The sequence below is a fragment of the Bos taurus genome, chromosome 1 (assembly GCF_002263795.3).
Source record: "Bos taurus isolate L1 Dominette 01449 registration number 42190680 breed Hereford chromosome 1, ARS-UCD2.0, whole genome shotgun sequence".
In the NCBI taxonomy this organism is placed as follows: domain Eukaryota; kingdom Metazoa; phylum Chordata; class Mammalia; order Artiodactyla; family Bovidae; genus Bos; species Bos taurus.
This window is the reverse complement of record NC_037328.1, coordinates 73218288-73290219: the sequence shown is the minus strand read 5'-3', so window position 1 is coordinate 73290219 and position 71932 is coordinate 73218288. Positions and strand designations below refer to the sequence as shown.

Here is a 71932-nt window from a genome sequence, read left to right as displayed (position 1 = left end):
TATCATTTCTCCTAGGTGGCCATCCTCAGACAGGATGATGGCTTCTGCTAAGCATATTTGTGCATTCACTGTGCCCTGTCATTGACCACAATGGATTAGAGCTGTTTAGTCATTCCTCCCCTTGAAGATGTCTGTCTCTTCAACTGGAAAATAAGTTTTTCGGAAACAGGACTGCATCTTAATTCATCTTTGTACTTCTAACACGTGGCATGGCTAGCAGAGTGCCTGAAATAGAGCAGGTACTCAATAAAGGCATTTATGGCTTTCAACTGTTATTTATTTGTCTCTGCCTACACTACTCAATAAAGGTGGGAGCATTTGGCGAGATGGAGATGTGTCTGATTCATTGTATTCTGCACAAAGCCCAGCACAGAGCAAACTCAAGAGAGAGCAGCTACTTCTGCTGTGTCTGGCTCACTTAGGGCTTTCTTCAGCATCTAGAACAGAGTTTTGTACACAGGTGCTCGATACATGTATTTTGAATGGATGCGGAGACTAAAAATCATCGCTTGCCATCTAGTTCTATAAGAATGAAGTCACAAGTCACTGTAGTCTTTGAACTTCAACATACCCTGAAAGGAGTAAGAGGTGGAGACCAGGAGTGAGGCGCTCCGTGCTCTGGAAAAAAACTGGCAGAACAGTAGATAGATATTTTCAGGAGAAGATTTTATGAGCCCAGTTTCTTATACATTCTCATATCTAGAAAAGCACTAAAATCGTTAGCAACTGCTCCTCGAGACTAGCAGCAACCCTCTGCCAAAATGTGTGCTTGGTTGCATGTACCCCACCTTCACCAAAATCGCATATATACTGAACCCACCCCTCTACCCCCCACCCCACCTCTTCCAAGCAGTTCCTCAGAGCTGCCTGAGAGACTGTCTCTCAGGCCATAGTCCTCATTTTATCCCCAATAAAACTTAATCCACAACTTTCATGTTTTGCTTTTTTTTTTTTTAAGTGAGCAGATAAATAGTGGTATTATAGGAAAAACACCTGTCCTGATTAAAAGACCTGATTTCTAGTCAGATGTAACAAACACTGACTAAATGAGGTCAAAGAGAACTGATTTTCTCCAAAATTCCATTCCTCACCCCAAGCCCCAGCAAACATTTACCCATCTTGCATCCATCCAGTTGCTCAGGCCAAAATCTAGAAGTAATATTTGATTCCTCTCTTATCTTCACATCTCACATGCAATCCTCTAAGAAGTCCTTCAAGCTTTCCTTCCGAAATATATCTAACCTCTGACCATAAACTTTACAGCCACCACCCTGATTCAAGCTGCTACCATTTTGACTGTGCAATTGAATTGGTCTCCCTGCCCCAATACACACACACACACCCTTTTCATTTCATCACCTAGATCTTTCTGATATCACTCCAGTGCCTTCCCACTTTACTTAGAATAAAATCCAAACTTCTATCCACAGTCTACAAACCACACATAATGTGGCCCTGTCCCCATCTTCAGCTTTTTTTCCTCCTGGCTCATTTCCTTCCAACTGCACTTGTCCTTCTACTATTCCTGGAGTATTATAGATTATTCTTACATCAGAACTTATTCCTTGTACCTCAAAAACTCTTCCCCAAATACTCCCACTCTTAGCTCACATGTCAGCCGTAGGCCTTCACCAACCCTAGGTGTGGTGTTTCATTTTACTTATCGACTAGGCTACCAGGTGCCCAGATATTTGGTTGAACATTATTCTGGCTGTTTCTGTGATGGTATTTTTGGATGAGATTCACATTTGAATGGGTGAGTCCAATAAAGCAGCTTGCCTTCCCTAGTGTGGGCGACCCTCATCCAGTTGCTTGAAGGCCTAAATGGAATAAAAAGGCTGACCAACCTTGGGTAAGAGGAAATTTCCCCCTAACTGATGGCTTAAGCGGGGTATCAGTCGTTTTTTTCACCTTTGGACTCAAACTGAAGCACTTGCTCTTCTTGGATTTGGAATCTGCCAGCTTTCAGGCAGGAACTCACACCACTACCTCTTATGATTCTTAGGTCTTCAGACTCAGACTGGAACCACTGCATCAGCTCCATGGGTTTCCAGATTGATGACTGCAGGTCTTGGGACTTTCCAGCCTTCGTAATCTCGTGAACAAATTCTCTATAACAATTAAAACTTGTAGAAGAAAAAATAGGTGTAGATCTTTGCAACCTTGGCCTAGGCAATGGAATCTTAGATATAATACCAAAAGAATAAATAACCAAAGGAAAAAATGGATAAATTGGACTTCATCAAAATTTTAAACTTTCATGCATCAAAGGACACTATCAAGAAAGTGAAAAAACAGCTTATAGTACAGAAGAAAACATTTGAATTTTCTGCATATAACTGATAAGAAACTTCATCCAGAATATAAAAACAACTTTTACAATTTAAAAATAAAAATAGGAACTTCCCTGGCAGTCCAGAGGTTAAGACTTCACCTTCCGATGCAAGGGGTGCAGGTTCAATCCCTGGCCAGGGAGCTAACATCCCATATGCCTTGTGGCTGGAAAACCAAAACAGAAAACAGAAACAATATTCTAACAAATTCAATAAAGACTTTTAAAATGGTCCACATGAAAAAAATAAAAAGAACACAATTTAAAAATAGGCAAAGAATTTGAATAGACATTTCTTCAAAGAAAATATACAGATAACCAATAAACACACGAAAAGATGCTTAACACTTACTAGGGTGGCTAGTGAAAAACAAACAGAAATTAATAAGGGGACTGTATGCATCTTTATTTATACCCTTTAGGACCTAGATAGAAAATATTGAAAAACATAGGTAGTGGTGTATACATTGTATTTGAAATAACTCAAGACGTATTATTGAAGAACTAATGAACAGGTGCCATTTAGAAAATCAGTCTTCCATTGTTTTCTTCGGTGAAGAATCTGTGGATTTGTATTATATATTAAGCATTTACATTTGGTTTGTTTCATAGCTAAAATATGAACAATTGAGTACAGTATTGAAATTTTCAATGTGCTGGTGTTTGTAGTTTTGATAAATCCCATTGCTGGCAATGGAGTCATGCCAGAAAAATTTGATTTCTACTGCAAAAGGATTAGAGACTTCCCTGGTGGCTCAGACGTAAAGCGTCTGCCTACAATGCGAGAGACCTGGGTTCAATCCCTGGGTCGGGAAGATCCTTTGGAGAAGGAAATGGCAACCCACTCCAGTACTCTTGCCTGGAAAATCCCATGGATGGAAGAGCCTGGCAGGCTACAGTCCATGGTGTCACAAAGAGTCAGACACAACTGAGCGACTTCACCTTGTAAAGATATAAATAAATTGGGGGGTTTCCATCATGGTTCAATAGTTAAGAATTCACCTTCCAATGCAGGGTACACAGGTTGGATCCTTGGTCCAGGAACTAAGATCCCAAATGCCTAGGGACACTAAACCTGCATGCCACAACTAGAGAAATTCTGCATACTGTAACAAAGAGTCCACATGCTGCAATGAAGACCCAGCACAGCCAATTTTTTTTAAATTTTTAAATAAAATTAAAAAAAAAAATAAAGATGTTAGGAAACTCATGCATTGATGGTGGGAATGTAAAACAGCAGTTCTTAAAGAAGTTAAACAGTTGCCATACGACCCAGCAATTTCACTCCTATGTATATCTCCAAGGTTATTGAAAATATATGTCCACGCAAAAACTTGTACATAAGTGTTCATAACAACATTATTCATAATATAAAAAAAAAAGTCGAAATAGCCAAAATGTCCATCAACTGATGAATGGATAAATGAAATGTGGTACATCTATATGGTAGAATATGATTTGGCCATAAAAAGGAATGAACTATTGATACATGCTTCACACAATGTAGATAAACCTTGAAAATATGCTAAGTGAAGCCAGACACAAAAGACTATATAAAATGTTCAGAATAGGTAAATCCATAAAAATAGAAAGTAGATTAGTGGTTGCCAGGAGCTAGAGGAGAGAAAGATTTGGTACAGGGTTTATTTGGGGGTTAATAAAAATTTTCTAGAATTAAATAGTGGTGATGGTTGTACAACTGTGAATATACTAAAAACTACAAAGAATTCTCAAACTACTGCACAGTTGCACTCATCTCACATGCTGGCAAAGTAATGCTCAAAATTCTCCAAGCCAGGCTTCTATAGTATGTGAACTGTGAACTTCCAGATGTTCAAGCTGGATTTAGAAAAGGCAGAAGAACCAGAGATCAAATTGCCAACATCCACTGGATCACCGAAAAAACAGGAGAATTCCAGAAAAACATCTACTTCTGCTTTATTGACTATGCCAAAGCCTTTGACTGTGTGGATCACAACAAACTGTGGGAAATTCTGAAAGAGATGGGAATACCAGACCACCAGACCTTCCTCCTGAGAAATCTGTATGCAGGTCAAGAAGCAACAGTTAGAACGGGACATGGAACAACAGACTAGTTCCAAATTGGGAAAGGAGTACGTCGAGGCTGTATATTGTCACCCTGCTTATTTAACTTATATGCAGAATACATCGTGAGAAATGCCGGGCTGGATGAAGCACAAGCTGGATTGCCAGGAGAAATACCAATAATCTCAGATATGCAGATGATACAACTCTTATGGCAGAAAGCAAAGAACTAAAGAGCCTCTTGATGAACGTGAAAGAAGAGAGTGAAAAGTTGGCTTAAAACTCAACATTCAGAAAACTAAGATCATGGCATCCAGTCCCATTACCTCATGGCAAATAGATGGGGAAACAATGGAAACAGTGACAGACTTTATTTTGGGGGGCTCCAAAATCACTGCAATGGTGATTGCAGCCATGAAATTAAAAGACACTTGCTCCTTGGAAGAAAAGTTATGACCAACCTAGACAGTATATTAAAAAGCAGAGGCATTACTTTCCAACAAAGGTCAGTCTAGTCAAAGCTATGGTTTTTCCAGTAGTCATGTATGGATGTGAGGGTTGGACTATAAAGAAAGCTGAGTGTCAAAAAATTGATGCTTTTGAACTGTGATGTTGGAGAAGACTCTTGAGAGTCCCTTGGACTGCAAGGAGATCCAATCAGTCCATCCTAAAGGAAATCAGTACTGAATATTCATTGGAAGGACTGATGCTAAAGCTGAAACTCCAATACTTGGGCAACCTGATGGGAAGAAACTGACTCATTTGAAAAGACCCTGATGCTGGGAAAGATTGAAGGTGGGAGAAGGGGACAACAGAGGATGAGATGATTGAATGGCATCACCAACTCAATGGGCATGAGTTTGAGTAAGTTCCAGGAGTTGGTGATGGAGAGGGAAGCCTGGCATGCTGCAGTCCATGGGGTCACAAAGAATCAGACACAACTGAGTGACTGAACTGAACTGAAATGTATACTTTAGAAAGTGGATCTTATGGTACATGAATTTTATCTAAGAGCAGTTATTTTAAAAGTGTTCATTGTATTATTGTTTGTACTAGTTATAAAAGAAATATTCAAAATGTCCTTTTATTTTGAAAGTTATGATAAAAAAAAGTTATGATGACTCTATCTGATAGGATATTGTACACTCATTCAATGTATCTATAAAATTTTATAATACTATATAGAATGATTATGAAATACTAGAGATAATAAAAACTATATGTATATATATTTTAAGCATGTCCCTCTGGCTTTTTTTAAGAGTCTGGATGAAAAACCCCAAACTATTAGCAAAAATACTTGCTCTAGGTGGTGAGATTTGAAAAATTTTTTCTTCTTGTTTGATTTTTCTATATTTGCTAAGCTTTCTTCAAATTACATGTATTTTAAATAAATATATATATATATATATATACTTTTTTTTTCCTCCTTTTTATGCTTTCAGTGGTTGTGGCTCCCAGATTCTAGAGCACAGGCTCAGTAGTTGTGGTGAATGGGCTTCGTTGCTCCGTAGAATCTTCCAGGATCAGGGATTGAACCCATGTCCCCTGCATTGCAGGCAGATTCTCTACCACTGAGCCACCAGGGAAGCCCTTAAAAATATACTTTGTAAATTCGGTAACTTTAGTAATTAGTCACGGTGTCAGAGTTTTAACTTCCATGAAGAGAGCAGAGAGCAGCCTGCCCCAGGGAGACCACCCAATAGGACCTGAGGGGCCACACACAGCGCCAACATGGGTGAGTCCATACCTGGCTGACCTGGGACCAGGCATCATCTTTACAGGCTCGGAGCCGCTTCTTTTCCTGTTTTAAGTGTTACTCAGTTTTAAAAACCCCATTGTCATTTTAACAGCAGCATGAATGCTCCGGCCCCAGGCCTGTGCCTTTCCTCTGTCTGACCCCCCTCCACCCCATTTATTTCCTTCTCCATCTGATAGTGGCCGCCCTTCAGGCAGGGACAACAGCAATGTTGTTACAGGTGTTCGCTCACTCTGGTCTCATTTGCTCTGGCAAGAAGTCTGGTCGGATCAAATGCTCCTGAGGAAACTCTAGCTGAATTGTCTTCATTTTCTATCATTTTATTTTAATATCCCAGCAGTCCCTGCCTGTCAGAATTTTTGCTGGCAATTCAGCCATTCATCAATTTAAAGTATGGCCATACAGTTCTGGACAGAATCCAACCCCACACAAGAAATCACTTCTTTCCTTTCCACTTTTCTTTCAAAGCAAGAAAGAATCTGCTCATCTAGACACAGGTATACTGACTTTTGAGCGAATAGGAAGATGCTTTAAGGTAGTAATACTCAATATTTCGGGCTTTCCTCATGGCTTAGATGGTAAAGAATCTGCCTGCGATGCAGGAGACCCAGGTTTTGATTCCTGGGTCAGGAAGATCCCCTGGAGAAGGGAATGGCAACCCACTCCACTATTCTTGCCTGGAGAATACCATGGACAGACGTCTGTGAGATCTCAAAGAATCAGACACAACTGAACGACTAAGACACTCAAATTTCAGTCACAGGCCAAAAAATTTCCCCATGTAATTACTGGTGTCATAGAGAAACCAGTAAGCTCATCTTTTTATTTGATAGTAACTGTGCACATTTATTTAGTTAATCATTTTTCTCATTTAATAATAATAATAACATTTATTCCATGACAGAAGGACTTCTGTTGTATTAATTCATATAACTCTCCTTATAATTCATAATATCCCCATTTTGCAGATGAGGAAATTGAGGCCCAGAGAAGTTCAATAACTTGCTGAAGTTCACACAGCTAGTATTGGCAGAGGTGGAATTTGACCTCTAGCAGCCTGGTTACAGGTTCTTTTCTGTCAATCACTGCAATTCTCAACCTTCCATTGACAGTCATAGCAAATTACCACCAGGCCAGGAAAAAAGATAATCAGACTTAAGGACTAAGTGAGCATTAGAACTAAATTAAGTACTTTTCTGATGCTGAGGCTGAAACTCCAATCCTTTGGCCACCTGATGCAAAGAACTGACTCACTGAAAAAGACCATGATACTGGGAAAAATTGAAAGCAGGAGGAGAAGGGGACGACAGAAGATGAGATGGTTGGATGGCATCACCAACTCAATGAACATGAGTTTGAGCAAGCTCTGGGAGCTGGTGATGGAGATGGAAGCCTGGCTTGCTGCAGTCCATGGGGTCGCAAAAAATCGGACATGACTGAGCAACTGAAATGAGCTGAAATGACGTACTTTTCAGGAAGACCAAGTTTTACTTTCTGGAGTCGGGGTGATATGGCTCCAAGTTGGTTTCATCCCTGATGGGAACTCAGGGGCAATGCTGTGGGGCAAAGCAGAAGAGAGAGGAGGGCACAGGGTGTCCCTCATCGGCTAGGCCTAGCCATGCTGAGAAGTCAAGATGGTGTCCCACGGAGAACCGACCACCAGTGGGAAAGCCTCTCTTTGCTAGAATGCCTTCACCTTGGATGGAGGAGAGAGACCCTGAGCCGCTCAGGAAAATCAGCAGGGTATTGGTCGCATCACAGGGAGTGGGAAAGATGTCCTGGTGGACAGCACCTCTGCTGAACTAGAAGACGAAGAATGCACCTGGATTGTGCAGCGTGTATCCTTATCTCTAGGTTTTCTGGAAGAAGTGCCTCTGGAAGCCTGTAGAGGTAGCTGGGAAAAAACTGCATGGTTCACAGACTCCAGACATTCCTGCCCATGGGTATGGCCCCATCCACAGAGTAGCTAACTCCTCCTGTGCAGGAGAAGTGGCCAGCTGGTGCCCTCCTTCCATTCTAATGTGGGTTCTCCTCAAAGAAATCATGTTGGAATCTGTCATTCCATATCTCCAGATTTCTTTTATATTCATAAACATCTACCAAATATTTCTCCTTGCATTGCTGTTTTTCAAAAAGAATCAAGGCACTGTTTCCCTACCTTCCCTAACCCAATACAGTGCCAGGCTTTCTCACCTACCTTCTCTGCCTCTTGAACAGACCAAGAAGCTACAGTGGGAGCTTTACTTTCTATGGTTTGCATTTATAACTAAATCAACATATGTATTTTTCCATACTCTGCCCCCATCCCCTTACTCTGAGGCAGAAATCACTGCTGGACCATTTTCACCATGGTGTGGTCTCCAAACACCCAAGACTTTCCCTCCGGATGTTCTCTGTTTCCACCATCGCTTCATCTGGAATATTCCACAATTCAGAGTTAACTGAGGCCCTGTGTAACGTAGTAGCACTTACAGCCCAGCCTAGCTGGTCTCATTTCACAGATACCACACCATTTATAAAAGTGTTGTGGATGGGTCTCAAAGTACCAGTGAGGGTCAACTTGGAAGGGCCCCATGATTGGTTTAATGCTCTTCTGTCACTGCCTTGCCATTCTTGATAATGTTGAAACAAGTGGCCCTGTGTTTGGGATTTTGCAATAAACCCTGCAAATGATGCAGCTGGTTCTGCCACTGCTGGCTATTGCTCTCCTCCAGCCCCACCTCACCACCCCAAGGTTTGGCTCCCAGCAGAACGGTTCTTGAACCTGTCACATGACATATCATGGGTTCCCTTTTCTGGTGAGGAGCCTTAGACAAAAGGCATCCCTGAAAGATGCAAAGATCATTATCCCTGTGTGGGTAAAACAGAGAGATTCGTGGTTTAGGCATAGCCCAGTTTAGCCACAGCCCACAGCTAGGTAGGGAGAAGGCAATGGCACCCCACTCCAGTACTCTTGCTTGGAAAATCTCATGGATGGAGGAGCCTGGTGGGCTGCAGTCCATGGGGTTGCTAGGGGTTGGACACAACTGAGAGACTTCACTTTCCCTTTTCACTTTCATGCATTGGAGAAGGAAATGGCAACCCACTCCAGTGTTCTTGCCTGGAGAATCCCAGGGACGGGGGAGCCTGGTGGGCTGCCGTCTATGGAGTCGCACAGAGTTGGACACGACTGAAGCGACTTAGCAGCAGCAGCAGAGCTAGGTAGGAACGACTCCAACCCTAGGACTAGCAGAATTGGTTTTATCAGGTGGAGTGAGGAGTGGGTATTTTGTAAGGTGATCAATGAATACATAAACAAACCAGTGTCTAACAGATTGCCTTTATAGGAAGGCATCACTGTGGTTCTCTAGCATCAAGAAAAAGTCAAGGACTCCAGGTGGATAGGTCATTTCCCTGAATCTTGCAAAGTGCTGCCTGAGAAGGCAGCATAGTTCTTATGTCTACAAGAGGACCTTGAGACGAGGAATCTGGATGTGAGCAGCTGTCGCAGAGGCAAATTCTCTGAAAGATAAAAGAGGAATTTGTATTTGACACACTATTTTGAGATCACAAAAGGTCAATCAGAGAACACAGCATTTCACAGTGTGTTAATGTTATAGGCCTAGAGAGTCCCTAAGTCAAGGACTCCCAGAGACAGAACTGTTCTCCCTGGCAAACACCATTGTGAGATTTGGGCAAGTGATTTAATCTCTCTGGGCCTGGTCCCCCTTTTATAAGTGATAATACTATTAGTACTGACTGCACAGCATTGTTAAGAAGAAAAAAGCAGTTTTTATATTACAAGCAATCAAAGCAGGGCCTGGCATATTGTAAACACTCAAGAAGTTATAGTTACTATTACGATGAAGGGGACTGTCTTAACTAAACAGTGGATACAGGTAAAGACTTTGAGTTTTCTAGATGTTGTCTTAAACCATTTCCTTTTCAGTTTTGTCCCCGTTAGATCCAAGTGTGCCTACTCCTAGGACACATTCTTCAAGACATACCCCAGAAACTGGGAAGAAGAGAGATCAATAGTTGGGGGACTGAAAGGAAGAAAAGGGTACTATCTATTGAAATACCCTTGCTAAAAGAAAGAAAGAAAGAAAGAATGGAATCAGGCAGCCCTCTAGATGGAACTACCAATTTACTGAAAATCTAGGGGACAGAGGAGCCATAGCCATAAACAAACCATAGGGGTACATTCAGCAAACCACACTGTGGTGAACTCCACAGGGCAAGTGACCTGGTTTCTTCAAACAACAACCATAAACAAATGAAATACAAGAAAGAAAATGGAGAAGGAAACATATAGATTTTAAAGGTCTTAAGGGACCTATCCCTCTTGATGAAAGTGAAAGTGGAGGGTTAAAAAGTTGGCTTAAAGCTCAACATTCAGAAAACGAAGATCATGGCATCTGGTCCCATCACTTCATGGGAAATAGATGGGGAAACAGTGGAGACAGTGCCAGACTTTATTTTAGGGGGCTCCAAAATCATTGCAGATGGTGACTGCAGCCATGAAATTAAAAGACGCTTACTCCTTGGAAGGAAAGTTATGACCAACCTAGATAGCATATTCAAAAGCAGAGACATTACTTTGCCAACAAACGTTCGTCTAGTCAAGGCTATGGTTTTTCCTGTGGTCATGTACGGATGTGAGAGTTGGACTGTGAAGAAGGCTGAGTGCCGAAGAATTGATGCTTTTGAACTGTGATGTTGGAGAAGACTCTTGAGAGTCCCTTGGACTGCAAGGAGATCCAACCAGTCCATTCTGAAGGAGATCAGCCCTGGGATTTCTTTGGAAGGAATGATGCTAAAGCTGAAACTCCAGTACTTTGGCCACCTCATGTCAAGAGTTGACTCATTAGAAAAGACTGATGCTGGGAGGGATTGAGGGCAGGAGGAGAAGGGGATGACAAAGGATGAGATGGCTGGATGGCATCACTGACTCAATGGACGTGAGTCTGAGTGAACTCCGGGAGTTGGTGATGGACAGGGAGGCCTGGCGTGCTGCAGTTCATGGGGTCGCAAAGAGTCAGACACGACTGAGCGACTGAACTGAACTGAACTGAAGGGACCTATCAACCAACTATAATATATGAACCAGATTTGTATCCCAATTCAAGTAAAATTTTGGAATAGTTGATGCTATGACTATTAAAAATTTTTAGGCAACAATGGTTTTATGGTAAATGTTTGGGGAAAAATCTTTATCTTGTGAAAACACAAAATGAAATAAATATATATACACATGATTTCTGGGATTGTTTCAGAATAAACCAGGGAAAAAGTGAAAGTGTTAGTCATCAGTCATGTCTGACTCTTTGTGACCCCATGGACCCCAGTAGCCTGCCAGGCTCCTCTGACCATGGAATTCACCAAAAATACTAAATGGGTCGCCATTCCCTTCTCCAGGGGATCTTCCTAACCCAGGAATTGAACCCAGGTCTCCTGCATTACAGGCAGATTTTTTACCATCTGAGTCACTGGGAAAGCCCAAATCAGGGAAAGGAGGGGATAAAGATGAAGCAAATTGGCCATGAGTTGATAATTAGTAAATCTGGGTAACAAGAATTCATGTGATTTTATGCTAAGATTCTTTTTAGTTTATATATGTTCAAATATTCTGCAATAAAAAGGTAAAGAAAACCCAGTTGAGTGTGTGGGTTCGGTGATGAGACAGTTCCTACAGGAAGGATTCTGTCCAGGTGGCCTGTTGCCACAGGAGGGTTTGAGGAGCTACTTACTTCTCTTTGCCTCGGTTTTCTCATCTGTCAAATGAAGATTGAATAATAGCACACTCCTCGTGGGGCCGCTGTGACTATTAAATGACTATATAGACGTAAAGGGCCTGGCATGGGGTAAGTGCCATATAATATTTGCTGTTATTATAGTGCATATGGGGCTTCCCTCATGGCTCAGACTGTAAAGAATCTGCCTGCAATGCAGGAGACCCGGGTTCAATCCCTGAGTCAGGAAGATCCCCTGGAGAAGGGGATGGTAACCCGGACCAGTATTCTTACCTGGAGAATTCCATGAACAGAGGCTTTCGGCAGGCTATTGTCCATGGGGTCGCAAAGAGTCGAACATGACTGAGCAACTAACACACACACATACAGAGCACGTTTGGTTTCCTGCAGCACCTCATTGCATCATCCAAAACTAAATCTCTACAGAACCTCACACCTCACAAAGCACCTTTACAGACAACCTCATTTGAGCCTCACAATAGCCCTGGGAGATAAACACTAGTCTTATTCCCAGTGGGCAGATGAGAATACTAAGGTCCAGTCCATGGTGATGAAGCCAGTTAGTGGGCAAGCCTTCACCAGATTCGAGTACTCTGATCCCTTCCCAAGTCCTCTCTGGGGCATAAGGCTGTTCTTTAGGGATGAGTTGGAGGCTAAAATTAGATCCTCAAAACCTCTATTTTGTCTCTTTGCACACTGTGACCAGCACCCCTTTCCCCTAGTGGGGGGATGCTGTTCATATGGAGCTAAGGGGATGGCACTCATATGTAGCTAAGGGTGGCTCAGACCCCAGCCTCGGCAGAAGGGGGGCACTGGGCATAGAGGCAGACCTTCTGTCTGGAGTCTGGTCCAGCCAGGCACCACTTTTGTGGCCCAGCAGCTTGTCAAGCTAAACACAGGTGACTGAGATTAGGGGTGCCAGCTGGGCTGAGGAAGCACAGCAAACAGGAGCCACCCCCAGGTCATAACTCAGGAGGGAGCTCCCCTCCAACCCTCAGCGGGGCTAGGGGCACACAGGTGAGTCCCCAGACACAAGCCCAGGATTTCAAAACTAGCTTCTTTCAAAAGGAGAGGGCCTTGGGCAGCAGTGTTGTTGATTCTCTTAGTCATTTCTTCTGAGAACATTCTGGGGAGCTCCAGGCTTTTCAAATGTATGCTAATAATACCACAAATCCTATCATTAAAAAAATGAAAATCTACCATTTACAAATGCTAGGCATTGCACACAGCACTACAGATATAGTTCTTTCAGACACTCCTCAGTCACAATATACTGTGAAGCAGGTATTGGTTTTTATTCACACGACAGAAGCTCAGGATCCACATCCCAGTGGGGCCTGCCCTCCAGAGGCAGGCATGGTTTACAGTCTGTGTGTTCTCCCTGACACTGGTCTGTGTTTAGTCAGCATTATGTATACACACCCACTCGTGTGTATGCATGCACAAATACACACACATACAGCTTGTTTGTTTCTATGAAAATAGGGTCGTATCTTATTCAGTAACTTACTTTTTCACATATTCATCTTTTTCTTATCTTGTATATATGAATAAGTAAGAGACTGCTGTCCCAGAATCATACCCCAACCTTTGCTCAAAAAGAAACAATCACTGTTATCTAAGTTTCAGGAGGTGAAGAGTGAAAAACAAGAACAGATTAGAATCAACGAGGCCCAAGATGGCAAAGAATTTAACTTCCAGTAGACCTTGAGCCTCATATGCTCAGTGTAATATGAAAGGTGAAAGTGAAAGTGTTAGTTGCTCAGTTGTGTCCAATTCTTCGCAACCCCGTGGACTGTAGCCCCCCAGTCTCCTCTCTCGGTGGTGTTAGCTTCTAAATGGCACAGCCACAGGAGCCATGACAGTTGACAGTTAGTTGCTGTGACAGCAATCCAGAAAGCTCATACAAGGAATGGAAAGGAGAACTGCATCATTTCTGGGTCCAAACCATACTCCTATTCTGGGATAATTCATGAATATTTCTCCCACTCTTTTTAAGTCCTTCTCTTTTACTTCAACTCTCCTATATATTTGCAGTCTCCACACCAATTGGGTTGAGAAGTTGGTTTGTGAACTAGATTCCCTTTTCCCCATTCTTTGTACATTGAGTACAGCGCATGCTATTCCAGCGTCAGCGTTGGTTTCATTATTGGCTACATGAATATGAACAGAAAAAGAACCTCCTTGGCCAGGACGGGGGGTCTCAGCCCAGGCTAGGACCCCAGCTAGGGTCAGGTTAACCAATTCAGTGGCAAGACCATAAGGAAATCTGGAATAAGCAAAAATGATTACTAGGTGTCTCTAATAGAAAAGTACGTATTATTTAGAGCACACCTTTGTGGGCTGATTCTAGTCTCTGCACTCCTTCTGCGGCTGTGTAAGTTGTAGGAAACAGAGGACACAGGGATTCTTGACTGTGACGCGCACACAAGCTGGGCAGCCCCCATCCACGGTGCAAAAGCCAGTTGGCTGTGTCCATTTGAAGATGCATTTCAAGATTTCTGATCTACACATGTGTCTCTTTTTAAGATTCTCCCTTGAACCAATTGTAACATCGCTCCAATTCACTCATTAACAATAAATTAAATAAAACCATTCATGAGTGTTCATTTGTTATCTGTGTGAGGGTTGTGATTTTATCTTCTTTGAAGACCCTCTGGTAGCAACAGACATGACTCTTATTGTAGAGATGGGGAGATTGAGACTTGGAAAAGCTAAGCAAGCTTACCTACCAGGTATCATCATTGGTAAAAAGCAGAGTTTTAATTCAAACACAAGTTGACCTTCCCACTTCACCATCTGCCACTCCACCTAGCCCAGTTACCATGCCATCCTGCCTAGATAACTTTGAATATGTATTTATTTACTTATTGCTGTGCTAGGCTTTCATTACAGCATGTGGGATCTTAGTTCCCCAAATAGGGATCAAATCCATGTCCCCTGCATTGGAAGGCAGATTTTTAACCACTGGACCACCAGGGAAGTCCACTGCCTGGATAACTTTAAAGGAATGGACACTGGCTGTCTGTCAGGTACTAGTCTAGATATTTCAGGTGTATTAATTCATTTAACTCTCCTCTCAGTCTCTGAAGTGAGTGTGAGTCTTGCTCACCTTCCAAAAGAACAAACTGTGTGTAGAGAGATCAGGCAGTCAAAATGGGGTGCAGAGCCTGGCATAAAGGCTGAAGCTCTTAGCAGCCACTCGTCCCTCCCACCTGTCTTTTCCCCCATCTCAATTTTGGTAAACTGAAGCCACCTTGGTTAGTCATGTGGATGGTTGTTTGTAAGATGAAAGTGTTAGTCACTCAGTCATGTCTGACTCCTTGCGACCCCATGGACGCCTGCCAGAATCCTCTGCCCATGGGATTTCCCAGACAAGAATACTGGAGTGGAATAGCCATTCCCTTCGTCAGGGGATCGTCCCACCCCAGAGATTGAACCTGGGTCTCCTACATTGCAGTTGGATTCTTTACCATCTGAGTTACCCAGGAAGCCCCATCTGTAAGGTACCAATGTCAAGAAACTTTAGTCTTGAAAGGAGCTTGAGGCAGTGTATTCATTCCCCAGGACTAAGTGCCACAAACCAGGCACCTAAAAACAACAGAAATGTACTCGTTCTCAGTTTTGGAGGCTAGAAGTCTGAGATCAAGGTGTTGTTGGCGGGGCCGCTCTCAGTCAGCTCTGGGGGAGAGTCCTCCCTTGCCTCCGCTAGCTCCTGGTGTTTTCTGGTGATGCTAGGTTCTCCTTCATTTGGAGATGGATCTCTCCCATCCTTTGCCCTTCCACGGCATTCTCCTGGCACATCTCTTCCTGTCTGTCTGTGTCCAAATTTCCCTTTTTACAAGGACACCAGTTATATTGAATTAGGGTCTACCCAAAGACCTCATCTTAGCTTGCTTAAATCTGCAAAGACTCTATTTCCAAATAAGGTCATATTCTGAGGTAAGGAGTGTTAAGACTTCAGTATCTCTTTTCGAGGGGTTGGTAGGGAGACACAATCCAACCCTTAATGGGGAGCATACTGAAGTTCAATCTTTCCCAAAGTGTGCTCCCAGTGTGCTCCTCTCAACAAAGCTCTGGAGAGAAAAGGCTTCTGTGGTCTCAAAGATTGGGAAACCCTTTGCTCCCTGCCTACTGGCCCTCATGGTGGTGAATCTCAGAGGTCATTAGCATATAAACATCCTTAAAAGAGCTGCAAAAAGAAGCCTGCTCTCTTTAAGTTGGCATTTCCCAAACTTATTTGAGCATAGATGTTTTGGGGTGTCTTTGTTGCGTTAATAGTGTTCTGTGGAACATACTTGGGGAAACTCATAAGACTAGAGCATGGAACCAGAGAGGGCTAGACTTGCATGGTGACCCCGCTAGTACTGAATAAGTGACCTTAGGCAATTTATTTTCCTCTCTGAGTCTCAGTTTTCTCATCTGTAAAATAGAAATGGGAATTCATAATTAATTATTATACCTAGGGAGGGTTAACTGCTATAACAAACAGACTCCAAATAGTCTAAGGGCTTGGAAACAATAGGGTATAAGTTTACATCTTGCTCAGGACTGGGCAGGGAACATAGGGACTGAGCAATCTTTCTTCACACAGGCTGAAAGATATTCTGTCATTTTAAATCTGTGGTTTCCAAGGTCATCCTGGGGCTAGCCCCTGTTCCACGCAGGCAGAAGGGGACAGAGTTTAGAGAGGGCTTGCTGGGAGGTTTTCATGGGCCAGGCTCTGTAGTGGAGCAACTCACTTCTGCTTACCACCCCCTGGTCAGAACCCAGTTCTCTGGGCGCAACTAGCTGCAAAGCTGGAAACTGCAGTCCCTGAATGAGCATCTACTTCCCAGCAAGAACTCAGCCCTAAAGAAAGGGAAGTAGGGATTTCGGTTGAAGGTTAGCCATCTCTGCCACACTTACCTTGCAGGTGTGTTCTGAGGATTAAATGAGGCTTTTGACATATGCAAAGTCTTAAGCATCACAGATAACTAAATAAATGGCAACCATTTAAAAAGGAGAAGGATATGAAAGGGAAGTGCCTTGAGAGATGACATCAGAGACAGGCCCGAGGCACTGCAGACGTGTGGGCCCATCCTCCTCTTTCTTCCCAAGGCATCCTGGTGGCCGCTTGTCTGGTGTGTGGCGGGAATGGGGAATACAACCCCTCAGGGTGTCGTTCAACCCAGAGCAGCTTCACCCCCTCCCACTTCCTTTCCAGCCAGATGGAGCAGTGTGTGCTCCAGAGTCTTGACAGCCTCACAGCTTCCCAGCGGTGGCCCCCAGGACTGCAGATCCCACCTTCCTGCGGTTGCAGAGCCAGCTGAGGGATGGGCAGCACGCCAGGCCCCTGGAGCACACGCTAGTTGTAGACTCTCAGGATGCTGGGGGGAAGGGGAGGGGCTCTCACCAGATCACCATGATCACAGCCTCTTGAGCAAAAACCTCCAGACATCGATAACCCACGGCTTCGTCCTGCCCATGATTTTCCCATCTACCTGGCCCTGTAGCACAGGTGAGAACAATCTCTAGACCTCCTGATCTCTGGACTGCATTGGTCCTCAAGGGACCATAATAGGTCAGTAAAACAAGCTCTCTGCCTTCTAAGAATTCATGCTTTAAGTCCATATTAGTTATTAAAACAACTGTATCCCATACCACATCCCCAGCCCCTCCACACAAATACAGTTCCAACAGATGTCTCCCAGTAACCCCTCCCCACCGTTCTTGCCTGTAAATAAGCTTTCAGAGCTGCCATCAATGTGTACATACAACTCTGCTCTTGACTCTTCTCACTCCACTTTGTATACACTTTCCCATGGATCTGGGTCATCCCGATGTTGAATACTTCACAGGACTGCAAAATATATGGGAGACACATTTTGTTTTAGAATCTGAATACTCAGAACATCTGGGTGATGCTGTGACAACTGGAGAGATTCTTGCTGACGCTGCAGGTCTCCAAGTCCACGTCTCCTTGCAGACGAAAATGCCGTGTTTTGCATCTGTACAAACGCACATGGGTTTTCTCCAGCACCATGGATCGTGGGGTGTGACAGTTAGTAATTTCTTCCCTGGAAGTGGCATGACCTGCAGGAGTTAACCGTTGGCTGAGGTTGTGAGTGCAGCCAAAATTTATTGGTTTTGATCCCCTCACCGTTTCCCGTGTAAATTAAAATGTGACATTATTACACCCTGCAACAGCCCACTGGCGACCTTTAGCACTCTCCCCATTCTGCAGCCATTATTCAGCATAATTTGACTGCAAGTTTGAGGCAAGCCGGGAGAGCGGAGAGGGCTGGATGGGGGCAGGGGATGGCAGAGTCCAAATTAGAAACAGATTTAAAGAGCATTTGCAGGGAATTAGGCAGCGGGCCAGGAGCGCTTGCTGGCAGCGTGTGGAACCCCTCTTTAGGGACTGTCAGCTCCTCCTAGGTTTCCACTGCGGATGTTTCCCGGCCAGAACGCAGCTGGGTTTCAGTTGTCAAACCCTCAGCCAAGACATCTGAGCAGGGGAAGAGTGCCTGTGTGCACGCGCGTGCAGGAGCCCAGGCCACCTTCACACGCGCCTGCGACTCTGAGGCTGCCCCCCGTGCGGTTCCACACATCCACACCTGCAAAGGCTCGTCCTGAACCGGACATGCACCCCCGGATGTGCAGAGGTGTGAACAGACACAGGTGCCCACAGAGGAAACCAGGACGGGCACACTCCACGTGTACACAAGTAGATTTGGGCTGTGCCCCAGCCCACACTTTCTACGAGGAATTCCAGAGCGTGTTTCGCAATCCACACCTCCACCACCCCGCAAGGCTAGCTGTGTGACCTGGGATTAGGGTTAGCCCTTCAGCCTTTCTGAACTTCTGTGTCTTTAACCAGGAAGTGTAAATAATGGCAGCTGTGATGATCAAAATGAGATAATAAAGGTGAATACTTGGGGACAGAGATGTAAGAAATGGCGAGGGGATGGCAGTGGTGAAGATAACTAACCTTCGCTTCACATCCTTCATAGAGGAAACAGAAAGCATTTCTCTAAGCATTTCTCTGACTGGATTTTTAGCACAATAAAGGATGTGAAGCCTTTTACATCACATGGGGAGAGCAAGAGCTGCTGTGGCTGAGGAGAGGCACAGGCAGATGGCCCCCACGGGCACAGCTCTGTGGGCACAGGCCCATCAGTTGGCTTCCCTGGGAAGGGGGAGGGGGCTTGGGCATGTATAACAGGCGCTGAGACCGACAATCTGCTCTGCCATCTCCCTTCCTCCATACACGCCTTGTTCCCCTGCTGGCCCTGCCACACCATCTCATCCTCTACCCACACTCTTGGGAAGAAATAGCTCCCTTTTACTCCTCTCCCTTCTCACTTCTGGGGCTTCCCTTCAGTCATCCTAACTCCCAGAACCCCACTCCTCCCTGAGTCCCTCAGCCTCTGATCTGTCCAAGGGCACCATCCGTCCTTTCCTGGGAACATTTTGTCCACCAACAGACCCTAGTTCTGGGTGCTGGGGGCGTGGGAAAGAGTGGTCAGACATGAATTAGATGTCACCCTGCTTGGGGGTTCGTGGCCCAGTGAAGGGGTCAGCCTAACACAGAACACTACAGGAGATCCGGTCAGAAAATGCCAGAACAGGGCATGAGCTCTGGATAGACTCTGAGAGGTTAGAAGCAGGAAAGTACACCCCACTGTGCAGGTTGCTGCTGCTGCTGCTGCTGCTGCTAAGACGCTTCAGTCGTGTCCGACTCTGTGCGACCCGATAGACGGCAGCCCACCAGGCGCCCCCGTCCCTGGGATTCTCCAGGCAAGAACACTGGAGTGGGTTGCCATTTCCTTCTCCAATGCATGAAAGTGAAAAGTGAAAGTGAAGTCGCTCAGTCGTGTCCGACTCCTAGAGACCCCATGGACTGCAGCCTACCAGGTTAGGACACCCTAATACAGGACAAGAACAGGGATAGGTGTTGCCAGTGCCCAGATAGAGACTGCCAGTGGCACTGTCCTGAGACTCTTGGACCACAATGCACATCTGACCAGTGCCAAAACCTGGGAGGATGGCGTGAGGCATGGGGGCAACATGAGGGTGGCAAGGGGTCAAGTGAGGAAGCAGGCATTTCTAGATCTTTAGTCACCAAATGCATGAGGATCCCCTCCTGTGTGCTGAGTGCTGGGAATGCAAAGACTAGTGAGACACAGATGCTGCTTCATGGAACTGTCAAGTGAGAACAACTGATACACACACACGCCAACGCCGTGGGACGTGTGCTCTATAGAAATGGGCTGGGCGTGTGGTGCTCTGGGGCACAGAGGAGCCATCTCATTCAGACGGGGGGACAAGAGAAGTCTTCCAAAAGAGGTGGATCAGGGAGCCGAAAGGAGTTCAGGACTGGTGTCAGGAGTGAGGGGAGAGATGAGACTAGATAGATCACCATGGACGGTCTACACTGGTTCACTCACTCTCACTCATCAATTCAACAAATATTATGAGCAACTGCTTGACAGGTCCTTTGCTGGAAGCTGAGACTGCAGTGGTGAGCAAGACAGCTACAGGTGGTTGAACTAAGGTTGTAAGTGGAACTGGAGAGAAATCAGTATTTTTGAGAGTGAGAGAATTATCTTTAATTGGATGATGGACTGAGGAGGGCATGATCTAAGCTGATTGTCAGGTTCCTAGCTGGGTGCTGAGTGGAGGAGGAGCCCATCCCTGCTGGGGAGGGTCACAGAAATGGAAGCAGGTTGAGGGAGCTGGGAAATGAGGAGTCTGCACCAGTCTTATCTGTTTGCAGGGCCACTGGGACACTGGCAGTAGCCAGCATCCAAGCTGGGCTGTGTAGTGAGAGCTGGTGACCATCCAGACCAGAACAGAACCCCAGCTGAAGACACAGAGAACATTCGAGAAAGTGGCAAGAGATTCGCCAGCTGCCTGGGCTGAGTGGGGTTTTGGACAGAGTTTTAGTGCTAGGGGGGACCTGGAGGACTAAAGGCAAAATCCTCAGTTTGGTCCAAGAGCTTCAGGTACCGGGATTGTAGCCACACAAAGGCCAGTCCCCTTCGGCTGGCGGACAGGTCAGGCCTGGGTGTCCAAACCCACGAAAGGAAGCTGGGAAGGAGCCACTAGCACTGTCGAAGTAATACTCATGTTAGGTCTGCCCCCCCACTCAACCCTCAGTATAGAGCTGATAGTACATGTTCCAGAAATACTCTCCAGGAGCATGCAGACACTCAAGAGAAGTAAGAGACACTAGGTGGTGAGTGCAGCTTTGGGCCCCACCAAGTTTCTTCTGAATTGCTGCTGGCCCCTTTCGGCTGCTTTAGGAGAAAACTCCATTTGCTTAATATCCCCCATAAAGATGGCAGCTTTTAGTGCCAACCTTTACCCTTCTGGAGCACAGGTCAGAGCCTTGAAGTGCACGCTCTTTGAAACCCCAGACATTAGCCCTACAACAGGGTTCCCTAAAAGGCTGCCATTCTGATGAAGTCCAGGCTGACTGCTTAACACAAATATTCAGACAGCACAAATCAGGCTGAAGTTTAGGGCCTGGAATAGATGAGAACAAACCACCAAGCAAAGATGGAAAGAGAATTTTCAGTGCTAAAGCTTATCCCCTTAAGATGGGTCTCCTGTGAAGAGGTAGGTTTCAAAAGTTTGTGCGTAAGAAAGGCTGCTTCATCAGCAAATAAGACAGGATGTAAGGCCAATCTGAAGTGACTGGTTTGTTTGTTTTTTCTTCTTCTTTTTTTTTTGGCTAAAAACTGTCAGAAGCTCACAGCTTGGAAGAGATCTCACCCAACTGCATGGTAGGACAGAGATTGCAGACAGTCAGCTGCAGAAGGCCTTTTAATAGCATATTCCTGGCACATGATGGGGGTAACCCATGCTGATACTGGGGGGCTGAGCCCCCCAGAACAATTCACCATGGCACCCTGCGATAGGGTCAGCACCTTTCCTGTAATCCCAGGCTATCCTTAGTGACACGTCTCACTCAACTCAGCTGTCCCTGAGGCTGGAGAAGAGGTGGCCGAGAGGGAGCTGCCTTGCCAGAGCTCGCCAGCTCTATGGCAGCAAAGCTAAGAAAAGAACCCGGGAGTCTGGCTCCAGCTCTGAAGAGGTTCCTCATCTGTGCTGTGAACATGAACCGTGAGCATACTCAGCCTCCTCTGCCTGTATTCCTCTTCATATAAAAAAACATCCTCTTGGCCTGTTGATTACTCTCCAAGAAATAGATTTATCTAGAATCAGTGATTATAATGCATTTTGCATATACAGAAAGGATATGAGATAAATGCAATATACAGAGGCAATCTAGTAATAAGCATATCACACTTCTGGTTCATGGCTAGTGAAACTTGGGCTCAAATATATTTATGATAAAACTGATTTTGTAATATGTACTCCATTGACTACATCATGGATGATTTGTTTTTAAAGGTATTTTCAGAAAGAAATGTTATTTTATTATCAATTCTTGGAGTTTGAAATAGATTTGCATTAAAATATTAAACTTAATATGTTGCATTTAATGAACAATAAGGGACTTCCCAGGTGGTGCTGGTAGTAAAGAACACACCTGCAAATGCAGGAGATGTAAGAGGTGAGGGTTCCATCCCTAGATCAGGAAGATTCCCTGGAGGAGAGCATGGCAACCCACTCCAGTATCCTTGCCTGGAGAATCCCATGGACAGAGGAGCCTGGTGGGCTACAGTTCACAGCGTCACACAGTCAGATGTGACAGAAGCGACTTAGCACGTATGCAATGAACTATAAAGTAAATGGGAAAAGTATGATGACAAAAATCTGGAAAATATCTCCTTGTGTCTTCCCAGATGCTGGGTCTGGAAGACATCCATGAGAACCTGAGATGACCTGAGGTTGTCAGAGAGATATAAAATGCAAGAAAAACATAAACAACTAACAGGCCGAATGCAGCAGATCCTAGAACCGAAGTGAGCAGTCCGGGCTTATATCACAGGCCTGGAGGGCGTGTGGTCCCTGATGGCCTGAGAATAGAACCGGCTGCCACCGGGATGGGAGTGGCCCGGACTTCCTGCCTTTTGGTTAGACAGACTGCCTTCCTGAATTACTAGGTCTAGGAAGTGGTGGTGACAGGGTGGGGGTGGGGTGGAGAAGTCACACGTGTCACGGACAACCCCCATTGCAGCCCTCTTCCTCGCTGCCACCTCACTTCCCCTCTTATAGACCAGTTACCTAATCTGCAGCACGCCCAGATGGTATCTGGGAGCTCTAACGGCTCTGAAATCACACAGTTCTAGAATTCAGACACAAGAGCAGCAGCTAAGAGACAGGCAAAAGCCCAGCCCCGAAAACCAGTGCTGGATGTCACAGGTGAGACACCGAGTGTGGGGTCGAGGACTCGAACAATAGCCAGGCCACGTGCCCTTACGTGCGCAGTCACTGTTCTTGCCCATGTGGGCATTGCTGGCACCGGTGGGAAGACACAGGTTACACAGGTTGGTCTACCGGGCATCTAATCCATAACCCTGGTCTCTCTCCATCACACAACACTAGACACTGGCTTACATGGGACTTATAAGCCTGGGCGCACCTAACCTTCATCCCTCCACCCCTCCTGATTCTGGTAGCACTGGGAGAAACACACCCCTGCCTCCCTTCTCTCCTGAGGAGGATTCACCTAATGGGGTAAGTTTGGAAGAAGAACCTGTGTCTGCAGGGGGCAGCCTTCTGGCCTTGGCCAATATATCCAAAAGGTCATCATTTCTATATGTGCTCAAAAGCCCATCATTTTCTGTATGTGCCCTTTTCTATATAAAGCCCATCATTTCTATATGTACTCAAAAGCCACATGTGGCTGGTGGCTACTGCATTGGACAGCACAATCTTAGAGGCTAATCCACCGACCTCCTATGTCCCAGCTTGAAGACTTCTGGGGAGGAGAGGTCCCCACCTTTGGAATCACTCTTGTCACTTGGTGGTCACTTCTGGTTGCTAGAAACATCTTCACATCAAACTGAAACCTGCCTCCTTGTACTGTCCCGCTTCTCAATTCTAGTCTTGCCCACCCCCTCCCCCGACCACCTTGACTTGTTGGGAGCTCCTCCAATATTTAAAGACAGGAGAATACACTCTCCCAGTTCTCCAGAGCCTGACTCTTCTCAGGGTTAAATGGCCTGTGTTACCTCTGCTGTTCCTCACATGACCCAGAGTCTTGGCCCTTTGTGGGTTCATCACCCGTTGGACCCTGGTCGGCCACTCAACTTGCCTTTGTCTCTCTGAGAGACAGTCAGAAGGGAACACGTGCCTCTAGAAGGATACTCAGGCTTGTTTCAAATACCTTCCTGCTGCCCCCACATCAGTCCCCAACCCTGGCATTGTTTGCTGGAAGAGAGCTTCCCATTTATTTCTCATTTGAGAACACTAGATTTATAACGGTTGTGGACACCTGTTGTTTTTGACTACCCAGCATGCAGTTTTCCTAATTTAGAATCCCCAAATAGGTGAAAGCCATGGCCCTGTCTCCTTGATGGAGGCTGAAAGGGAACAGACTTCCACGCCCCACATCACCGGCTCATGCCTGAGCGGATGGTCAGAACAGCGAGGTCTGTTCCAGCTTTGATGCACTTGGTTCCTGCATTTTTCATACATTCTTTCTGATGATTGAGAAGTGGCTGAAGGTGCAATGGAGAGAGTTCTAGAATATCAGACAAACTTCCCAGTACCAGTGCTGCTAAACAGTTCTCCAGAAGTAACTTCAAACCTGCCTTGGGGCTCTGAATTCAGAACAATTCTCTAAAATAGAGACCAAGACTGAGACAGAAGACTTGTGCCTTTCCCTGCTGGCACTAGGCAATACCGTTCCCACCTTGGAGAGGAACCCCGAGACCCTGGATACAGGTGGTGGCAGGGACTCGGAGTCAGGACAATCTGGACCTCGTTCCAGCTCAAACCCTGGTATTGAAGGACCCTGGGCAAATGGCTTTCCTACCCTGGGTTTCAGGTTTTCCACATGGAAAAGAAAGGACTGAGTGATTTTTAAGGTTCTTTTTCATTCTGATTCTCTATGACTCTGAACCCTGTAGGAGCTATTACTTCCTTGAGATTTACTGTTTTCCCCCTTTTTGCTGGCTTTGTATTAACACTTTACAAATTTGTGAATGGATAAAGAAAACGTGATATATCCATGCCATGGAATATTATTCAGCCACAAAAAGGAATAAAGTACCGATACATCTACAATATGGGGCTTCCCTGGTGGCTTAGAGGTAAAGAACCTGCCTGCCAATGCAAGAGATGTAAGAGATGAGGGTTCGATTCCTGGGTCAGGAAGATCCCCTGGAGGAGGACATGGCAACACACTCCAGTATTCTTGCCTGGAGAATTCAATGGACAGAGGAGCCTGGTGGGCTACAGTCCATAAGGGTCTCAAAGAGTCAGACACAACTGAAGAGATGTGGCAAGCAGGCACACACATCTACAATATAGGTGAACCTTGGAAACTGTTAAGTGAAAAATCCTAGTCACCAAAGACTATAGACGGTATGCTTCTTTATATGAAATGTTCCGATAGGCAGATCTATCATGACATAAAGTGAACTACTGATTGCCTAGGGCTAGCAGGAAATGGGGAGTAATGGCCGAGAGGTATAGGATTTCTTTTAAAGATGATGAAAGTGTTCTGAAATTGACTTTGGTGATGGTTGCACAACTCTGTGAATATACAAAAAATATGCAATTGAAATCGATGACTTGTATAGCCTGTGAATTGTATCTCAATAAAGAGAAGGCAATGGCACCCCACTCCAGTACTCTTGCCTGGAAAATCCCATGGACGGATGAGCCTGGTAGGCTGCAGACCATGGGGTCAGTAAGAGTTGGACACGAATGAGCGACTTCACTTTCATTTTTCACTTTCATGCATTGGAGAAGGAAATGGCAACCCACTCCAGTGTTCTTGCCTGGAGGATCCCAGGGACAGGGGAGCCTGGTGGGCTGCTGTCTATGGGGTCGCACAGAGTCGGACACGACTGAAGCGTCTTAGCAGCAAAGCTGTGGAAAAAAAATCAGGCAACAAGCTTGAGAGAAATCTAATGTATTTTAAAGCTGTGCTCATGGCATTGGAGGACACCCTTGAAAATTAAATCCACTCATAACCCAACAATACTATGTTACTGTTTAACGTCTCTCCCTTGGTCAATTAATAAAATTAATTTAATTTAAATGTAACATCTTTAAAAGTGTCCCTTCTAAGAAGGTCTAATTAACAGTCTAATGGGATCAGGAAAAGGAGAGATGGTGCCTGACCAGTTCTCACACTTGATTCCAGAGAGTTCACTGGGAGTGGTTTCTCTTTTCTCTAGACTTTTTATTAGGTTCTCATGGAAACTGCCAATAGGTTCTCATGGAAGCATTACAGAACAGTGCCCATCATACTTTGATATGCACACCAGTCAGATGGGGATCTTAGATTCTAATTGAGCAGGTCTGGGGTGGGGCCTGAGAGTCTTCATTTCTAACAAGCTTCCCAGTGTTGTGGATGCTGCTGAACCATGGTCCACATTTCAAGTTGCCAGGCTCCAGGAATGCATTATCCAATGTGGCTATGAACACTTGCAATGTTCTGATCTAAACCGAGATGTAGATGAGTGAAGGAGAGAATGCAAGTGATGTAAGATAGACACTAGATTTCAAAGATGAGCAACAAAACAAAAGAATGTGAAATAATTTTTATATTTGCTGCATGCTGGAAAAATAATATTTTGAACACATCTAATTAAATAAAATGAATTTTTAAATTGCAAGTCTTATTTGTGGGAGATACCTGTAGTCCCTTGCCTCCACCATTATTTATCTTCCCTTCTTCCTTCATAGACTTTCACCTGGTCACATGGTGGTCAACTGAAATTAAGACTACATTTCCCAGCTTCCCTTGCAGTTAGGTGGGACCACGTGACTAATCATTGCATGAAATGTAGGGAAAAGTCACGTGGCTTCCAAGATCCTTTCTTAAGAGATTACACAGGTGCGTTCTTTGCCTCCTTCTTCATTCCTTCCTCTAGACTGCTGCCTAGAATGCAAAGATATTGCCATGTCAGGCAATAAGGTCAAGGCCATGCCCAAGAGAACAACAAAATGTAAAGTCCACGATGGCAAAGATTTTTGTTGGTCCTTTTTTTCCCTTCCTCTATTTCTATAATGCCAGTACCTAACTGGTGCTAAACAAATTTTGCTGACTAACTGACTGACTGATGAAATGAATGAGTAAATCTGGATCTCTGATACTAGGGAGGTGACATCAACTGCAGACCACCCACCAAAACTTTTACATGAAAGAGAAACAAACTACCTTGCTTAAACACAAACCAAATCCTAATCAATACAATATTGAGAAGTCCTGTAACTGCTTTTACCACAGAAGGTTCACTTAAAATGCTAAGTTAAACCTCAGTAAATCTAATCACATTTTAAATGCATCATGATATTCATCTTTTCAATGTTGTAGATTATTTTACCATGTCTAAATCTATCCATTTGTTTAATAAGCTGAGGTTTCAATATTTCAAGTTTGTAAAACCCAGACATGCCTCTCGCAGTTCGTTCTTACTAACAGTTCAAAGCACTGTAGAAATTCCAACCAGCAATGTTTTTCCTAACAGTCCTAGGGTATAGGTGAGTTAGCATCCAAAAGGAGCATTTTATAAGATAGAGATGAACTGATTAAGAGAAATTTTTCCATGTCATTCTCCATCCATTACACTTCACTACTTCTAAACCAAAAAGGAATTTTATATTAGAGAGGTTAGTAACAGCATATTTTAAGCAAAAACAACTGTTTTTCTCTTATTTTTAAGAAAAGATTTCTATTCATTTACCCAAGTTTTCTGCTTTGCTGATGTCTGAGAAGAATTATGCCTTTTTACATTGCTCTGTAAAAGAAAATACCTTTGTGCCTCTGGAAATGCCACTAGGCTACCTAACTCTGGGGTGCAAACAGATGGGGCTCAAATTCCCATCAACACCGTGTGAGGCACCGTGTCCTGGTTCCCTATTCTTAGGGGAGCAAGAGAGGCAAGAGGATTCCAATAAGCCCCGAGTGGGTAGCAGGTAAGACCAGGGATAGAGCTGGGGTGGAGCAGAGAGGTCCAGAGAGGACCAGTATGGACCAGTCCTGGGTGTTTCCACTTGAGGCCATTTCCAAGGTTGAGGAGAGCTGCTATCACCCATCAGCAGAAAGTCAAGGAGAACGTCCATGTGATTTTTCACCCTTCCGTTTCCTGTACCCTGGAGGCTCATCCTTCGTTCCAAGCTCGCCAGGCTTTGAAGTTGTAGGAGACCAAGAACCAGCTGCTGATCATGCTGTTAGCGCAAGTTCATGTGACTAACGCACAGTGAGGGCAAACAAACTGAAATGTCAGAGTCTGGAGCAGAGAAAGGTTTACTGCAGGGCGCCGCAAGACAGGTGGCTCACGCTGTAAAAACCCCTGAGCTCCCCACAGGGTTTCAGCACTGCATATTTAAAGGCCAAGTGAGGGAGAGTGGTCTCAAAATCAGTTTGTGCACGTGTCTGACGGGCTGATGATGAAGGAACACGGTGGGGTCACAAGGTTAACCTTATCCGTCCTTAGGCTCCAGGAAGCCTGGGGCTGTGTGCTCATGATAGTCAAGTAGTCAACATCTTCCATGCAGTGGGGGGTTTTCATATCTGGCACACAACTCAGGAAATGTGCATCAAATACTGTTATCTAGGTACTTCAGAGGGGAGCTAAAGCAGAGGATGTGGGGGAAGGCCACTCCGTTACAGCGTTGAATTCACGATTGGTCACAGTGACAGGTTCTTTTGTTGCTGGGAGGAGCCCTCTGTGACACCAGAGGAACTCTGGAAGAACAGCTTAGTCACATAGCACTCATATAGCACTGGCTGCATCATTATTCTACTGGATTGGAAGCCTCGTGTTTACTGTTAAGAGAGCTGATCCATAAGTCCAATGCCAGCACATTTCTTTTCTGGATGTACCAGGGACGCTTCTAGACAGAAGGCATTTGATATATAAGTTCCCTTTTAATTAACTCAGTTCAGTTCAGTCGCTCAGTCGTGTCTGACTCTTTGTGACCCCAAGAATCGCAGCACGCCAGGCCTCCCTGTCCATCACCAACTCCCGGAGTTCACTCAAACTCACGTCCATCGAGTCAGTGATGCCATCCAGCCATCTCATCCTCTGTCATCCCCTTCTCCTCCTGCCCCCAATCCTTCCCAGCATCAGAGTCTTTTCCAATGAGTCAACTCTTCACATGAGGTGGCCAAAGTATTGGAGTTTCAGCTTTAGCATCAGTCCTTCTAATGGACACCCAGGGCTGATCTCCTTCAGAATGGACTGGTTGGATCTCCTTGCAGTCCAAGGGACTCTCAAGAGTCTTCTCCAACACCACAGTTCAAAAGCATCAATTCTTCGGGGCTCAGCTTTCTTCACAGTCCAACTCTCACATCCATACATGACCACTGGAAAAAGAGGGAACTTATATATCAGACACTTTAATATACCATTGGCACAAATTTTCCCAGAGCTAAGTTCCAAACTAGAACTGAGTGAAGTACCTTTAAATACAGTGTTTAAAAACTCTAGGGCTACAGGATAGTATTTAATGCCTGATTTGTGACATTTTGGAGAGGATGGGAATCCTGGGGTATGAGAAGGTAAAAGTGCATAACAACATAAAAATACAAAAGAGGTGAATGCATAGAGTGAAGTTCATCTGTGAGGCTAGGACAAGTGGCATGGCAAGCAAAGGATGCTAAGGGATGAAGCTGGAAAGACGAACAGAGATCAATGGAGAACAGCTCTGGCTAAGAAACTGGACTTTGGTCTACTATGAATGGGGAGTCATTGGAGATTTTAGAAGCTGAGCAGGACAAGGTAAGTGTGTATTTTGAAGCATAAACATAACAGCATAGTGGTTGAATGCATAGAGTTGAGAGCCACTGGAAGCAGCTACCGCAACTGCATAGGTGTAAGACTGTGACAGGAGGGGTATCAGGAGGCGGGGAGGGTGGCTCTTTGGTGGCTGTTGGTCTTGGGATAGGAGGGAGCAAGCCTCATCTGCAGATGACCTGCAGATTTCTGACTTGGGATCTGGAGAGATGGAGATAGAAGAGCAGCTTGACTTCCTTGGCCGTCCAGTGGTTAAGACTTTGCCTTTCAGTGCAGGGAGTGAGGATTCCATCCCACATGCAGCCAAAACACTAAAACATAAAACAGAAACAATATTGCAACAAATTCAACAAAGACTTTTAAAAAATAGAGCAGCTTAGGAAGTGGAGGATAAAGATGAGGAGGTCTGTTCTAGACTGTGAGTTTAGGATGCTTATGGGAGAGCCACATGGGAGGCCTCTGCAAAACTGTCTGGGTCTACATGACCCTACTTTTTCCATGCCAAGGGATATCTTTCTACTTATTCTCACAATGTCCTCTCATGTGTCAGAGGTGGGTGCTGAGGCCCAGTTGGGCTTCCAGCGGTAACACCACCTCCTTCTCGGAGCAACTGTCACAATTTCTTCAGCACTTACTGTCTGTTCAACACTGGGTCCCCAGCTTTCCATGCTTTCTGTTTATCCCACAACAATGCTTTGAGGTAGTTATCATCCTATATCTCATATGGGCAACCTGAGACTGAGATAGAGTAGCTGACATGCCCAAGTTTTAACAGCTGGAAAGTCGCAGAATTGGTTTTGAAACCAGAGCCTTCAAATTCCTCCCAATGAAAGTGAAAGCGTTAGTTACTCGGTTGTGTCTGCTCTTTAAGACCCCATGGACTGTAGCTCACCAGGCTCCTCTGCCCATGGGATTTCCCAGTCAAGAATACTGGAGTGGTAACCATTCCTTTCTCCAGGGGATCTTCCCAACCCAGGGATCAAACCTGCATTTCCTGCATTGGCAGGCAGATTCTTTACCATCTCAGCCACCAGGGAAGCCCTTCTTCCCAATGAACTTAGACTCAACAATATCATATTGCTTTCAGACGAGGATCTGAATGGAAACCTAACAAGTTCTATAATGGTTTCATTTGAAACTCATTCATGTATTCATTCACTGAATTAACACTGAATTCCTATTAAGCTCAAAGTATAAACATATGAACATAGTCAACACAACGTGGGTGCAGAGAGTGGGGAGAGCGGTTGTGGTTGTATATGAACAAATGAGCCTTTGTCTTCAAGGAGCTCTAAAGCAGAGGTCAGCCAACTACAGTTTAGCTACCAAATCCAGCTCACTGACTGTTTTTGTGAATAAAGTTTTATTGGAACATAGCCACCCTATTTGTTGACATGTCTATGTTGCTTCTGCATCAACAACTGTGATTAAGCAGCTGCAACAGAGACCAAACGGACCACAAACTTAAAGTATTTACTATCTAGCACTTTTTAGAAAAAAATTGCCTACCTCTGGTCTAGAATCAGAATTACAGAGGCATCAACTATAGATGAAATCTAGATTATTAAAACGGAGAAGGCAATGGCATCCTATTCCAGTACTCTTGCCTGGAAAATCCCATGGACGGAGGAGCCTAGTGGGCTGCAGTCCATGGGGTCGCACAGAGTCGGACACGACTGAAGCGACTTAGCAGCAGCAGCAGCAGATTTTTAAAATGGCACAGGGACTTCCCTGGTGATTCAGTGGCTAAGACTTCACCTTCCAATGCAGGGGGCGAGGGTTTGGTCCCTGGTCAGGGAACTAAGATCCCACATGCCTCATGACCAATAATAATAATAATAAAGAAACATGAAACAGAAGTAATATTGTAACAAATTCAATAAAGACTTTAAAAATGGCCCACATCAAAAAATATTTTTAAAAAATTAAATAAAATGGCACAAATTAAAAGTTGTGGAGATGCCAAGGAGAGCAACTAAAGCCACAGACATGATTCACCCAGGAGGAGGTTTTGACAAAGCCATGGGCTATCAGGAACAGATTCCAGCCTGGAGCACCACCCAACCCACCGTGTGCCTGTGCTTGAAGGCACACAGTCCAGGGCAGGGTAGAAGATGCTCAGGTCCCTGGAAAGTAATCGTCTAGGTCGCTTTCCAGAGCATCAGAAGTTATGGAGTGCTTCTGGCTCTGCCGTTGCTGGGCTGCCGGACCTTGAGCCGATCTACTTACCTCCTGGTCCTCAGATATCAGTTATCTCTTACTGGCCTATCAGGTTGTAAAACCCAAATGTGGGGGGGGGGGAAGTCCCTGAGTGACTTGTGAAAAACTGAAGCACTCTGCAAATTCTGGGGGTCCTTGGGGTGGTTGTAGGCACACATAGACTGCCTTGAAGATCCTTACATGTAGCACTCAGAAGCAAAATTATCAGCCTTGAATGTGAAATTGCTTTTGTCCCCAGCTGAGCACACTCCATATTTTATTAATTCACTCAGAATGCAGCTTGCTATGTTACAAAAGAATTTTCCCCGAGAGGAGTCATTTTCAAGCTGGGAATGTGTGGACATCCCACCCCAAGAGATGATCCTGTGTTTTCTTGGAGGTGGAGGCAGCCCGGAGGTTGGAGCTGGTGTGAGTTGATGCTGGAGGTCTGAACCCAAGGGAACACGTTCTGTCTGGAACCATCACAAAAGTCTTTGCAGATCCTCAGCCAGCTGGCCCAACTCTGCTAGACACTGTGTTCCCACTCCCTCACCCTTCCTCCAGGAAGCAACTCCTCTGGCCCAGCCTCCATGATGCTTTTCTGCTCACACCCTTGAACCCATATCCCCAGTCCGAGGTGGAGCCCGCGGAGCTGTCAGTGCCGCCCAGCCACAGCACCTGGCTCGCCTCCCTCCATGCTGGGCCAAAGCCTCAGACTCAGGAGAAACCAGAGCTTGCTCAGCTGGCCAGCACCGGGGCTTCCTGTCCAAGTGTATGCGGCTGGGCTTCCTGCTGACGGAAGGGCGGCTGCAGCAGCTCTCCTCTGACATCCCAAGCGGTGGCTCCCAGAGCACGCCCAGCTGGCACCCGGTTCAGGAGCCACGGTTGCACTCACACAGCTGTCAGACAGCATTCCCAGGGATCCAGGGGTCCGGCCTGGAGAGCTATAAAGGGGATTCCTTTGGGGAGAGAGGAAGTAGTGAATCAGCCCAGAAACGCTGGAGCTCAGGCTTGTCCTAGGCAGACAGCCAGAGCATGCCTCACACACAGCGCACCCTCCACACTGACCGACCCCCTTGCTTCACATGCGCCCCCCTCCTTGGCCACCTGCGCACTTCCGTCTGCGTCCCTCCGTGAGTCTCCACCACACAGCTTCCCTCTGCCCCAGGTGGCCTGGGAACCAGGCCCAAGCACCCAGGTGATAGCCCACCCTGCCTCTGACCTCATGCCCTTAAGGAATTTAACTTCACGGAGAATCAGCTCCCCCTTCACAAGTGGAAACTGGAGAGTGCGAATATTTTCTGAGTGTTCCATGTTTATTTTCCCACATTTTAAGGGCAGTGACATAGGAAATGGGGTTAGACTTATTCTCTCTAGTTCCAAAGATCAGAACAAGCATTCCGTGGAGGCAGAATTTGGTTTAAATAAGGGGAAATGAACCCACAAAATGGACCGTCTTCTAAAGTAGTAAGCATCCTGTATCCTGTGACTAGAGGTATTCAACAGACACTGTTTGCAGACTTTCAAGTGTTAGACTGTAAGCTCCATGAGCACTTCTGTCTCCATTCCTGCTGCAGGATCCAGCATCCAGCACACTGCCTGCCAGAGAGTAAGTGCTCCAAATATTTGTGGAAGAGAGGAAGGAAGAGGGAATGAGAAAAACAGGCAGGGAGAGAACTGGAAAGAGAGACGGAGAGAAAGCAGGAAGGAGGAAAAGTAGGAAGGATCATCTCCAAGAACTCTGGAGAACTGACTCTCCTTTAGGAGAGAGCTTGGACAAGCTGACTGCAATGATCTTTTTGACTGTGAGATTATAAAATGAGGGTTTTGGGCGCCCACTCCACGGGGACTCATCAAATCCACAAGCAGACTAAGCAACTCTCCTGTGATGGTGTGTGTCCCAGGTACAGGCTTTTCTACCCAAGCCCGCTGTAGTCTACAAACCCCCACACATACATGTTGTCCTGCATTTCTGCAGAACCCTGTAAAATGTACAGTCCCCATCTGAAAGACACAGATCCTGAGGTTCAAAGATGGTAAGCGACTTGTCTGAGCTGAGACTTAGCCTCAGGTATCCTGTTCCTGAGGCCAGTGCCTCTTCCTAATAGGCACGTTCGTCTGTCTCACGGCCTGCCATGGAGCTTTCTGCCCCAGAGACTGCTATTATGACCTAACATGAAAACTGGTGCTCTATGAAAAGCACGGAGGTACCCCTATCCTTTGAAAAAGGTAAGGAGACAGATCTACCTCACACACACACACACACACACACACATCCTCCTTTTCCCTGGCTCACTCCCAGTAGGGATAACACTTGGGCATCACCACTAACTGCAGTAACCATCACTGGATCTGGGACTACTTCCAGAGGCAAGTTTACTCTCCAGGGCTGACGCTCCTGATTACTGCTTGGAAAGATATGTTCTTTTCCGAAGGTCTGACAAGCTGGAGGTAAGGAGGTCATTTGCCCGTCTGCCCTCCCCTCCACACTTCCTCTGCCCTCCCTCATGGGGGACTGACCCCTGCAGGCTGCATTTGCTCAAGTCCCAACCAGTCAGGAGACTACGAGGAAGAGGAGGGTAAAAACCAGAGCTTTCTCCCCACACCCTCTCCCTCTATCTGGCAGATCACCTCTGGGGTCCCCATTCCTGCCAGGGAACCTCCGCCAGGACTCTGGCTCTCCCTGGGTTCTGGAAACACTCTCTCTGCTCCAGACTTCCACCAGGCATGGTGTTGTTTTTTTCCTGTGGCTGCTACTCTCAAGGCCAGCTTTCACCCACATCTGCCCTTTCATCTCTTCCAATGCCTTTATAACTGGTTTCCCTCGGCTGAGGTTTCTGGAATAGGTTATGTTTTCTGCCTGGACTCTGATTCCACGTCAGTGTGGATTGGATAAGACCCAGCCGGAGAGGCTTGAACTGTTGGAAGTATGGAACAGTACTATCCTGACCACTTCAAGGAGAGTTGAAGACAGGCAGGCCAGGAGGCAGGGAATGAGGAAGCAAGCCAAGTGCACCTTGGGGGGACGAGAGGACCTGGAGTCAGCCTACCTGGCCCACCACAGGCCCCTTCCTCTTTCACAAGACCCGACTCACCCAGCATCCTTCACTGCAGGACACAGTCATCACATCTCACACACCTGGGCCAGACAGCGAGACCCAGCCTCTCAGAGTTCTGTGCAAGCCAAGCTTCTAGGTCCAGAAGCCTCCAGGCTACCTCCATCCAGGCAGACAGAAGGGCTCCCTCAGCGGCATCAGCAAAGAAAGCAGGTGTCTTTCCTCCCCACTTCCAGACTCCCGACATCTGGGACTCCAAGAGAAGACAGTCACAGCCTCTTCCTTTAGCTCCCCCCACCCCACTCCCAAAGCCCTTCACTCGCTAAGGCGAGGTCTAATGGGGACTTTTAATAGCCTTGCCTGGGCAGAGACCCAAGGGGAGGCTGTGTTCTCTGAAAATATTATTCATGAGCACAGATACCGCATGTAGAAAGGAGGAAAGCTGGTCTTACCTTTAGATGTATGTGGACCAACTGTATGCTTGTCGCTGAGATACGTACTTTTGCCCAGTCTGTCATTTCATCAGACTATAATGGAGAGAATCAGACCCCCGAAAATGTGTCAAGCTCTATTCAATGCTTCTTTATTGGGTACCTGTCAGGTCTAGGTGTTCCGCAAGGGTGAATGAACTTCGGTTCCTGCCTTCTAGGAAAATTAAGAAGCTGCGGTCTGAAATCAGCCAGACCTACCTGGTTTTGAATCCAGACTCCAGTAGTTAGTATTTCTGTGACCTTGAGCAAGTAACCCTTGCCCTTGAGCTTCAGTTTCCTCATCTATGAAAAGGGCACAATGATAATGTCATTGTGTCTCCCTGAGCTGGTGAAGGATCCATGTAGGGAACAAACTGAGCAAGTGCCCAGCACATGATAAACACTCTTCAACAAGTGGCAACTTTTTAAAAATTAATAAATCCAGGATATGTGCACAGCCCAATGCCAGCATCTGGGGATGAAAAGCATTTCTGAAGGCCACCCAGCTACTTCTGTTAACACTGGGAGGACATCACACAGCCTTCTGACTCTAGAGTAGGATAAAACACAGCTCTTCCTTTCTCAACGGGACCTCAGAGGCGTCCCACACACCCTCCGTCCTGGCAGGCCCTGCTGCCTCCCCTCTGAGTTGCCGGACGTCCGTTGAGGTCCTGGGTTTGGAGAGTTTCCGGGACTGGCGGGGTCACACTGCAGCTGGGCGGTGCCTGCCTGGCAGCCCCACCCTTCCTGGCGGCCAGGCTTCCCCCTCTCCCCGCTCCCCGACCCCCACCGCCCAGGGTATCTGAAACCCTGCCAATGCTAGGGCGGGGTGGGGAGCGGGCAGAGGGAGGCGGAAGGTCCTGCTCTGATGGACGTTTGCCCTAAGGGAAGCCTGCGGCAATGGTGGGGGCGGGAGGACGGGGGGAGCAGGGCGGACTCTGCTCCCCTCCACCCTCTCATCCAGCCACACAGACAATCCATCCTCTGGAAGTGTCAAGTGCTCCTCCTAGTGGGGAAGGAATGATGTGAGCGCCCATTCAACTGCCCCTCCCCCTCCCCATCCCTGTCCCAAAAGATGGGGCTCCTTCACCAGGTCTATCCGATGACCGCAATATCAGTCCCAATCTACAGCACCTCACAGTTGAAAAAGCTTCACATCCAATTGCCACCGCTTGGTGATTTTTCAGGCGACACATTTTTAACAACCCATTTCACAGATGAGAACATTGAGTCAGGCTCAGTCTGTCTTTGGCAGAGCTGAGACTAGAAATCAGGTCTTTTCATTCTCCCTTTCATGGGCCTTGGTCAGTGCAGAAGCCTCAAAGAGGGAGACATGGCCACCTCCTTGCCCACTGCCCACCCCTCTCCACCCCCATCCCTCACACAAACATCGCACCATCTTGAAAATAGAGCGTTCTTTTCCCTGCCCCTCAATCATAAGAACTTCCATGTCTACCGGTAACTTGATTAAACCCCCAACCCCCACTCCCACTTTCCTGCAAGATCATCCTGTGTTTTTAAACTCGCACATCTCAGAGTCAGCCCTCCCTTTCATCAGCAGGCCTACCCCACTGTTCCCAGCAGAAAAACGTCCTCTGCTCACTGTGGTTAGATCTAGGGCACAGAAAGTCCCCTCTGGATGACCAACCACAAGCTGTGCTAAGCCCATCGCTCAAAGACTGAGGGGTGGGGGTGGCAGGGAGTCATTCCAGCGCCATCGACCCCATGCCCCCGCCCTGGCAGAGACAGGCTGGAGAGGGGCCACTCACTCATCAAGGAGGGGGAGGCGACCCCTGCCCTGTCTCCTTCCCTGAAAACAAAGTCCTTCCTCTGAGTTCTCCAGAGGCTGGCCCGCTGCTCTGAATGCAACAGCAACCAGCCCTCGAAATCCCCAGGCCCCAGAGGTCTGGATTGGAGACTCAGCTTCCACTGACACCTCGCAGAGCTGGAGAGGTGAGCCCAGGGTCCCACAAGGAGGGTCTCTCAGGTTCTGGGAGCCTATTCTCCTCCCTGGGTTCCAGTAGCAGGGGCGGCTCACTGTTGATCGCCACCATGGGACAGAGCTGGGCCTGGGCTCAAGGACAGGCCAGGCAGACAACGAACTGAACTGTATTTTCTGGGAAAGCAGCCAGTCGTCATGCCCTCAGGCTTCCGGGCATCTAGGAGAGTGGCAGAGCAGGCCCCCACCACCACCCTCGGTCGGCTCACCCCAGGCCCTGGCAGGGCACAGCCGGGCCCTGGTCTCTGACCCAGAACATTGCAGCCTGGGGACCACAGCACCCAGCCCTTACCCTAGACCACTGCCTAGTGAACTAAAGGGGGCTTCATGGAGCGGAGAAGGGGTACAACCTGAGGCCTCCTCCCACCCCCACCTCATGCCCAAGTCTCTGGATGTCTGCTTGTGACATCCTAGCCTAGCTCTCCTGCTAGGCTGAGCTGCTTGAGAGCAGGGAGACGCATTTAATCTGGTCTCTCTTCCTGGGCAGTGCTGCTATCTCCCTGTGGGATGACCACATCGTGTCACCCCCTGGATTTCAGTGTCCTGGCTGCACTAGGGTGGGAAGCCCCGCTGTGCCCAGCTCCAGGTGGCTGGAGCCTTAGAGAGTAAGCCTGAGGCACATGCTCAGATGAGGGTTTCTTGTTGTCACTAACATCTTATTGATTGGTTTAGAACTTGCATCTCCCACACGAAGGGAGATGAAGAACGGGGAGAGTATGAGCAGCTGGTCGGCATACCCAGGCCTTCCTCAACCATCAGCTCCGAGACCCATGGAATGCTCTTTCCAGGGCCCCACGTGCTGGCAGAGTAGACACTCGCAGCCTGAGGACAGGAGAGAAGTGGGACCCCAGTGGATCTCCAGCATGTGACCGGAGGGGACCTGGAGCCAACCCCTCTTCTTCTTTCTCTGTAGAGGGGCCCACCTGCCTCTCAGAGATTGTGGGGACTCTCCCAGGCCCTCTCTGGAACCCACATTTCCAGGGAATCAAATGGGGCTCGGATAGATGGTGGTGGAATCAGAACCAGATGGGAGGAGAAACAGCTGAAGAGACTCAGGCAGTTCAACCCAGATCCCCAGATGGAGAGAACTGTCTTCCTCAGCACAGTCCTGGAGAGGGACTTGCAACTCATCTGACCCCCAAAGGGTTGTAGGGGAATGTGGGTATTTAGAGGACAGACTTCGACTATTCCAAGAGAGCTTTCTACAAGCTGAGCAAACCCACAAAGAATAGCTGAGTCCATGGCCTGGAGGTGTTCTAAAATGCTCAGACTGGACACACTTGGTGGGAGGAGGTGATTCTTTAAAGGGAATCACGAGCTAAGGACCTTCGGGATCCTCCTCACTTCCCGGGGATCCCCCTCACTTCCTGGGGATTCTGGGATTCTCTGGGCGCCAATGCATGCAAGCCTCTCCCTGGTATGAATCAGCTGGCCCTGCCGCAGAGGGTTATTCAGAACAGAAGTGCTTGGCCAGCGCGTGCTGCCGGCCCGCCCAAAGCGCTCCACATATTGTACACATTATGTGCACGCAGGAGGGGCCTGGCGTCTGTGGGGACAGGCCGTTTAACGGGTTATAAACGGTCCTGTTCCCAAGCATCCTTCTGTTGACACAAAAAAGTGTATCTCTCTCCCCTCGCTGTGTAAATAGAGCTCACAGAGGCGCCTCAAGTCACTGCCCTGAAGCACGTGGCCATCCCAGTGCCAGGAAAAACAAATCCGTGCATGAAAATAACCTTCCCTGAAACCTGGTGAGCCAACTGTTCAGGGCTGGGTGGTCCCTGGTTGCCACGCAAGAGTTTGGTGCATGGCCTTCACGCACCAAAATCTACACTCCAGTCACGCTGAGTCAGGAGGGAGGTGCTGGGCCGTGGCCAGTTGCTCGGGAGGCTGGAGCCCCCTGTGGCTGCCAGGGAGCTTCCTATCTATCCAGCCGCCCCATCAGCCTAGAACCCAGGCGGGCAACTGGGCAACTGTAGACCAGCTGCTGGCTTGAGGAGAGGCAGCAGGCAAGAGTCACCTCCGTGGAGGAGCGGTTTTCATCTTAAAAGGGGGCCCTGCCCAGACCCCCAGGAATGTGCAACTGGAAGGGTGCTGGTTCCTTCTGGCAAACTGGTATTGATGGAGCAGAGGACGTGTCTCTGGTTTCCATCTGCTGCACAGCAGAGGTGCATGGCAATGGCCTGCCTTTTCAGGGTTGGGATGGCCAGACGTCCCCCAGACTTGTGAAGCCGAGCACCAAGGAGAAACTGAGAGCGCCTGCCCCATATCTGTCTCAGGGGAAGTCGGTGGTGGAGCCTAACCTAGAATCCATTTCCTGAGTCCATTCTCTCTTCACCAAGCCCTGTTTTCTGTGAATCACTGAATTAAGGATACCATCTGCCATCTGCCACCTCTGGGACCCACTCATCTCCTGTGGTCCTCTTCCTCCTTTCCTCTCTCTTCAGATCTTGGAAGCAGCAGGCCTGCTCTGAACACACACTGGCTGTGCTCTGAACACACACTGGCTGTGCCCTAGGCCTGGAATGCCCTTCCCCAGCTTCTGCGGCTGGCCTCAGCTCAAATGTTGCCTCCTCCAAGAAGCCTTCCCTGATCTGCCCAGAGTTAATATCTGCAGAGAACACTCTGATATTTTCTTGTTTTCTCATACATGTGTGTATGTGTTTTATCTGTCCCATCCCAGTAAAATTTAAATATCAGAAGAGTAGGAACTAGGCGGTGCTTGACAAATACAGTTCAATGACCAACATAATTTCATTTTAATTGCTGAAAGCCCAGAGTGGGGGGAGATATTGAATACTTCTGGAAACATCATTAAACTATAATTCTGAATAATGCGGGAGTTTCATTCAGGTGGCTCACAAGTTCCCTGCAACCTGAGGTAGCATCTCCAATATAACTGAGACACCTCCTGCTCACAGACTCTGGTGCCGTCCAGAAAGAAGGATTCAACACTTTCCTGGTGCCTTAAGGAGAAAATGGGATTTTCTGAGAATAGCCTTCCTCTGTTTTCCTTCTCACTTGCAGAAGGAAAGCTCAGGGGATGGGGTTGACAGCCCCCATCATCCTCCTACTCCCATAATTGATTCCCCCTCCTCTGCCTCTCCCTCTCCCATCCTGAGTATTTGTCATTCTCTACTTGTGGCTAATTGCTTTTCATCTTTGAAAACCAAAAATGGTTGGTAACCAAGACAGACTGGGAGTTCTTCTTTTTACAGGTAGGACAGGTTTCAAAATAAAAACACTGTTGATCACTTCCCCAGTAACAGCATCACTGAAATTCAATTGGTCAAGCATTTGTGGGCAGTCTATGAGGCCAGTACTGCCCCAGTCATCCTGGTGATGCAGACAGGTCTTGCCTCGGAGGAGCTCTCAGGCCAGTAAGAAAGATGATTTTTGACTTGACAAATGTTTTCTTAAGCACTTACTAAAGGCTAGATCGGCGGCCCACAGTAAACAAAGAATAGGCCTGCCCTTGAACAGTTCATCGGGGTTTCCCTGGTGGCTCAGCTGGTAAAGAATCCGTCTGCAATGCAGGTGACCCCAGTTTGATTCCTGGGTTGGGAAGATCCACTGGAGAAGGGATAGGCTACCCATTCCACTATTCTTGGGCTTCCCGGGTGGCTCACCTGGTAAAGAATCTGCCCGTAATGCGAGAGACCTAGGTTTGATTCCTAGGTTATGAAGATTCCCCTAGAGAAGGGAACAGCTACCCACTCCAGTACTCTGGCCTGGAGAATTCCATGGACTGTATAGTCCATGGGGTCACAAAGAGTTGGACACAACCGAGCGACTTCCCCTTCACTGAGCAGTTCATCATCACGAGAAGGTGAGAGTCCTGAATATTTCTGTACTCTGTTTGAGGTTCTGTGGAGGAGAAGAGCAGGTGAGAGGAAAGCAGGCAGGTGCCGAGGGAGCACACCCAGAAGTTCAGTAAGTGTCAGAGGGAGGTGGGAGTGTGCTAGGTCAAGATGGGGCTGGGGACAGGGCTGGCTAGCAGAAAGGGCTTTGGGCAGAGGGACGGCAGGTGCAGAGGCGGCCTGTGCTTGCTGGGTCCAAGGACTGAAAGAGGCTCCCGTGGCTGGAGGAGGGAAAGAGGTGGGCTTGCAGAGGCAGGCAGGGAAAGCCCAGAGGGCAGGTTTTCAGAATGGTGAGTGGTCTGTGGCAACAAAAGATAAAGCAAGTGAAAGAGTGCAGCGAAAGAGTTTAGAGTTTATCATGTAAGCAATGGGGAGCCCAGACGGAAGTGTGGCGATAGCAGCGGGGAGAGCAATCTGGAGGCTGTGGCCTGGGTGAGAAACAGATGAGAAGGGAGGGAGTGGGAGGGTGGACAACTACGTGAGAGTCACATGGTCTTCCACTCACCACCACCTCAAGGAGCCCCACATCAAATACCCTCTCACACGCCATCCACAGATCCTCTCCTCCATCCCACCCACCCAGCCTCGCTGCTCCCCACTGGAGATGGCGTCAGAAAACAAGAGAAGGTGCAGAATTGGATATGTGGAGACAAACGGGTCTGAGATGTCAGAACAGCTCATCCTGAAAGCTGACCACCTTGAGGTCCCTTCTGACCCAAAAACTTCCCGCCACGCATGCGCTTGGATGATCACTTTATTGACATTTCCAGCAACTGGGAATCAAGTGGGAGAACAAGAGCTTCTTCAGGAAGGTCCAACCTGATTTTTATACCAGGGGAGGTGGGGACCTTCGCACACCAGGAGACACAGTCGATCATCAAACACTTTTCCTTTTTGAGAAAGTGCACCCCTACTCCAGTCAGCCGGTTTACAACCCTTTGGGGCACTGTTGCATTGGGCACCTGGATTTGTTTGGTTTGGTATGAGGCAGCAGGGGTCAGGGAGGAGGGCAGAGGGCTGGGCAGCCACAGAGTCTGGGTTCCTGACCAGGCTCTGCTATTGCATGGGTTTCTCCCCTCTCTTGGAGAAGGAACTGGCAACCCACTCCAGTATTCTTGCCTGGAGAATCCCACGGACAGAGGAGCCTGACAGGCTGCAGTCCATAGGGTCGCACAGAGTCGGGCACGACTGAAGCGACTTAGCACAGCACACTCCCCTCTCTGGGCCTCAATTTCCCAATCTGCAAAATAGGGGATCGTAACGGCTGACAGTGAGGTGCCTGTGGGCTCTGATCTCTCCTCCCTAGGTGTGTGTGTCCTGGTCACCTGGTTACCCCACCAGGACAGGGGAATGTGTTCCACCTCTTCCCTGGAGCCAGGCCTTCCCATCAACTCCATCTGTTTTTTAACACTGTACTCAAAAGGAGCCAACGCCAGAATGGCCACCAGCCAGCAGGTAGCTCACTCCCAAGGTGGCAGGGGCATCTGAAAGCCTCTTCCCAGTCAGCCTCCCCATCCATCAGCACTCTGAGTTGGGCCTAGGTAAGGTTTCAGTGGCTGCCAGTGACAGCCACCCACCCAAAAGCTCTCTGGTCTATTCTATACCCCCATCCTTTTCTAACTGGGCCTTGGATGGATTTCAGGTTTCAGGCATGCTCACTGCCAAGGCCTCCACCCAGCCTGCAACCTGAGGAAGGTGCCACAGGCCTGGGCCAGGGAGCTCAGCATCCTCAACCACAGGCAGCCTGGGGAGCACCGCCCAGCCTGGATAGGCCCACAGGGAGGGGAGAGAGAGCAGGTAGAGGCCTCCTCCCGGGCTTCGCCTGCTCCTAAGGCAGCAGCTGAACCTGGGCTGGAAGGGAGCTGAGTAGAGCAGGAAACTGGTGGGGAAATAAGTCCCAGGTCAGAGAAATATGGAAGGTGAAGGTGAAGGAAGTCGAGCCAGCTCCACAGCAGGACAGGAATGGGAGGCAAGAGAAGGATGACCTCCTGCCTTCACACAGAAGGAGAAGCCAGGCCTGGGAAGGCAGGCAGGGCGCTGAGCCCCTGAGGAAGCACTGGCCCCCAGCCCAGGGGGTTGGCTGAAGCTCTTCTTGGCTCAAGCAAACTCCCTTGGAGACCAGTCTCTGCTCCTCACGTCTTCTCTTTGTCTAACAATGGAGTTGGAGCTATTGGCTCGAATCCTTTTTTTTCTTTGTAAGCTTGTTCCGTCCCCTTTTTCTGCTGTTTAAAAAGAAAAAAAGTTTTGAACCAAGACATAGTGCAAACGCTTTTATTTCTTAAAGTTTCTTTAAGGAAACGGTAGTGCTCACAGTAAAACGGAGGTGAGCCCAGCGCTTCTGTGTGTATAAAATCCTCACATGGATGTCTGCTACAGCCCAGAGCTGCAGATGAGCCAGGAGTTACCCTCCCCATGCCTAGGAGGATAAGGGGCTGTCCCAGGTCAGAGACTGGTCAGGTAAGGGCCCAGGGACCCAGATTCTGCCGGAGGAGACCCTGGGGCACACTCCCTTGTGGTCCCTCTAGGCCACAACCACACTCAAACGGAAGGAAGCCCAGCTACCCACAAGACAAACTTCCCTCTAACTTTTTCCCCTGGGCAATCTCATTTACCCAACCAGTCAATCCTAAAGGAAATCAGTCCTGAATATTTATTGGAAGGACTGATGCTGAAGCTGAAACTCCAATACTTTGGCCCCCTGATGTGAAAAACTGACTCCTTGGAAAAGACGTTGATGCCGGGAAAGATAGAAGGCAGGAGGAGAAGGGGATGACAGAGGATGAGATGGTTGGATGGCATCACCAACTCAATGGACATGAGTTTGAGCAAGGTCCGGGAGTTGGTGATGGACAGGCTGCAGTCCATGGGGTCACAGTCAGACATGACTGAGAGACTGAACTGAACTGAAATGAACCTCACTTAGGGACTTCCAAGGTTTCTCAGCGATAAAGAATCCACCCACCGATGCAGGAGGTGTAAGAGACATGAGTTTGATACCTGGGTCAGGAATATTCCCTGGAAGAAGGCACAGCAACCCACTCAAGGATTCTTGCCTGAAGAATCCCATGGACAGAGGAGCCTGTAAGGCTATAGTCCATAGAGTCACACAGAGTCAGACACGACTGAAGTGACTAGGCACACACGCACACAGCCTCACTTAACGACAACCGTGGAGGGCACATGGATATAATCAGAGCCGTGGAACTGTCTCACTGGTCCCCACAGGGACAAATCTTATCTCCCTCCCTGATCAAGAAGGAAGGTAGTGATGGCCTCTACATTTCTTGTGCTCTGGCATCTGCCAACATGATCTGATTTTCAATAAAACAGCAACCTTGCAGACTGGCTAGTAATACCCAGTAATTACTGGCTAGTAATTACCCCTCTTATCAGTAAGGAAAGTGAAGAGCGCCAAGGCAACACACTAGAAGGTGTGCAGCCAGGATTCAAACTCAGGTCTTTCTTGACTCTGAAGCCCACACTCCTCTACTCCTGCTGCGCTGCCACGTCCTAAAAGCAGAGTGGGGAGTCACAGGGCATGCAGTGAGTGTGTGTCGGTGGCTCAAGGTGGTTCTGAACAATTCCTTCTGGGGACTCTCAGGCACAGCCCATGCCCACGATAGGGACTGGACTCGGTGTGTGAGCTCTGAGGTCCTTCTCAAAGTTTAACAGCTCTGGAACAAACAAGAAAAATAGATTCTATCCGAATCTCAAACTCATTCATTGAGTCCCTTCCACATGCCTCATACAGAGTGAGATGCCAGGGAGGGCTTACGCCATACTTGTCCATGTCCTCACTGGGCTTCTAACAGGAAGTGAATGGACCATGAGCATGATACATGATCCATGACAGAGTCTCCTCTTCTGATCTCGGGTTGCTGTAGGTGAAAACAGGACATGGAAAGATGGAGGGTCTACAGCCACCACAACTCAGAGGGTTGGAGTCCTCGGCGTCCTCAGCAAACTCTTCTCCACAGGCAAGGGCAGGGGCTCCTGTCCCCCGTTCTCCTGCCTGGTCGAGGAGTCCCTGCCGGAGAGGCCCCTTTAAAGTATAACAGACAGTGTGGTTCCCTTGCAGCCTCCTGTGTGCTGGACCATGGGCCTGACCGTACAGGGACATATACTCCAGGAGCTCAGCTGGGGGTTCCATGGTCTCATCTCTGAGGCCTGGTGGGGGCTGGGGGCAGAGCTGGGGAGCTTGCATGTTGAGGCCTCTGAGTAACTTCAATTCCACACTCAGTGGAACCTACTGCTGTCATTCATTGTGCTGGGCTGGGAGAGAATGACTTATCATGTTGAAGTCCAGCCTTCAAGGGGCTTCCTGGGCCACTGGGGCAGCCAGAATGGCTCTAGTCTAAGAAGTTAAGGGGGCAAGAGAAGGGTGGACTAAGTGCTGTAGGGGTTCTGGTGGGAGGAGCCCCAGGGAAGGCCACGTGGAGGAGATGACACTGCATAGGGGCTTAGAGGATGGTAGGGTCTTGACATGTGGAGCCAGAAGGGAAAGGGCAGAGATGATTCCATAGAAAGAACAGAGCAAAGTATGAACCCAGCCCTGGTCCAGCACACTCCAGCTGGGGACTCGCTTAGCTTCTCCGAGGGTCAGAAGAGGCCGTTCTCTGATCTCGGGAAATAGCAGCCCGTGCACACTCCCCACCGGACACTCACCATCCGGCTCCTCTTCCTGTCTCCCCAGCCACTCCCCCCTCGAACATACCCTTTGGAAACTGAACACTCACAGAATAGAAACAAAACATAGAACATAAATGCTGGGATGACACTTGGCTGTCAATCAGTGTATCCTGACATTCTGCAAATATGTCTGAGGCCCAGTCAGAGTGCATGATTTGTCCAGGGTGACAGAGCCAGGACAAGAACGCTCATGTCAGTCATGACCCTGATCACACACTTGTATCATGACCCTGATCACACACTTGTAACAATCACATCTTCGTATCATCTTCTTTTGGAGCAAGATCAATCTTTTCTGTCCCATCCCCCACCCTGGCTTTCAGAGTCAGATCCAGCCCTCACTGTTCTCTACCATTTGTGGTTGCTCCTTGCATCCACCCTGTTCTGGGGTCTATAGCTGCCCTCTGTAAAAGTCAGGAATTATGGGATTAGTCCCCAGCTGTGGACATGTGCTTGTGCTTAGTCGCTCAGTCATGTCCGACTCTCTGCAATCCCATGGACTGTAGACCACCAGGCACCTCTGTCTATGGGGATTCTCCAGGCAAGAATACTGGAGTGGGTTGCCATGCCCTCCACCAGGGGATCTTCCCAACCCAGGGATCGAACCGACGTTTCCTGCATTGCAGGCAGATTCTTTACCATCTGAGCCACCAGTGAAGCCCAAGAGTACTGGAGTGGGTAGCCATTCCCTTCTCCAGGGGATTTTCCTGGCCCAGATATCGAACCAAGGTCTCCTGCATTACAGACAGATTCTTTACCAGCTGAGCTACCAGGGAAAACCGAAGTCAGTATCAAATTAATGGAACAGTTTCAGATCCAGACCAAAGGCCCTAAGTCTGAGGAGTCTGTGGCCTGACTCCCTCATGGGGCTCTGTCTGTCCTCACAGGTGAGGGCTTCTCAAGGGCAGCCGAGGAGTCTGGGCAACTGGCGAGAGGGAAGTGAGCATGTGACAGAGGACACAGGGCTGGCTTCTGTGTGAACAATGACTGCTCCCTTGACTGACATCTCACAAGACCCGAAATGTCATCACAGGGAAGACAGAGATGGCAAGAGGGTGGCAGGTGACATAGATGACACCTAGCGTGTTATTTCCAGGCTGTGGCTGAGACTGTCTGTCACGTGGGGGAGAGCAGCTGTTAGGACTGGGGGTTTCTGCCTGGGCCCCTGTCAAACTTCTGGTCGTCTCTGCAGGCTGTGTTTAGATTCTGATCACATCTCCCACTGTGCAGCCACCGGTGCACAGAGCTGGTAGGGCTCTTTCTCAGTGGGCAGGGGGTTAGGAGGAACATCTGGGGAGAATTCAGACAAGCCTGGCCTCAAAGCAGAGCTACAAAGCCAGGAGCTGACTGCTGCTCTGTGGCCCCAGCCTCCCTTGGAGGGCACTCAGAGTGTGAAAGTAAACAGATGTCCGCAGCAAGCTTGCAGCCTGTGTCACTTACTAAGCCCCTCTCGCTCCAGTCTCCCGTCTGATAGACACTTCAGTCTGACAGGTTTGATGGAACTCGGGGGCAGGAGCTTTGCTTTGTTCTTTATTTACAGGACAGTAAACGGAGCCTGCAAGGTTGTGGGTTCAAGACCTCCCCTGGGAGAAAATGTGGTCACATCTGGGATAGGATCTAGGAGGTACAGAGAGACCCTTGCTGCTGCTGCTGCTAAGTCGCTTCAGTTGTGTCCAACTCTGTGCAACCCCATAGACGGCAGCCCACCAGGCTCCACCATCCCTGGGGTTCTCCAGGCAAGAACACTGGAGTGGGTTGCCATTTCCTTCTCCAATGCATGAAAGTGAAAAGTGAAAGTGAAGTCGGTCAGTCGTATGGACTGCATGAACCCCATGGACTGCAGCCTACCAGGCTCCTCCGTCCGTAGGATTTTCCAGGCAAGAGTACTGGAGTGGGGTGCCATTGCCTTCTCCTACCTGTGGCAAATATGACAGAATTTCAGAGCTGAAAAGTATTTCCTTGGAGCCCCCATGTATGTCTGGGACCACTGAGGCCCAGGGTGGGGATTTGCTTACCCTCAGAGAGAAGCAGGGACATCATGTGGACCCCAGAAAGGCCAGGGATGGTTTGCTCTACTTGGAGGAAGCAGCAGATTGGAAGTGCTGGGGAGCTGGCCCCTTAGACAGAGTGGGATGATGCAACAAGAGGACGTTATGGGAGCCCCGTGGTCCCTGCTGCAGACCTCCTGCTCTGTCACCCGCCCCAAATGTACAGTGCACACAAAGCCAGCTCACAGAGGCCAGTAGTGACGTCTCAGCCCTTACTGCAGTTGATGGGCTTCCCAGGTGGCGCTAGTGGTAAAAGAACTCACTGGCCATTGCAGGAGATGTTAAGAGTCGCGAGTTTGATCCCTGGTTTGGGAATATCCCCTGGAGAAGGGCACGGCAACCCACTCCAGTATTCTTGCCTGAAGAATTCCATGGACGGAGGAGCCTGGTGGGCTACAGTCCATAGAGCGCAAAGAGTCAGACGTGACTGACGTGACAGAGCATGCACACACTATGATCGATAATTGCCAGCTCCTCCCTCAGAAGCCACTCTCCAGGGCTTCCATCAGGAAGTCAATGGGCTAACATTGGAGAATGACCTCCTGGCTTCTTCTCCTTCCTTCTCAGGAGGAGAATGACCTCAGGAGGAGAATGACCTCCTGCTGCTGTCAGTGAAAGCATGTCACGGGAGGAGATAAAGATGGACAGCGAGGAGATCACTGGGGTGGCGGGAAGACCCAGTCCAACTGAGGGCTCTGGCTCAGGAAACTGAAGGTTACTTCTGACTGTCTCTGTGAAGTTTGCTAAAAACCAGGCCAATGAAGCTGTTATGAAGAGCTCCATATGGTAAACAACAGGCAGGAGCAGAGCTGCCAGTTCACAGATGGTACTGAGTCCTCCAGAGGAATGTGTAAAAAGGCAGATTCCTCAGCCCCTCCTCCAGATTCAGAAGGACTGGAGACCATGCAGCCTCCTGAGCACTGGCCAGCCCCCAGTGTAGGCAGGGAGAGTGCCAAGTCTTCCAGTCTGCCACACCGTGAGATCCAATGAGTGGCCCAGGCAGAGAGGGTCTGGGCTGGAGAGGGGCTGGGGTGGAGCCAGGGGTCAGAGACTGGGGTTACCCCACAAAGAGAGAAGGCAAGGGGGCAAGCTGGGCAAGTGGGAGGGTGGTCTGAGAGAGTGCCAGGCACAGCAGGCTCTCTTAATGGAAGAGGGCCTGGGGCACAACAGACACTTGCTGAGTGAGGAAGGCAAAACTCTAAATAGTGTGCACAGGCCACTCCAGCTGTGCAAAGAACACCAACAAAGAGAATTTAGAGAGATGTAAAATAGCTACATCTCCTGATCATCAGGTTCCTTTTTATTCCCCATAAACTTTGTTTAAGTTCATGATAAAAATAAATAAACACAGGCAAATTACACTTACTTCACATAGTCATTTGTGGGTGGTAAATTCTGTATTAAATTCAAAATTCATATGCATGGGTGGAACTTCCCACATCAGCCGAACATGAACCCTGGGAAGGGGGGCAGATTAGGGGCCATTACCTTCTCAAATAGCCCAGAAGTGATGCTCTGTACTCCACTCCCACCCCCGCACCAAACCCTAGGCCCTGGGGCATCACTGGTTGTGTCCACACCACTCAGAACAGAAAGACCTGTGCTCATGGTGGGGGCAGTGGGGGGCACTCCCAGAGCTTTGCCAGATTAATTTCTTCTCATCCATTAGTGGAAATGGGAGCCAGAGGGAATCTGATGTAGTGGAAAGAGAACTAGACAGAAAGTCAAAATATTTAAGTTCATTTCAAGAACCAACTCGTCATTTGTGGAAATGGGTAGGTGATTTCCCCCAGCAGGGCCTCAGTTCTTCCCAGTGGCTGCACAGTGAGAGAGAGATCAGCTTGACACAGGGCCCCTGGGTAGTGGCTTCACACACCGGACACTATCTCCTGCTTTCTCCACATTTTCACGGTGGGTCAGGAATCTGGCTGAGGTTTAACTGTGGGCTCAGCTCCAGGAATCTCCCGAGGCTGCAGGCAGGATGCCCACCATCCACCACTCACTGGGGCTGTAGTCAGCCGAGGCTCAGCTAGGAGAGCCACTGCTTCCAGGCTGGCTCCCAAGGCTGCTGGCAGGCTCAGAAGACCACTTCCAAGCTCACTCATGCAACTGCTGGCAGGCCTTGGTTTCTCACTCTAGGGGCTGCTCTTCAGGCTGCCTCACATCCCAGTAGTTGGCTTTCCTCAAAGCAAGAGATTCAAGAGAGAGAGGGACAGAGACAGAGAGAGATGGAGAACCCAAGACAGAAGCAACCTTCTTTTTATAAGCTAATCTTAGAAGTGACATGCATCAGTTCTGCCACATTCTACTCCCTAGTGGGCTGGTCACTAAGTCCAGTCTACACTCAGGAAGAAGGGGCCTGAGCTCTGCCTCTTGAGGGGCATCGTATCAGAGAACTGTGGACACAGCTCTCGAACCACCATAGGGAGTTAGAGCCAATGATCTGTAAAGTTTCCAAGGCCATGACTCCGGCTCCCCACCCTCCATCCCAGAGCATCAGGCATGATGGACATAAAAGGATCAGACCTTTCTCCCAGTGGGCTATGTTCTCAGGAGAGAGGACCTGGAGAGTGAGAAGGTGTGCTCCTCAGAGGGATGTATAGGTCGGAAGGGCTATGAACCTTGTGAGTGAGCCCAGTGCCTTAGCACAGCTGCTCAAAGAGTTCTGTTGGCCTGTGAACAGAGCACCTGATGTGGGCGTCCCCCCATGGCCTACAGGTGCAGGTAATGCAAAATGTCTGGCCACCCTGATGGTCTAAAGCCCGGCAGCTGGGTGAGGAATCCTCGCTAGCCCACAGCAGGGACAGGCTGGCAGGGATGCCCCAGATCTCCCTCATCCCTCCAAAGGGATGAGGATGAGAGATGTTGTGGCATCCGGGTGAACCAGGAGGAACAGAGTCAGTGTCCTCCTGTGGACCAAGAAAAGAACGGAGCAGAAACTCATTCAGAGGCAAATTCCTTTAAGGGGCCTTGTTGTAGCGTGAGGTCAATAGCCTAAGCTTGGCATTACCCAGATCTGGGTTTGAATATTGGTTCTATTGTTACTAACATCTCCATGCTTGTTTCCTTATTTACAATATTGGTATATCAAGACAGTCTAAACCACAGTGCCATGAAAATTAAATGAGATGACCCATTAAGGCCCTTAGAACAGTGATTAGCACATAATTAGTACTCATAACTAACATATTATTACTAACTTTGGGATTACAACAGACATCAGAGTTCACACCCAGTTCAAGTGCACACCTGGCAGGGGAAACCCCCCCTAACTTACTGTGACAGATGACAAAGGCTTCTCGGGGCACTACTTGAATGCTTTGAGAGCTTGGGAGCTGACTGCCTGCCCTGGACATCTGCTGACCCACAGATGAAGAGCTCACATTAGATCTAGAGCCAGCCATAGAGCACAGTGCCAACCCACAGGGGGACAGTTCGGACCAGACCTAGGGCCAAAATCAGCCTCTCTGTGGCCGCCCCCTTCACCTCCATCCTTTTTGCATCCCAGCAACAAACAATAGCTTTGAATTTCAAATAGCCCAATAACATATCAAAGGAAAAAATATAAGCATAATATCCAATTTCAGCCTACGTAAAGCCTCATTGGCGATCCCCCAAACATTTTATTGATACTTATGCTTACTTGCATCTTGTTTCCTTTCAAAGTTAAGTCATAATTGAAACATTTAGTCTAAAATCCTGTGTACTAAGGTGATAGGTAAGGAAGATGTTTGTCTACAAAGCTAACTGAAACAGTTCAGACTGGGAGTGTATGAGTGGGTGTGGGTATTTGAAAGATGCTGTATTGTGTGTTTATTTATTAAGGGTGATCGTGTTTATGCATACATGGGAGTGAGTGGTGGGCTTCCCTAGCGGCTCAGAAGTAAAGAATTTGCTTGCCATGCAGGAGACATAGGAGACATGGCTTCCATCCTTGGGTCAGGAAGATCCCCTGGAGGAGGACATGGCAACCTACTCCAGTATTCTTGCCTGGAGAATCCCATGGACATGGACAGAAGAGCCTGACAGGGTACAGTCCATGGGCTTATACAGTCCAAAGAGTCAGACGTGACTGAGCGTGCACAGGAGTGAATGGCATGGGTAGCTGTGTGTGTGTGGGGGAATGTGTGCAAGGGGGTGCATACCTGTGGGAGTGGATGTGGGTGGAGTGAGGACCATCCAGGTGCTCTCTGGCCAGGGTACAACATTCCCCCCTGCAAAGCAGTCACAAAATTGGGAGCACGTTTCTCCTCCTACCAAATTCCTCACTCTCCTCAGGAAGCTGCGTGCTTGGCCAGGATTTGAGGTTTCTTTCATTGAGGCCTCTGGAGACACATTCCAATGGTGAACACAGAACACAAACCCAAGAAATAAAATCACACCTAGCACCTGAAAGGAGTCAAAACCCTGGGGGAGGAACCAAAGGTTCAAAGTTCCATAACTCACACTCTTTGGAAAGAGAGGAGGCTCGCCTCTCCCACACCCCAGATTCCCAGTTTGAATTTTTTAAATCAACCTTATGAGCAAACATCTGCCACTCTCCTTCTTTTGAGGGAAGGGTGAAGATCGGGATAAGGCATCTTTGTGTTTTCATTAGGTATTTTAGCAAATGCAATGAGGACATTCAGATACGATTTCCCTGTTTTGTACACACAGAGAAGTCTGTGCTAAGAGGATTACTTTCCTGGAGCCACATCCTTCCGAAAGGCCCTGGTCAAAGGAGACTCTTGTTAAACAGCATTTTCTCTAATTCCTCGGGCTTTCTTCCTGGCCTCAAAGTGCAGACATCTTGCCCACTCCTGAATCCACCCACCTCACAGACTTCGGGATAAAGTTGGTCCGGCCCCTCCATTCTCCTCTGGCCCCTGGTTTCTTAATAAAGCTGAAGATGAACATTAGCACTTGGTTCAACAGCATTCGAAAGGGAAAGGGCAGCCCTGTCCAACCCTCGACACCCCCTCGCTACCCCCATAGAAAGATGTAGCCTTTTCGCCTCTGTGCCAGTGAATGGCTCTTCGAGGGTTTTCATTAGGGCTGGGTCTGCTGGTGCAGAAAGCCTCACAGATGTTGACATTTTTTTCATCCCTGGGTTAAGATGTCTTCCATAAGCTTTCATTCCCCATTTGTTACTTCTTTATTATCCAGGAGGTTTGGCCGCCTCCCTCTTCTCATTTCTCTGAAGAGAGCAGCGGTAGCTGGGCCTGTCATTATCTCGGCCCTTTTCTCTGGACTCCAGAGGTGGCCAGGGCCTCAGGCCCCATTGTGGGGGACAGCGGGGAGCTGAGGCAGGCCGGTCACTCCGCAGACCCTTTTGTGAAGCAGCCCCTCCTCCCCGCGGCGTGGCTCCGGGATGTGAAAGGTCAGGGGGCACACGAAGCTTCCATACCTGAGCTTTTGTTGAGGGCTGGAGGCAAATGTTTCCAGAAGCAATGTTTGGGAAAGCTGCCTAGAGACTGCCTCCTCCCTGTTACAATCACAGCTGTACCACACCCCTTGGGGCTGGGACCAAGGGCATTGGGGAATTTGTTTACATCATCTGTCCCCAAAATGTCCTGAGAAAAATTTTTTTATCCTGAGATTGGCTCAGACATGAATTTGAATGGAAGCCTGAAGTCTCTGAGATGCTGAGAAAAATCCTTTATGATACATAGAGTGTTCTGTTGATTTTAACTATCCTTTGTCCTTTAGTCCTGGCAGCCTAGAGTCAACCTGCAACCTCAGCTTCCTCATCTTTTAAAGGGGAATAATACCTCTTCTTCTGCCCACTTCATACAGCTACTCTGGTTATTCTGTGAATCTGATGAGGTCATACAGAAATTGTTTTTCCAAATTGTAGGACTGTATACAGTATCTTGCTCTGCAGTGGCTGTGTGGACCCTGACTTGAATATAAGCCGCTACAAGAGGCAGACTAATTTTTTCTAAAAATTATTGAGCAGAAATGCAAACAGATTGAAGGCTTGAGGCATTTGATTCCAGGCACTCTCTAGGCTTGATGTCCCGAGGGTGAGGGGAGGTCTCAGGGCAGGATAGACTCTGATGGCAGCAAACCTCTGAGGCTTGATGTTGTATTGTGTTCCCTAGAAGGCAGCTCCGGGAGGCTGGCTGGAGAAAAGTGATGTGTGCTTCTATGTAGGGAAAGATGAAAAAGGGCCCAGGGTTGCTCACTGAGAACCAGCTTGAAAGTGAAATGGTTAGTTGTTCAGTCAAGTCTGACTCTTTGCGACCCCATGGACTGTAGCCTGCCAGGCTCCTCTGTCCATGGAATTCTCCAGGTGAGAATACCAGAGTGGGTTGCCATGCCCTCCTCCAGGGGATCTTCCTGATCTAGAGACTGAACCCAAATCTCCTGCATTACAGGCAGATTCTTTACCTGTTGAGCCACCAGAGAATCACCAGCTCAATATGAGTCAGTTAAGACATGACCGGAATACTCCAAGAGGAACCTCAGCTGCCTTGTGGAAGGAAGGGGTCCTCTAGCCTGCCCTGAGTGTTGGGTCCTTTCTGGACATCACATTTCAAGAAAGCTATGTAGGTCCAGGACCCTGCTCAAGGGAATGAGATAAGTCACTCTGAGGACTGGCCGGAGGAGCTGAGGCTGCATCCTCTGCTGAGAGCTGAAGCACTTGTGGGACAGGGGAATTGAGTTTGGTCTGTGTGGCAGTGAGGGCTGGAACTGAGCTGGGGAATGAAAGCTGAAGTGAAGATATTTTGAGAATTTCAAAGGAAAATACTTCAAATGGTTATCAGAACTGTGTAAAATGAAGTGGACTACTTTATGAGGTAGTGAACATTCCGTCACTGGGGGTAATCCAGCAGAGTGGGATTTGTGGAAAAGATTCATCCCCTGAACATTTAAGGCTCACTCTGTCAGGCCTGGCAAGTTCTTCCCAATCCAGAAACTCCTGAAATGTTTCCATTCTTTGCATTTATCAAGAAATCATTTTCTAGTGATTAAGTTAAATACAGTCAGTGTACCCTTCCCATAACGATTCAGTAATGTACCCAATGAACAAAAGTGAAAAAAAGCAGATAGAATATAATTCAGAGTCCACACTCTGAAGAGCAAACTCCCTTATTCACAGTTTTTTATTAGGATCAGCTGTGGTTGGCACAGTATACAAGTAGGGTAGGGAGCGGGGATAGTAGGTACTGCTGGAAAAAAAAAAAAAAATTCTGGCCTTGGAACCAATGAAACCATGATAGTGAAGAGAACAGGGCAAAACTTTAAAGGGAAAGAAGCTGAAAGAAAATCCCAAGAGTCATCTGTCCACATCTCTGTCTAGACCCTGAACTACATATACACAAAAATGTTGAAAAGCAGCTAAGCTACTGGAGAAAGATCTGAACTGATATCATTGTTGCTTAAGAAACAAAGTTTACAGTTTGAATTCAACCAAGATAATTGCCTGATAAAATAAAAGAATTAACATCCATCAGAGAAAATTGCTAAATTCCAGAATCTACACAACTTTACATGCATAATGTCTAGAAGATTATCCAAAATTACTTAATACACATAGAACCAGAAAAATAGAACACATTATCAAGTTCAAAGAACATCAACTGGGACAAACATAAGAGGATATTTAAAGGCAAAAAAAAAAAGCAAAAAACTTAAATTTCATATCTTTTACAAAAATTAATTTTAAATAGCGCATAGATTTAAATGTAAAACATAAAACCATAAAACTTTTAGACAATAACACAGAAAAAAATTTAAAGACCGAGGGCTTAGTAAAAAGTTCTTATATGAAAAGCATAAAATAAAATATTTATTTTATTTTATTTTACCATAAAATAAAAAAATTGATAAATTGGGCTTAATCAAAATTAAAAGCTTTTACTCTGCAAAAGAACCTCGTAAGATCATGAAAAGACAAGCATAGACTGGGGGAAAAAAAAAACTTTTCTATCTGAAAAAGAACTTATATCTAGAATATATTTTAAAACTTGCAAATGGAGTTTACTCCCCAGTAAAATAACCAAACAATCCAGCTAGAGAATGAACAAAGGCATGAAGAGACATTTTACTGAAGAGGACTTAGGGATGTAAATAAGTATATGGAAAAATGTTAAATATCACTAGCCATTAGAGAGCTGCAAAATAAGATCATGATGGACTACCACTAGAGATCTATTAGATATGAAATTTTAAAATAATCACAATATCAAATGCTGGCAAGGCTGCAGAGAAACTGGACCTTTCATATGTTACTGGTGGGAATGCCACTTTGAAAAACAGCTTGGCAGTTTCTTTAAAACCTAAACATATACTTACCAGACCTCACAGCACTTGTAAATAATTATAGGCATATACCCCAGGGAAATGAAAATCTATGTCAACACAAAAACCTATACAAGATTGTTCTCAGTCACTGTATTTGAAACATCCTCAAACTGAAAACAACCAAAATCTCTCTCAGTAAGTGAATATTCAAACAAACAGGGGTATATTCATATCATAGAATACCATTTAGCAATAAAAAGAAAAGATATATTGATACATACAACCATTTGGATTGATCTCAATGGCACATCCTGAGTGAAAAAGCCAAGCTCAAAAGGCCATATTCTGTATGATTTCATGTCTATAACACTCTTGAAATAATAAAATTATGGTGATAGAAAGCAGATTAGTGGATGTCAGAGGTTAGGGGTGGTGGAGGAGGGGGATGACTATAATTATAAAGAGGTAGCACAGGGGAGATCTTTGCCGAGAGGGACTAGTTCTGCATCTCAACTGTGGTGCCTGTTCCATGAACATATGCATATGATAATGATACACACACGCTGTGCCACTGTCGAATTCCTGGTTTTAATATGTTACTATAACCACCGGGGGAAACTGGGTGAAGGGTTCATGGGGCCTCTGTCCTACTTTTATAAGTTCCTATGAATTGATTATAAGTTTAATAAAATAGCTATTGTATTTCTACATAAAAGTAATGAACAAAATTTAAAAAAAAAATTCAACTCTACTTACAAACAGTATGAAAAATACTTAGGAATAAATTTAAAGAAAACTGTGCCAGATCTGTACTCTGAAAACTGCAAAATACTATTAAGGGAAATTAAAGAAAATGTAAGTAAATGGAAAGACATACCATGTTCATAGATTTCAACATTGTTAAAGTGTTTATTTTCCCCAGATTGATCTGTAGATTTAATGCAAGCCCAATCAAAATCCTAGCAAGCTTGTCTCTGAAGAAATTGATAAGCTGATTCTAAAATTATATGGAAAAGCAAAGAATAAAAAAAAGAGTAATCTTTAAAATATAAACAAGCTTTGAAGAAACTGCATTCCCCAATTTCTGTAATTAAGTAATCAAAACTCTGTTGCACTGGCATAATTATAAACATATAAATCAATGGAAGAGAAAAGAGTCCAGAAATAAATTTGCAGTTGTACAGTCAATCGACTTTTTATAAAAGTGCCGAGGTACTTCAATGGGGAATGAATAGTGTTAAGAAAGATCCTATAATCATGGAGAAAAAAAAAACTGAATTGTAAACCTTACCTCATACCATATACAAAATAGTCAAATGGATCATAGACCTAAACATAAGAAAGAACTGCAATAATAAAATTTCTAGAAGAAAACACGGGAGAAAATCTTCGTGATATTGTGTTGGCAAAGATTACCAAAACATGACACAAACTGCATGAATTGTACAATATATATATAAGAAAATGGACTTCATCAAAATTAAAGACTTTCATTCATCTAAGGACACATTTAAAAGTGAAAAAACAAGCCACAGGCTAGGAAGAAGTATCTGCACAATACCTAACTGGTAAAGGACTTGTTTCCAGGATAATAAGAAAGCAAATAATGCAATTAAAAATGGGCAAAAGATTTGAAAAGGTGCCTGCTCAACAAAGATATATGACTAGCCAATATGGACATGGCTGACTAGTCATCAGGGAAATTAAAGCCACCATGGAATATCATTACAGACTCACTAGAATCGGTAAAATTGAGAAGACTGTCAGTACCAGTTTGTGAGATGGGAGAATACACTGCTGGTGGGAGTACACAATGGCACAGTCTCTTTGAAAAAGTGTTTGGCAGTGTCTTATAAGGTTAAATGTATGCCCATCATCAGTTCAGTTCAGGTCAGTTCAGTCGCTCAGTCGTGTCCGACTCTTTGCAACCCCATGAATCATAGCACACCAGGCCTCAACCCAGCAATTTCACTCCTAGGTATTCACCCAAGAGAAACGGAAAAATATGTCCACACAAAGACTCATGTGCAAATGTTTATAGCAAACTGATTCACAAGCACATATTTTTAACAGCCCAAATCTGAAAACAGCCCAAATGTTCTTCAATAAGTGAATAGACAAATGAATTATAGTTATCCTATGATATACTGCTAGGCAATAAAAAGAAACAAAAATATTGATACATGCAACAACATAGATGAATCTCAAAACCCAGACATTGAGTAAAAGAAGTTAAACACAAAAGACACTGTGTACTGTGTTGCTTCATTTTATAGAAAATTCTAAGAAAGGCAAAACTATAATGACAAGATTTGCAGTTGCCTGGAGCATGGGGTCTGGAGACAGTGCTGACTGTGATGGGGCTTGAGAAAACTCCTGGGGATGACAAAAATGCTCTGTACCTTGACTGTGATAGCAGCTATATGACTGTACACAACTGCCAAAACCCCATCAAACTGCATCCATTAAATGTGTAAATATTATTGTATAAATGATTCTAAAGGAAATCAACTGTGAGTAGCATTAGAAGGACTGGTGCCGAAGCTGAAGCTCCAATACTTTGCCTACTTGACCCAAAGAGTTGACTCATTGGAAAAGACCCTGATGCTAGGAAAGATTGAAGGCAAAAGGAGATAGGGGCAGCAGAGGATGAGATAGCTAGATAGCATCACAGACTCACCAATATGGGTTTAAGCAAACTCCAGGAGTTGGTAGAAGACAGAGGAGCCTGGTGTGCTGCAGTCCATGGGGTTCCAAACAGTTGGACACGACTTAGTGACTAAACAACAACAATTTTAAAAAATGCTTTGACCTAAAAAATTAAATAGTTATGGGTCACTTATTATTAGCATGAACAACCCACTGTTACCACATTGAATGGAGTCAAAAACAAGAGAACAAGACACACACGTGATAGTTGGTCCCGCGCCCTTACCACAGGCTTTTCTGAAACACTGAAAAGCATTAAAGAGCCTTGTTTACCACTTTTGCAAATCCCTGGTGGCCCAAAGACCCCACACTAAGAATGAATGGAAGAGATGCTCCCCTTGGTCACAATGTTCTCTGAGGGAACATGTAAAAATGCACCCAAGAAACAGGACCACTTGTCCTTTCCAGAATGTGAAGTCATACCTTCTCATGGAAGTAAACTAGTGGAGATTAACGCACAAGGGTATTTGATGAGGCTAAGCCCCTGAGCAGAGCTGCCTTCCTGTCCACTTGACCAGGAAACATTTCTGTAAAGATTTCCTGGAGTCACTTAGGAGACAGCAAAGAAATGCCCCATTCGGGCAGGACTGAAACACTTAGAAAGTAGTCCTAATTAAATTTACATGCAAATTGCCAGTCACAGTGGGGCAGTTTTTTAGATTTTCAAATTAGCTGCTATACAAGGCAAAACCAAAAATGGATTTGGTTTAAATAAACATGAAAAAGGAAGGTTTCATCTTTTCCTCCCCTCCCACGGTTTCTGCACATCACTCTCTAACACTTTGAGGGGCAGGGCAGATGCAACTCAACATTCAATACATAAATTACTATGCACCAGCAGCGATACTAGAGACCCGGCCACCGAGAGGAGTCAAATGTGGTTTCTGACCCTGAGAAATCCACAGAGTAGGGTGGGGCAAAAAGCACAGAACAAAGACCCCCTGTGGCGACAGGAGCGGGCAGTCAGTTCTGATTGGGTTAGGAGCTTGAGGACTGTGTCCCACAAAGGAGAACACTACACAGAACCCTGAAGGATGAGACAGACTTAATAAGTAGAGAAGGTGAAGAGACAGTGGCAGGGGAAGCAACAGATACAACATCGTGGGGCAGGACCTCATGCTCTGTTTGAGGGAATCATGGGTATTTTGATGGTGCAGGAGTTTAACGGGAGGCAAGTGGGAAAGTAATGAATGAAGAGCTGACAGTTAGTATTTTAGCTTTTTGCTGTCTGGTTTTTGCTGTGCTTGGGCAGCAGCATTCCAGCCCTGCTTATGCCCACAGGGCCACTCCCTCGGGAGTTGAGATCCAGCAGGACACCCCAGTACTGTTCATTCAGAGAGAAAGGCCGGAAGTTAGCTCTGAATGAAGAATCCTCTTTTGAGCCAGATCATCTATGACACTGGATCCACGTACTGAAGTCCACAAGGCCATGCAATTTTCCCAACGTGTTCATTCAGGTTCCAGTTAAATGGGCACTAATAGTCCTTTCTGTGTGTGTGCTCACACACACAGAGTAAACCTACCCAGCACCTTTCTCTTTATTTACAAAGCGCTTTCTCACCTGTTAACCAGTGGAGTCTCCCAATGCCCTCATGAGTTAGAGGGCAGAGAAAACACACCCTATTTTATAGGGGAGGAAACAGGCTGGAGCTGCCATGGGTTAAGGCCCATGTTCCCTGTCACAAGTGAAGTGAAGTAAAAGTCGCTCAGTCGTGTTCGACTCTTTGCGACCCCATGGACTATATAGTCCATGGAATTCTCCAGGCCAGAATACTGGAGTGGGTAGCCTTTCCCTTCTCCAGGGGATCTTCCCAACCCAGGGATCAAACCCACAAAGTAGCCACAGAATATAAACACCATCTGAAGGGCAGGGGGAGAAGTGATTTACTGGCCAGATCTCCATGCATTTTTTTTTTAGGGTAGACTTTCATCAGAATGTCAAAAAGTCCACTTTCCTGTAGACCTCTGAAAAGTTGATTTTGATCAGATCAGCCAGCCCCACAGTGTTAAAAGTCTTGTCTTCTGGTTTTTCCTGCTAAGGACATGAAATTCACATTAGTGATCAACTTATTCTCAGAATGGACTTGTGGTTGTTGTTCAGTTGCTAAGTCATGTCCAACTCTTTGTTCTCATGTTAATGTTTGTTATAACTCCTCTCTTCCAATCCCTCTTTGTGACACCGAATCATAGAGCACTGATGCTGGTAGGGCCGTAGAGGCACCAGTAATGTGGTTTCAAAGGATTTTCACTTACTAATCAGCATCTATCATTGCATTTGATCATAAGCTGTGAAGCACCTAACAGCCTGGATCGTTATTCCCCTCTGACAAATGAAATAACTACAACAAAAAGAGGCTGAGTCGCCTCTCCACAGGTCAGAGAGCCAGGTTCGAACACAGGTCTCAGAACCCCCCGCCGACGTTCAGTCTACTACACCAAACCCCCTTTCCCTTCCTCCCTGCAGATTAGGTGAGATTTACAACATCCCTGAACTTCACAAACTGGAAATTGCAGCTCATAGAGGATCAGAAATCTGACTGGCCTTGATGGCATTCTGTAGAGCTCCCTGCTTCTCACCAGCCCTAGAGAGAGGGGGAGACACAGCATTGCCTTTATGTGCCCTCATGAGGGTTGCTGCATGTCAGCCCCCATCTTAACCTAAAAGTGACTGCAGGCCAATATCAAAAGGAAAGGAGAATGCCCACCTACACACTCATGGTAGCTGGCCACATTGTGCTGTCCGGGCCACATTGTGGTGTCCGGGCCACAGCCGGTCGCTCCAGGGCATTCTTTTGAAACACATAATGGCATCGACCACTCCACCCCGCCCCCCCAGCTCCAGCCTCAGCTCCTGCTGACAGGCAGGCTCTGAAGCCAACAGGCTACAGCCTGAAGCAGCTCCCAGCAGGAGTCGGACGAGGCCGACAAGGTTACAGGTGCTTTTCATCCAGCCTTGCAGGAGAGCACCAACTTCCTGCTGCTAGAAATTTGTCTGCAAATTTTTGTCTTCATTCAAATCGACGGATGGAGGCCTGGGGACCCTGGGGTGATATGATAACTTGATTAAGCCCCAGGACAGATGACACGCTAGCTCAAAGGCCATGTGCTCTCCTCCTTAACCTCTCCAAGGGAGACCGAAGGCTTTGCTGGTAATTGGCCCATTGTCCCTTCCACCGTGCTTCCTACAGAAGCCCACTAATCGCCACGACCCTGGGCTCCTCTCTGCAGCAGCCTTAAATGCTCTCAGAGCCATCAGACTCAGTGAGCTGTGAAAAATACCTGTGCAATGTGACATACCAGAGTCGTGATTTGAGCAGCCAAAAATGACCTTTACTGGAAACAATGACTTGGTAAGATACCTTTCCATCTTCCAGCCTGGGTGCAAATTGCAGCACATTTGGGGATGAAAGTCTGAGACAGTTTTGTTAAAAAATGTGTTCAAACTTTTAGAATGGTTTGTTCTCTTGGGGAACTAATCCCCCTATCTTTCATGTTTACCCAGTTCAGTGTCTTCCGTTGGACAAACCATTACTGAGAGTGTTTATGATCAACCATTTCCAGGTACTTTGGCATACGCTCCTGTGAGTCTGCCCTGGGTGAGTCAATGTGTGGATGTTGTTTCTGGAACAAAAGTAAGGTTCAGGTCTGCCAAAGGAGGGAGAGAGCACTGAACAGAATGGATGGATGGGATCCATAGGTGGGTCGGCAGCCACAGCGATAGTTTGTTCCCCACCCCGCCCTCCACCCCACTCCTTTTTAAAATCTTCTGTCAGCCTTTTTTCATAGTTTCAGGGATTTTAGAGTTAAGAGGGAGTCCGAAGTATATCTCCTCGATCCATTTTCTTTAGGAATATTGTGAAGGAATAAAATTCACTACTCAGGATCTCAGATGGGTTCACTTTGAGAGACGTCAAGAAACAGAGCTGTTACTGGCACTTGAAAATAAGCAAAGTACACATTAAAAGTTAAAGAAATGCTATTTTAAATTTTCACTCCTTATGATTTATTGCTTGAATCTCCCTGTAAGAAAAACGGCTAGGTATGCCAACAACACCGTTGCTGTATTTGTCATGGGAATGGAATGTCTTTTGAACTGCTAAAATAGATAATTCCAAGCCTGGAAGAAAAACAAGGGAGGAGGGAGGGGGAAGCATGGGAGAAAAAAGAGCCTCTCATTTTCCAATAATTGCAAAGGCCAGGAATGTGCCACAGTGGCACAGAGGACCACGTGGCGGGACGGCCTACAGTGGCGCACGCGCCTCCTCCCCCTGGTGCCAGGCTGGTGGTGGGAAGCCGACTGGAGATCACTTCTGCCATCTGCCCAGAACCCAGAAGCTGGAGCATTTGCGCCTTTCTGCGAGGGAGAACTGTGTGTTTTCATCTTTGTCATCTTAAAGCGGGCCTCTTAGCGCCTAAGGGCAGCACGCACCCCGCTTATTGCGCAGGAGCCCTAGCTGCGCGCGGAGCCTCCTGCCGGCCCCAGGACTGGAAAGGCCTTCTAAAAGGGGGCGTTCCGCTCGGCCCTGTGCGCCGCCGGCCTTTGTCTCCGCTCGCCCCGCACAGGGGCTGAGGAAGGGGCTTTTTAAATGGCTTCCCGGAAACAAAGGGGGCCCAGGCGCCCGGCTTCATTACAGGCTCATCGGCCACACCGGCCGGCCGCCCCTGGCCCGCCCCACTCTGGCCACCATCGGGCCCCGCCTCGCTCTCGCTAGCCCGCCCGGGCCCACCGACCCATGAAGCTGGGCGTCGGTGGGGGGCGGGGGGTGCCTCTCCTCCAGGCCTCCCCTTCTCCACCCGCCTCCCCTAGCCTTCCCCAGCACTCCTCTCTTCCCGGGCCCTCCTCCGCTACCCCCACTTCCACCCCCACCGTCGCACTTACCCCGCGCTCCTGGCACGCCACCCCTCCCGCCCCAAGAGATGCTCCCACCCCAGAGCAGCCCTTTCCCGGTGGAGAGGCTCTTTCCCGCCTGAGGACAGGGGAAGGATTGCCTCTAAACTGCCTTGAGGGCCCACGTTGAGATGATCCAGGCCCTGACTCCTGCATGACCGCTCTCTGACCCTCCTTTGCTGTTGGCAGAACAGACTTGGCCGACCACAACTGGGAGTGGGGAATGCGAGGGCCCGGATTTTGTCCCAGAGAAGAGGTTAGCATGACCTCAAACATACTCTGGGAGCCACCTGTTAGGCAAAAATGGAGAAAGGCCACTTGTAAGGTGAGCAATAATGTATGTGACCCTCCTCCTCCTAGTTCAGTTCAGTTCAGTTGCTCAGTCGTGTCTGACTCTTTGCAACCCCATAAATCACAGCACACCAGGCCTCCCTGTCCATCACCAACTCCGGGAGTTCACTCAAACTCAAGTCCATCGAGTCGGTAATGCCATCCAGCCATCTCATCCTCTGTCGACCCCTTCTCCTCCTGCCCCCAATCCCTCCCAGCATCAGAGTCTTTTCCAATGAGTCAACTCTTCGCATGAGGGGGCCAAAGTACTGGAGTTTCAGCTTTAGCATCATTCTTTCCAAAGAACACCCAGGGCTGACCTCCTTTAGAATGGACTGGTTGGATCTCCTTGCAGTCCAAGGGACTCTCAAGAATCTCCTCCAACACCACAGTTCAAAAGCATCAATTCTTCAGTGCTCTGCCTTCTTCACAGTCCAACTCTCACACCCATACATGACCACTGGAAAAACCATAGCCTTGACTAGATGGACCTTTGTTGGCAAAGTAATGTCTCTGCTTTTGAATATGCTATCTAGGTTGGTCATAACTTTCCTTCCAAGGAGTAAGTGTCTTTTAATTTCATGGCTGCAATCACCATCTGCAGTGATTTTGGAGCCCCCAAAAATAAAGTCTGACACTGTTTCTACTGTTTCCCCATCTATTTCCCATGAAGTGATGGGACCGGATGCCATGATCTTCATTTTCTGAATGTTGAGTTTTAAGCCAACTTTTTCACTCTTTTCTTTCACTTTCATCACGAGGCTTTTTAGTTCCTCTTCACTTTCTGCCATAAGTGTGGTGTCATCTGCATATCTGAAGTTATTGATATTTCTCCCGGCAGTCTTGATTCCAGCTTGTGCTTCTTCCAGCCTAGCGTTTCTCATGATGTCCTCTGCATAGAAGTTAAATAAGTAGGGTGACAATATACAGCCTTGACGTACTCCTTTTCCTATTTGGAACCAGTCTGTTGTTCCATGTCCAGTTCTAACTGTTGCTTCCTGACCTGCATATAGGTTTCTCAAGAGGCAGGTCAGGTGGTCTGGTATTCCCATATCTTTCAGAATTTTCCACAGTTTATTGTGATCCACATAGTCAGAGGCTTTGGCATAGTCAAGAAAGCAGAAATAGATGTTTTTCTGGAACTCTCTTGCTTTTTCGATGATCCAGCAGATGTTGGCAATCTGACCTCTGGTTCCTCTGCCTTTTCTAAAACCAGCTTGAACATCTGGACGTTCACGGTTCACGTATTCCTGAAGCCTGGCTTGGAGAATTTTGAGCATTACTTTACTAGAGTGTGAGATGAGTGCAATTGTGTGGTAGTTTGAGCATTCTCTGGCATTGCCTTTCTTTGGGTTTGGAATGAAAACTGACCTTTTCCAGTCCTGTGGCCACTGCTGAGTTTTCCAAATTTGCTGGCATACTGAGTGCAGCACTTTCACAGCATCATCTTCCAGGATTTGAAATAGCTCAACCGGAATTCCATCACCTCCACTAGCTGTATTCATAGTGATGCTTTCTAAGGCCCACTTGACTTCACATTCCAGGATGTCTGGCTCTAGGTCAGTGATCACACCATCGTGATTATCTTGGTTGTGAAGATCTGTTTTGTACAGTTCTTCTGTGTATTCTTGCCACCTCTTCTTAATATCTTCTGCTTCTGTTAAGTCCATACCATTTCTGTCCTTTATCGAGCCCATCTTTGCATGAAATGTCCCCTTGGTATCTCTAAGTTTCTTGAAGAGATCTCTAGTCTTCCCATTCTGTTGTTTTCCTCTCTTTCTTTGCATTGATCACTGAAGAAGGCTTTCTTATCTCTCCTTGCTATTCTTTGGAACTCTGCATTCAGATGCTTATATCTTTCCTTTTCTCCTTTGCTTTTCGTTTCTCTTCTTTTCACAGCTATTTGTAAGGCCTCCCCAAACAGCCATTTTGCTTTTTTGCATTTCTTTTCCATAGGGATGGTCTTGATCCCTGTCTCCTGTACAATGTCACGAACCTCATTCCATAGTTCATCAGGCACTCTATCTATCAGATCTAGGCCCTTAAATCTATTTCTCACTTCCACTGTATAAACCTCCTTCTAGTAGGTGGTGCTAAAATCCTAACCACGGTGTCTTTAGAGCAGGAACCCAGTGCACACAAGTGCCTTGGGAAGTGCCTCTGAAGTGATGCGGTCTGGGGAGGGGGTGGCCAGCGGCAGGCCAGCCCTTCCTTTGAGAGGAGGCTTGTTCCTATCTGCTGTTCCCCCTAACCCCACCTCAGAGGAACCTACAGAGCCCATGATAAGAGCACCGGCAGGTGCTCCACGGAGTCTTTGGAGAATGACCCAAAGGCATTCCAAGATGCTGTGATCATAAGGCATGCAGACAAGTCAAATGGACCATTTCATGTGAAGCCAGCGAGTCATGGGAATAGACACATCTTCATGGGGGGCATGGAGGACTATTTCAGATTGAACCCTTGCTGTGCTCCTTTCTCGCAGAGGACCAGACCAGCACCCGCAGGACAGGGGTGAAAGAACATTCACCATCAGAGTAAGAGCACAGCCTCCCAGGGGAACTTTCCAAAGGACCAAAGAGCCACTCCTGTTCCTCAGTGCTATCCTGGGGCTGCCTCTATTAGTGAAGGCTAACAGAAGGCTGCCTCTATTGGTGCCCACCCAGAGGACTGGTGTTAACAGTGGACCATCAGGCTAGGCAGGACAGGTGGGAAGCACAAACCCACAGGGCTCTGGGAGCAGCTACACATCCTGTCTGCCATCCCAGCAAGGTACTGTTGCTTCTCGCTTGCAGTTGGTGATGAGAAAGGTGAATTGTTTCAGAGTAGTGCAGACAGCAATTCAAGCTGGCGATAGGAAAACCTCACCCAGATCCCAGTCCACAGCCTGCAATGGGCTACTCCCTGGAAACAGTGAATGAAAATGTAGGACTGTGGCCCTGCAGACAGGTTATTACTCCCCTCCTCCATGCTATGCATACTGGGCACCAGTGATGCCCATCATTTGGATGTCGGCAGTTATCCCAAGGTCCCCAAAGGAAACAGAGAAGAAGCAATAAATGGGAGTTTCTGGAGTGCACCATCTTTTTGTTGCTGGACGGATTTTCAGCCAACTTGGCTAATATATATGTTAACTTTTTGGTATTAATTTTCCCTTCGTTTACTTTGCCTCCCTGTTTTTTCCTACAGTGATCATGAATTGTGACATTTTCTAAAATTATTAGAAAAGAAACAGGAACCCACTGGATAGTCTGAAAATTTAGATATCCAGTGAAGGAAAATCCTAGTTGAGACTAAAATTGGCTTAAAAACTGCCCCCAAGGAACTTCCCTGATGGTATAGTGGCGGAAACTCCACGCTTCCAGTGCCCGGGGCACAAGTTTAATCCCTGGTTGGGGAACTAGATCCCACTGGACCACAAGTAAGAGGTTGCATACCTCAAGTAAAGATCCTGCGTGAGGCAATGAGGATCAGAGATCAGGAGAGCCGCGCTAAGACCCGGTGTAGCCAAATAAATAAAAACTGCGACAAGGCGTTGCAGTGCTTGGGCACTTGTGTAGGAGCAGGTGTGGCCGGTGGACGAGGAAGGGTTGCACATTCAGTCCTGGACCCCAGGTTTCTGCAGTTTCTCTGCTCGTGTCCTCTCGGACGAGATAACGTCACTTCTGACAGTGAACCTCGTCCAGAGACTCCCAGACCTGATGACCGGCAGCCAGTCTGTCCAACGTGAAGGTCACAAAGAGGCCACCCTGAAGAGGATTCACCACACAAGCCTTTCTCCATCTGGGATGGTGAATGAATGGCGGCTGGACTGTTGGAACGCTCTTAAAATACCTTTGATGAGCTGGCCTCAAGCAAGGTGGGCTGAGGCCCAGGGTAGATGATGCAATACTGACCCCTTCTTGTTCTGGCCTGGGAAGGAGGTAGACGGCTTCCATGATGCGATTCCCAGCCCTGCTCAGTCAACCAGAGGTGGTGAAATTATCCAAGGGCCAGAGACCTTGCTCTGGCTGGAGCAGAATCCCATGGGCCCTCTTGAGCGGAGAACCTGTTTAATCTGGAGCAAAGGACCTGAGAATGAGTGGTATTTGTGTATACCTGGGGAAATGCTCTGAGGAGGGGAAAGATGTAAATGTTTATTGGTGGTGGTTTTAAAAGTCTGGGGAGGTATCTGCTAAATGAAAATTTGAGCATATATTTCATACTCAAATCCACTGGATATAATGAAATGGTCAATTTTAAGTCTCAAATGTTGCTTTTTTAAAACTCTATGAAAGTTTCCAAGTTAATTTTGTTCAACCTCCTATCTTAAACTCGGTATAAATATTAACTGAACTGTTTTTGAACTCTGATTTTGAGCAAGTTAAAAATCTTATATCATTAGACTGATTTCTGAGGCCTATAAGATTTCTTTCCAGTGGCGTAGGGCCCATCTGCCAGTTGCGGCTAAATCAGTGCACTGGTGTATGGGCTGGTTTTGATATCTAAGATTCGGTACATTTATAAAACTAGTATTTTAGGTTAACATCTTTTTTTTTAGTTGGTCTTCAGTCTAATTCATATTTTTTGAAGCTATAACATACTTGACACTTTAATAGGCAGTCTGCACTGATAATGCCACAGTGTGTCACAATTGAGTAACTGTGGATGGTATTGAGTTTCTAGAACTTACAAGAACAGAGTTATGTGACACATCTCCTTTATATAAAAAAGTATATTAAATATATAGTCTATATTACATATAATAATATAGAATATTCTATATTATTCTATATTACATATAGTTTCCATGGACTACTCACTCTCCTTATTAAGACTGGCATTCAAAAGTTGTCATCACAATAACCATTATATTCTTTTTTATTAGTATATTAATAGCACTTTATACAACATCTGTGTTGTTATTTATGCATTCAGCAAACATTTACTGATTTCCTCCAATATGCCAGGTTCTATGCTAAGGACCAGAAACTGAAGTGAGTCAGCATTATTTCTGTTACTGAAGTGACATTCAGTAGAAGATAAAAACGGGGAAGCAAATAAAGATGGGAACATGTTATAAGTGTTAAAATACAGAAATGAACAATGAGCCAAAAGGAAGATGGTGCAAGCTCTGCCCAGAAGAGGGAAAAGAAAGTAGGACCATCTTCCGAATGGAAGGCTCCCAGCCTTTAACTGTCAGTCACTCTCTGGATTTTACCACAGCCTCGTGGGTGGCCTCCCAGCTGCCACACTTACCACAAGGCTAAGAAGGCATTTGATGGAGTGTGGGAGAGTGTGCTCCCCACCCAGGCCTGCAGTTCTTCAGGAGTGGGGAATAGCCATTCTGATTGAAAGTGACAACCAGTCCTCTGTAAGATGTCAACAGGAACCCTCAAGCAATTACCAATAAAGAACACATTCATTTCCCAAACATCAACATTATGAAGGAAGGTCTTCTACTGAATGACACTCATGAATTCTGACCTCTGCCCTTGGCTGGTGACCCCGAGCGTGAAGATGATCAAAGCTGTTGCACTTGCTGTTCCTTCTGCCTCAACCACTTAGAAGTGGATTCATCGAGGAAACCCTCCTGATGGCCGTCAACTGTGGGCTCTCATGGCGCCTTCTGCTTCATTCATTTAGACCGAAATCCACTGAGCATCTGCGTGTGCACGTGCATGCATGCTCAGTCGTGTCAGACTCTGCAAACCCATGAGAGTAGCCCGTCAGGCTCCTCTGCCCATGCAGTTTTCCAGGCAAGAATACTGGAGTGGGTTGCCATTTCCTCCTCCAGGGGATCTTCCCAACCCAGGGATCAAACCTGTGTCTCCTGTATCTCCTGCACTGACAGGCAGATTCATTGCTCCTGAGCCACCTGGGAAGCCCCTCACTGAGCATTTACCACCCGGCACACATTAGGGCCACAGTAGGGAATAGACCAAACATCCTGCCTCCAAGGAGCTTATATCCTAAGGGAGGGGAAAGGAAAGCAAATAAATAAGGGAAATACAGAGTGTGTTATATAGTGGAGAGTTAGTGGGAGCTCCCCTGGTGGGGAGGAGTATCATATAACAATGTTTAGACTTGCCAATGCATGGTGCTAATAGAAAACAGACTGACTTAGTACTTTTCATGATTATTTTTTAATTTTCTACAGATGATGCACCTCCTTATTACCTGGACCCAGTACAGGCTCCCCACCCCCACCACTGAATTGGTAAATCACTGAATTAAAGAGAGATAAGTGCTCACAGACATAGAAAACAAACTGATGGTTACCAATGGGGAAGGGAGGGGGGAAAGATAAATTAGGAGTTTGGGATTAACAGATACACACTGCTATATATATAACAGATAAATTATAAGGACCTACTGTATAGCACAGCAAACTATATTCAATATTTTATAATAATCTATAATAGAAAATAATCTGAAAAAGTGTACATAGGTATGACCGAATCACTTTCCTGTACCCCTGAAACTACCACAAGGTTGTAAATCAACTATGCATGCTAAGTCGCTTCCGTCTTGTCCGGTTCTGTGCAACCCTATGGATCGTAGCCCGCCAGGCTCCTCTGTCCACGGTATTCTCCAGGCAAGAAGACTGGAGTGGGTTGTCTTGCTCTCCTCCAGAGGTCTTCCTGACCCAGGGACGGAATCCAAGTCTCATACGTCTCCTGCATTGGCAGGTGGGTTCTTTACCACCAGCGGCATGAAAATTACATATTTGAAGAATGGTAAGTACACTGGAGAAAATAGCAGGGATGGGGACAGTGGGTATAAATGGGGTAGGTTGTGACTTTACACAGGGTGATCAGGGAAAACCTTACTCAAGTGACATTTAGCTTGTCTAATCTTGGAGGCAAAGAGTTCCCAGCAGAAGAAACAGTTAGTGCAAAGGTCCTGAGGCAGGAGAGAGTGAACACAGTGGAAAGTGTAGTAGGAGATAGAAAGATCATGGAAGGACAGAACACACGTGGTTTGAAGGCCTTTGAGATGAATGTGGCTGAGGCTCCATGTGAGATGAGAAGGAAGAGACATGATCTAACCTATTTTTGAAAAGATTCCTCTGGGAACTGTGTACAGAATAGACTGAAGGCAGGGAGGGGATCTTTAGGAAGGGTAGAAGCAGGAAGAACCAGTTAGAAGCCTTTGGCAATGTTCTAGCCAAACATAATGGTAGATTGGACCAATGTGATAGCAATAAAGGTGATGAAATGTAGGGCTCACAGGATTTGATGACACAAGCAATTTGAGACATGAGCCTGAAAGAAGAATCAGAGAAGTTGCCATTAGCTGAGAAGGATGTGCGGCGGGGCGGGGGGTGGGGTTGCGGAATGCAGGCAAGAGGGGATTTGTGTGCTGGTGGGGCAGGGGCAAGCAGGAGCTCGGTTCTGGAATAGATGTGTGTTAGCTGCCAAATAGAGTTGCAAACAGGCCTTCTTGAGTTCAGAGGAAACACAACCTTGGAAGTTAGCGCATAAGTCTCATTTAAAGTCTTGAGGCTGGGTGAGTGATGACAGAGAGGGGAGAGGCACTCAGACTGAGCCTTGTCATCTTCATCAGGAAGATGAAGAGAAGCCAGCAAAACTTTGAGGTAGAGCAGGCAGAAGTGGAAGGAGAGCCACATGAGGATGATGTCTCAGAAACTGTGAGAGAAATTTCTCAAGAGAAGGAGGGGCCACTCTGTCCAATGCTGTGGACAGGTCAAGCAAAGTGAAGAAGGACCAGGAA

General features: G+C 47.0%; 1 protein-coding gene across 6 annotated transcripts; it reads right to left on the bottom strand.

Moving 5' to 3' along the window:
- Positions 1-26529: 26529 nt before the first annotated feature.
- LOC101905099 (uncharacterized) lies at positions 26530-37905 on the bottom strand. 6 transcript variants are annotated; one of them, XM_005201561.5, is made up of 5 exons: positions 35690-37844; positions 35453-35527; positions 35084-35247; positions 32623-32903; positions 26530-30056 (listed from the first exon to the last, which is right to left on the bottom strand). In XM_005201561.5, the coding sequence occupies exons 1-5, from the start codon at positions 35771-35773 to the stop codon at positions 30013-30015; spliced, it is 648 nt and encodes a 215-aa protein (XP_005201618.1). In that variant the 5' UTR covers positions 35774-37844; the 3' UTR covers positions 26530-30012. The 6 variants fall into 6 exon arrangements, 1 of the variants encoding a protein (XP_005201618.1); XR_009495071.1 differs by having other exon boundaries at positions 32146-37905; XR_009495070.1 differs by having other exon boundaries at positions 26530-32903; positions 35040-37905.
- Positions 37906-71932: the final 34027 nt, after the last annotated feature.

Coding starts and splice junctions, on each gene's coding strand:
- LOC101905099 (XM_005201561.5), bottom strand. CDS start 35,773: ATGAGGAAACTGAAGCTCAAGGGCAAGGGTTACTTGCTCAAGGTCACA. Junction 35,528..35,689: donor GAGTCTGGATTCAAAACCAG/GTAGGTCTGGCT, acceptor TCTCCATTATAG/TCTGATGAAATGACAGACTG. Junction 32,904..35,083: donor GGTCTCGCTGTCTGGCCCAG/GTGTGTGAGATG, acceptor CTCTCCCCAAAG/GAATCCCCTTTATAGCTCTC.